General features: G+C 47.0%; 7 protein-coding genes, 8 non-coding genes and 1 pseudogene across 18 annotated transcripts; 11 read left to right on the top strand and 5 right to left on the bottom strand.

The window, feature by feature from the left end:
* Positions 1–324: 324 nt before the first annotated feature.
* Positions 325–2,629, bottom strand: LOC123117715 (GDSL esterase/lipase At5g45910). The gene is made up of 5 exons (XM_044538412.1): positions 2,274–2,629; positions 1,847–2,062; positions 1,381–1,532; positions 1,020–1,287; positions 325–783 (listed from the first exon to the last, which is right to left on the bottom strand). The coding sequence occupies exons 1-5, from the start codon at positions 2,569–2,571 to the stop codon at positions 566–568; spliced, it is 1,152 nt and encodes a 383-aa protein (XP_044394347.1). The 5' UTR covers positions 2,572–2,629; the 3' UTR covers positions 325–565.
* Positions 2,630–11,034: 8,405 nt separating this feature from the next.
* On the top strand, positions 11,035–15,522 carry LOC123114276 (protein FAR1-RELATED SEQUENCE 6). Its single transcript, XM_044535694.1, has 6 exons — positions 11,035–13,598; positions 13,685–13,795; positions 13,886–13,990; positions 14,091–14,159; positions 14,274–14,335; positions 15,217–15,522. Exons 1-5 carry the CDS (start codon positions 11,442–11,444, stop codon positions 14,307–14,309), a joined length of 2,478 nt encoding a protein of 825 aa, XP_044391629.1. The 5' UTR covers positions 11,035–11,441; the 3' UTR covers positions 14,310–14,335; positions 15,217–15,522.
* A 401-nt stretch (positions 15,523–15,923) lies between these two features.
* On the bottom strand, positions 15,924–16,026 carry LOC123117980 (U6 spliceosomal RNA). Its single transcript, XR_006457609.1, has one exon. It is a non-coding gene; the product is annotated as a U6 spliceosomal RNA (small nuclear RNA).
* Positions 16,027–22,315: 6,289 nt separating this feature from the next.
* On the bottom strand, positions 22,316–22,434 carry LOC123118017 (uncharacterized; annotated as a pseudogene).
* Positions 22,435–23,771: 1,337 nt separating this feature from the next.
* On the top strand, positions 23,772–25,551 carry LOC123114275 (probable thiol methyltransferase 2). Its single transcript, XM_044535693.1, has 7 exons — positions 23,772–24,023; positions 24,118–24,254; positions 24,359–24,534; positions 24,644–24,743; positions 24,882–24,928; positions 25,036–25,114; positions 25,282–25,551. The coding sequence occupies exons 1-7, from the start codon at positions 23,888–23,890 to the stop codon at positions 25,363–25,365; spliced, it is 759 nt and encodes a 252-aa protein (XP_044391628.1). The 5' UTR covers positions 23,772–23,887; the 3' UTR covers positions 25,366–25,551.
* Positions 25,552–25,597: 46 nt separating this feature from the next.
* LOC123114274 (poly(ADP-ribose) glycohydrolase 1) lies at positions 25,598–30,077 on the bottom strand. The gene is made up of 9 exons (XM_044535692.1): positions 29,512–30,077; positions 29,197–29,401; positions 28,145–28,249; positions 27,564–27,682; positions 27,278–27,421; positions 27,057–27,126; positions 26,600–26,737; positions 26,363–26,425; positions 25,598–25,891 (listed from the first exon to the last, which is right to left on the bottom strand). Exons 1-9 carry the CDS (start codon positions 30,033–30,035, stop codon positions 25,727–25,729), a joined length of 1,533 nt encoding a protein of 510 aa, XP_044391627.1. The 5' UTR covers positions 30,036–30,077; the 3' UTR covers positions 25,598–25,726.
* Positions 30,078–30,237: 160 nt separating this feature from the next.
* Positions 30,238–32,532, top strand: LOC123114273 (pentatricopeptide repeat-containing protein At2g27610). Its single transcript, XM_044535691.1, has one exon. The coding sequence runs from the start codon at positions 30,271–30,273 to the stop codon at positions 32,335–32,337; it is 2,067 nt and encodes a 688-aa protein (XP_044391626.1). The 5' UTR covers positions 30,238–30,270; the 3' UTR covers positions 32,338–32,532.
* A 4,861-nt stretch (positions 32,533–37,393) lies between these two features.
* Positions 37,394–37,465, top strand: TRNAC-GCA (transfer RNA cysteine (anticodon GCA)). Its single transcript has one exon. It is a non-coding gene; the product is annotated as a tRNA-Cys (tRNA).
* An 871-nt stretch (positions 37,466–38,336) lies between these two features.
* On the top strand, positions 38,337–38,408 carry TRNAC-GCA (transfer RNA cysteine (anticodon GCA)). The gene has a single exon. It is a non-coding gene; the product is annotated as a tRNA-Cys (tRNA).
* Positions 38,409–39,031: 623 nt separating this feature from the next.
* TRNAC-GCA (transfer RNA cysteine (anticodon GCA)) lies at positions 39,032–39,103 on the top strand. The gene has a single exon. It is a non-coding gene; the product is annotated as a tRNA-Cys (tRNA).
* A 620-nt stretch (positions 39,104–39,723) lies between these two features.
* On the top strand, positions 39,724–39,795 carry TRNAC-GCA (transfer RNA cysteine (anticodon GCA)). Its single transcript has one exon. It is a non-coding gene; the product is annotated as a tRNA-Cys (tRNA).
* Positions 39,796–40,654: 859 nt separating this feature from the next.
* LOC123114271 (uncharacterized) lies at positions 40,655–50,107 on the bottom strand. Of its 4 annotated transcripts, XR_006456478.1 has the most exons (6): positions 49,780–50,107; positions 48,643–48,859; positions 48,466–48,557; positions 46,054–46,268; positions 45,837–45,941; positions 42,606–43,441 (listed from the first exon to the last, which is right to left on the bottom strand). XR_006456478.1 is itself a non-coding variant. In XM_044535689.1 (4 exons), exons 1-3 carry the CDS (start codon positions 50,049–50,051, stop codon positions 45,868–45,870), a joined length of 561 nt encoding a protein of 186 aa, XP_044391624.1. In that variant the 5' UTR covers positions 50,052–50,107; the 3' UTR covers positions 40,655–41,108; positions 45,837–45,867. The 4 variants fall into 4 exon arrangements, 3 of the variants coding, with proteins under 3 accessions (XP_044391624.1, XP_044391623.1, XP_044391625.1); XM_044535689.1 differs by lacking the exons at positions 42,606–43,441; positions 48,466–48,557; positions 48,643–48,859 and adding an exon at positions 40,655–41,108; XM_044535688.1 differs by lacking the exons at positions 48,466–48,557; positions 48,643–48,859.
* On the top strand, positions 43,586–43,657 carry TRNAC-GCA (transfer RNA cysteine (anticodon GCA)). Its single transcript has one exon. It is a non-coding gene; the product is annotated as a tRNA-Cys (tRNA).
* On the top strand, positions 46,464–46,535 carry TRNAC-GCA (transfer RNA cysteine (anticodon GCA)). The gene has a single exon. It is a non-coding gene; the product is annotated as a tRNA-Cys (tRNA).
* On the top strand, positions 47,161–47,232 carry TRNAC-GCA (transfer RNA cysteine (anticodon GCA)). Its single transcript has one exon. It is a non-coding gene; the product is annotated as a tRNA-Cys (tRNA).
* Positions 50,108–62,368: 12,261 nt separating the features above from the next.
* LOC123114270 (sister chromatid cohesion protein DCC1) lies at positions 62,369–64,568 on the top strand. Its single transcript, XM_044535687.1, has 3 exons — positions 62,369–62,652; positions 63,083–63,994; positions 64,090–64,568. Exons 1-3 carry the CDS (start codon positions 62,456–62,458, stop codon positions 64,190–64,192), a joined length of 1,212 nt encoding a protein of 403 aa, XP_044391622.1. The 5' UTR covers positions 62,369–62,455; the 3' UTR covers positions 64,193–64,568.
* Positions 64,569–67,742: the final 3,174 nt, after the last annotated feature.

The raw sequence follows: 67,742 nt of genomic DNA, 5'->3' as shown, positions 1-67,742 counted from the left end.
TGAGGTTTCTAAAAGAGATATCATATCAATGAATTAATATCTCTCGAACAAATAAAAATGCTTGGTTTTCTATGGGACAGTGGATGGGCAGAGCATGACTGACGTAACACTATTTCCCTGCTAATGCTGACACGGAATTATGCAGCATATCCGACAAGTTAGGTGGGTATTGTACATAGCAATGCTGAGAAGAAGCATTAGAATATTTTACGCTGCATTTCGAGCGGGCATCTCGGGGCCGGGATGAACGGCTGGACCATGTACGGAAGGTCCCGTGCATGGTAGATTTTCCACTTTGGACATACATACTTCAGCGGTTCAACATTTTGTAAACTACTGTACTACGTGGGCAAGAGGCCAGGAAGCAACCTATGCCGGTGCCTTGTTGTTCCAGGATTATCATCACACATGACATGATACATAAATGATACTTCCTCTGTAAATTAATATAAGAGCGTTTAGATTACTAAAGTAGTGATCTAAACGCTCTTATATTACTTTACGGAGAGAGTAGTAGGTAGATACATGGATCTGCTTGGTCCTCTTTCCGTGTACAGTTTTTAGCCTAGGACAGGATGGGAGGGGTGCAGTAGGGTCCCCTCAGCAGTGCCCCGGCGATCACCTTGTTAGCCGCCTCCGTGGGGTGGATGCCGTCCCAGCTGAGCCGCGCCGACGGGTTGCGGCAGGCCACCGTCGCCCCGTCCATACCGCACCTGGCGCCCAGGTCGAAGTTGTACTTGCCCCCTCCCGCCCCGCAGCACGCCTCAAACGGAGCGCTAAACCCTAGCGCGCCAAGCCAAAGCCAAGCAATCACTCAGCTCAGCTCCTCCATGGATCCCATTCCCATTCCAATGAATTGTTCAAGCTACTCCCTCCGTCCGAAATACTTGTCGAGGAAATGGATATATCTAGACGCAATTTAGTTGTAGATACATTCATTTTCATCCATTCCTTCGACAAGTACTTCCGGACGGAGGGAGTACTAGAGAAACCAAGGAAGAAAACTTGCTAGTACGTACCAAACTTGTGGGGCTCCTGGACCATCTGGTACACGAGGCCGTAGTAGTCTGCGTACATGAGCCTCGTCGAGTTGCGGTGCTTCCGCTGGAGGGCTTCCACCTGCTTCCGGAGCATCGAGTTGTGGTACCTGGTCAGGAGGTTGTAGGCCTTGAGGCAGCCGGTGTCGTCCAAGTCGCCGTCGCCGAACAAGGACAGGAAGATCGGCAAGCAGCCGGTCGGGAAGATTCCCGGGACGACGACGTGGACGGCGCCGAGAGCAATCAGTTTCTGCACAAGAATTCCTCCGGAGTCTTTCCTGGCTGGAACTTACATGCATGCAAAATTTGCTGTCAATGGTACACAAGACATAGAAATAGATACCTCCACGCCGTTGGCGATGGCACCAACGATCTTTGGGGTGTAGTTCGTTGCCTGCTCCGGTGTCAAGCCACGTTCAAGCAGCTGCACGTTGTAGTCGTTTCCGCCGTATGCACCGAACATGAAGAGCGATTTCCTCAGGTATCCTTTGCAACCTAGTACATGCATGCAACACGTTTCACTGTCTTTTCTTAACCGTTGGGCAGGAATGGTGAGCTATGTCATAAACAATGAACACGTTTAGACTTTTTCACCGGACCGGTTAAATTAAAGTACTCCCTCCGTCCCAAAATTCTTGTCTTAGATTCGTCTAAATGCGAATGTATCAAGTTACGTTTTAGTATTAGGTGCATCCATATCTAGCGGGCATCTCAGGGCCAATTTGTTTAAAAAATAATGCATGAGACTTGGATGGAATACTTCAAAGGAAAAAGTCTTAAGAAAATTGAGAATAATAGTGCATGCTCACTCTGCTCTGTCCCGCATATGGACGGCAACAACTCCTTGAACCATTGGATCTGCGTGTCTAGTGAACCATGGTTCCACACCGGATCTTCAACGCCGAGAGCTTTGTAGAAGGAGAAGTTCATGGCCGTGCCACCGGTGATGGCCATGTTTACGCCCCGACGGAAATCTGTGCCTATCGCTTTCGACGGTGGGAGTAATGGAAGCCCAAGTGCTTGTGCTGGCATCCATGGACACAAATAAAATTGAAGTTATAACAAACTTCTGTCTTAGTTGATTTGAAAGTAGATCAAACATTCAAACAAAATATCTCAACATAAGGGTCACACTTTTCTTGCAGGAATTGTTTCTTGTAGTGATTTTTGGGTTTAAAGAAGACAAAAATCATTCATTTCCTTCATTTTATTGGTTGGTAAAAACGGATGAATTACCGATGAAGTCAACGACCACGCGGCCGTCGCACCACCGGCAAGACGGCCTTCCGAAGTAGGTTTCGCCGTAGGGCGGGTGGGTACAGGTGAGCACGTTCAACTCCGTCTTGTTGCTGCTGCCGGCGCATATGTTGCCAGTCTCATCCATGGAGTCACCGAAGGTGAACATGGCGTTGTATTTCTTCAGTGCCGCCGTCGACGATGTTGCACCACTGGCCGCCGCCACCGTGATCAGTTGGATGGCTAAGGAAGCCGTGAGCAGCGATGAACGTAAGTAGTATAAGCTTGGGAGTTTCATGGTGACCTCAAAATATTTCGCTTGGACTAGTTATTAAACTTACTTGGTGGTGATCTAATGGCGGCGAGGTTGGAGAATATATAGATAGACACACTGCTGACTGTTGTCCTTGCTAAATGCTGCACAGTTGGCCATCAATGAAGTGTCCAGAGTGGTTGGGTTGCAACATATCGAGGCTCATTGGTAAATGCTCAACGGTTCACCATCAATTGAGCCGCGAGAGTGGTAGGATTTCAACATCACTAGAATGGTTGGGCGCTTTGCAGCGCCTTTGGTGTTGTTGAGTTTCTTTAAAAAAAATAATCACTATGTTTTAAAATATAGGGTGTATTACTTTTTTGAAAAGGAAAATCTTTTAAATTTGTAGAGAAATATATCAAAATCCATAATATCAAATCGTTCGCAAAAAAATGGATAAAGGATTTCAACATCGAGGTTCTATGAGATTTTATGGAATATATATATAATTTTTGAGAGAAAGAATCAACGCACGACAGTGCCCGAGGACCCCACAAGGCAACAGGGGGTGCCCTGATGTCTTGTGGGCACCTTATAGGTTAGTTGATGCCCTTCTTTCGCTGCAAAAAAAATAATTTCTGGATAAAAATCCCCTCAAAATTTCAGCCTAATCGAAGTTACGGATCTCCGAAAATATAAGAAACGGTGAAGGGCTCCGAAAATAGTAGAGAAAAACTTAAGACAACATAGAAACCCAATCTAGGGGAGAGCCCCCTCTCTCCACGGAGGGCCCAGGAAGCAGAAGAAGGAGGGGCCCCCTACCCCTCTCCTCTGGTGGCACCGGGATGTTGCAGGGGACATCTAGCTAGCTTAGACCACATCAAATGTTTGTTTTCCACTCGAGGTTCACCGTAAACGGTAGTTAATCTCAATTGATTGCCTCCAGGGGAGGTAACCGTGATGTTGCTACTGCTTGAGCTGGTGTTGCTTTTTCCCTTGAAGAGGAAAGGGTGATGCAGCAAAGTAGGGATACGTATTTTCCTCAGTTAAGAATCAAGGTATCAATCCAGTAGGAGGAACACACAAGTCCCCAATGAATGAACCTACATAAACAAACAAATACTTGCACCCAATGCAAAAAAAGGTGTTGTCAATCCCTTTACGGTTACTTGCAAAGATGAGATCTGATAGAGATAGGTATAAAAGATAAGTAAAAGTGCAAAATAAAGTAAAGGTAAATAAATTGCAGCAAGGTATTCTTGTGTTTTTGATTTTATAGATCTAAAAATAATATGATAAAAATAGACCCCGGGCCATCGTTTTCACTAGAGGCTTCTCTCTTGAAAGAAGGCATACAATGGGTAAACAAATTACTGTTGAGCAATTGATAGAAAAGCGCATAGTTATGACGATATCTAAGGCAATGATCATGAATATAGGCATCACGTCCGTGACAAATGGACCGACTCCTGCATGCATTTACTACTATTACTCCACACATCGATCTCTATCCAACATGCATCTAGTGTATTAAGTTAACAAGAACAGAGTAACGCCTTAAGCAAGATGACATGATATAGACCGATAGATCCAATCAATATGAATAAACCCCACCTTTTTATCCTTAGTGGCAGCAATACTAATACGTGTCATGTCCCCTTCTGTCACTGGGTATAAGCACCGCAAGATTTAACCCACTACAAAGCACCTCTCTCATTGCAAGAAAAATTAATCTAGTTGGCCAAACCAAATCAATAGATCAGAGAGAACTACAAAGCTATCTTAATTATGCATAAAAGAGTTCAGAGAAGACTCAAATAATATTCATAGATAATCTGATCATAAATCCACAATTCATCGGATCTCAACAGACGCACCGCAAAAGAAGATTGCATCGAATAGATCTCCAAGAACATCGAGGAGAACATTGTATTGAAGATTAAAGAGATAGAAGAAGCCATCTAGCCACTAGCTATATATGGACCCATAGGTCTATCCTAAACTACTCACACACCAGAAGAAGGGCGGCAAGGTTGATGTAGCAGCCCTCTGTGATCGAATCCCCCTCCGGCGGAGTGCCAAAAAGGCCCCTAGATGGGATCTCACGAGAACAGAAGTTTGCGGCGGCAGAAAAATAATTTTGGTGGGCCCTCTGGTATACGGGGAATATTTGCGTATTTATAGAGCATGGATTAGGGTTAAAGGAGCATCAGGGGGCCCACAAGCCTGAGGGTGCCCCCCTGGGGCGTGTCCTCCGAGCTTGTCGCCAACTGGTGGCCGCTTTGACCCCCTCCCGAAGGTTCTTGGGTGTCTTCTGGTCCAAGAAAAATCCTCAAAATGTTTCGTTACATTTGGACTCCGTTTTGTATTGATTTTCTGTAAAGACAAAAACAAGGAAAAAACAACAACTCGCCCTTGGCACTAGGTTAATAAGTTAGTCCCAAAAATGATATAAAATAGCGTAATAATGCATATAAAACATCCAAAATGGATAATATAATAACATGGAATAATAAAAAATTATAGATACATTGGAGACATATCAGATGTCAATGAATAGGTCATCTGTTTCCTTCCCAGAACTGAAACGTGAGATGATTCATGCCAAAAAGGAGCTAATCCTCCACTGAGTCCATTGCTATTAATACCCTCAAATCCTTGGAGCCTGAGGCGCCCTCTAATCCTATTCATTTTACTTGCTTTTTGTCTAGATTCACATAAGAAAACAAACATGGGGGAATGCGACTGTACAAGTGGTCTTCGACCCCTAGTTATTTGAAGTTGAAGAAAGGATGAGATATAGAAGATCAAAGGAGATTTATATTTCCTTTTGGGGTTTATTAATGAATCAATTTGTGTAGGACAATCCGTACTATAATGAGGGGTATGATAACTACGTTTCTAGAACAATCTTGATGATTGCTCAATCATACCTTAGAAGAATTCTTTTGAAAATCTCCTTTGATGTTTCTGGAAGAATCTCTATTATTGCTCAATCACACCTTAGAAGAATTCCTTTGAAAATCTCCTTTGAGGCATGGGTAGTGATTCTTGGTGATACCGGTTTTGAGACCGACATTATGAGATTGGCCTTTGTTTTGATTGCTGGAAAAACTTAGATGTCCACAGTCTTGAAGAGGTTCAATGTTGTTACGATCGTTTTTCATCCCAGTGATGCTCAAAATAGCCTATGTGTTGGAGAGTTCGAGAGACCTACCTCTAAGGGTTGCCCTAGGTGCTTGACTTCTACATCCAGCATGTCTGGTTGGGAAGCATGTTCTGTATCGATTTGGTTCTTTCACTTTCATTTTGTGTCTTCCCAAGAATCTTGTATGAACTCATGGTTTCAAGTCCTGCTCCATATCAGTATCGGTTCTTCCACTTTTAATTCCCTTAGTTTTGAGATTCTTCTCTTGACTTGTGTATTCTGTGATGTGTACGTAGTTGGTTCAAGTATCGGTTGCACCAAGTCATGGGTCCACACTACTAAGATTTGGTACTGGATATGACTCTTCATAGAAATCCATCAATCTTGCCATCCTGGTGAGATCGTGTTCCATCTAGAACTGATGACCCCGAGTTGAACAACTTCATTGTCTCTTGTGTTTCTTTACAATATGCATGTTGCTTTAAATCATTGTTCTTCCGGTATGGAATCCAAAAGTACAATGCTATATACCATGACCCCAATTGAGCTTGGGTGGGCACTTGGACTAATTTCTTTCTCCCCTCTCTATCTCTCTCCTCCACATCTTGTTCCCCTTGTTCCTCGCACATATGACATCTACTCTTTGCGAGGAAACATTTTTGAGAACTGAGATTCGAATCAACCCTTTAGCAAGAATTTCCTAAATCATTATTTACTACTATTGGAAATTTGTGATCTCCTAGCCGGCTAAGTGTTCGTTGAGAGTTCTAATTTGTGAATTCGTCTCAAACAAGTTTGTGAAGGTTTGAAGGTCACCACAAGGTCTAATGCTAGTCAAGTGAACTCATACTTTGTTTAGCGAGGCTCAAGGAGATGAAGAAGAGACTTTGTTTTGTTAAGGGTACTTTGTGTTCCTCACGCCACCCCAACAGAGATTAGACCCCCCCCCCTGAAATGAACTTCAATTTACATCTTTGTCTCTGTCTTTTTTCTACCTTTGCACTTTATTTTGCTTGAATAATTAGCTTGCTACTTCATGTAGGGTGCTACACTCAATTGCATAGATAACATACTTTATCTGCACTTCTCTAATGTTGCCCGGATTTAGAAAAAATAGTCGCCTATTCACCCCTCCAGTCGATATCTTTGATCCTTAAACTCCATTAAAAAAACTAAAATGAGATTCAAAGCCAACTCTTAGTTATCTATAGTGATTTTGACTTATTTTTCTTCATGGTTTAATGAGATACAAAAATCAAGCAATGTTATTGATATGTGGGTCCCCTCAGTTGTCCAGTCCAGCCACATTTTTCTATTTCCCTTTCACTCGTGGCAGCATCAACAATCTCTCTCTCTCTCTCTCTCTCTCTCTCTCTCTCTCTCAATAAAACGTCTCCGTTGGGCAATCCATGCCCCATAAGTTTATATGGTACTAATTTTTTTCATGTGAGATAACAAATCTTGACCTAAAAGGAGTTTTTTGTAGCACTGTTTATGGACCAAAGGGTGAGCCCAAAGTGTACTTGCTATCTATATATACTAAACGTTTTAACCTAGGGATAAGCCACCTCGCCTGCCATCTATACAACTTTTTGTACATAAATAGTGAGAGTAAAAGCCCAAAAATTATCATTACAAATATATTTCTAGTGCTAAACTCAAACTGTTTTCCGATACAATTTTTTTGTGTTATTAAATTTTGCTTGTTTAAGAAATAACTTCTGTTACAGGGGCACGACCATAATTTGACAAAACCAATGTTTTATTCCAAGCATTTATTTTATGTTGTTGATGTATTATAATGCAGTTGTATACATATCATTTCCATGATATCGCTATATGCCAGTATAACTTGGTAGAAAGCTTTTGGAGTGTATGAGTCTAGCAAATAACTTGCTAGAGATATATGTAGCTTAAGACTATGAGTATAGGTGCAACTAAATAGATATTTCTGGGTACTAAGTGTTAATGAATTAATAGTCTATACTCAGATCCATGGTAACATAAGTGTCAAGTAGTAGTTTGCCCTCAAATTCACTTTCGGCCCCGCTTGTTGGTGGTGTTCATTTTTTTCCAAATTGCCATTCTTGATAATCTTAGGGGGTAAGTAGTTAGCCAGGTACATGTGTGATATGTACTTTTATATTAAAAGCATGTGATACATAACATGCATATGCATTTATAATTGAAAGTTCCATAAGCTTTTCAATGCCGAGTACTTTTCTTAACAACGTATGAAGCCCGTAAAACCGAAATCGATCCAAATCCATGACCTTGACGATCGAGGAAAAAGGGTATGTATTGTTATGGTTAGTGTTGTTCATTTGAATTATACGCCATCCCTAAAAAAAGTTGGACATGCCTAAACTTTGTACTCATCTCAACGACATCTTCTTTCGAAACCAACCCAACTTGACAAGATTTATGTTTTAATAAGTTAATTATTAAAATCATATATGAAACAGGTATACACAACTCTATTACCTTATTTATATATTGTTCAACATAGTTTAGACCCGCTAATAGGCACGCGCGGTTCTTTTGGACTTTGTTAGCATCTTTGAGACCTGGGGTTGAAGCCTAAAACCAGAAGAATACAAAGTCAGGGTGAGTAATAGGGATTAGAATAGCAACCCACTGGTCCAGTGTGTGACCACTAGATCAGGATTTACTGAAGGGATGTATGTGTGTGTTCCTCCCCCTCAAACTGTGGCCCACACCCTTCGAGGTTTCCAAAACAAACATTCCTTAATTGTGTGTGCTTTTAAATGTGCCATTGATATTCACTTTAGATCCAAAACCAGAGATCCTATTACTACCATGTATGCTGATAAGTGGTGATAGCACATTAGTATTGTTGCCATAGACAATATTTTCTTCTCATTCCATAAATCATGCTTCCAACAAGTACGAGACATACTTCATACTAATTTTTAGTCCAAGCTTTCGTCAACTACTACCATGGTGTGCTTCTTATATTTATATCGTGTGTTTCAAAGAGGCCATATCAACAGTTTCACCACAAGAACACATGGCACTAATGTTTCAATGTTCATTAAGTTCTACTTCTATTCTTCATATATGTGTCCATGTGTTATGCATGTAGTATTGTTTTTTCTTGACGGAATATGTGTGTAGCATTTTGTTTGGGAAACACTTGTTATCATACGTCTGATGAAAAGCAAACGCCAGACCAAGCACACCATCACACAGTCAAGAGCACATTGAAAAAATCGATTCAAAGCGCCCGAATACCACGCACCCAGCTCTAACCCACCCCCATAACTCTCTCCTTTCCCTGTCTATCCCAAAAATCTCGTCCGTTTCTCCTTCCTCTCTCTTGCGTACCTCACCGCCGAGACGCCACCTTGGTTCTCTCCGCCGGCTACACCTGCTGCTAGTGCATCCGACCCCCACAACCGCTGAACACATCCTCCCCTCTCCTGTTGCGGACGCACCGAACCGCCACTCGTATTCCTCCTCGTATCCATCCCTGCCGAAGTTACCAAGGTTTGGACCCCCTGCTCCCATCTCTTTCCTTACCAAATTCTGCACGTTGTTTGACACCCATGGTGAGACAGATCAACAGCATAGCGTTGTATGTGATGTCCAAGGAGGCGACATGCAGGGTGCTATCAAGTGGTCTGGCATGCGACCCCGAGCAGATGCCTACAGCACTAGGTGCAACAATAGAGGTGGGGGCTGGAGCTTTTCTTAAGGGATTCCTTCCTGTCGAGGTTGACCTCGTTGAGCTGTGTGTGGCCATCATGTTCTTCTCCCCCGCTTGCCGGATCTAGTCTTGCCACCAACCACCATGACTCTGCCATGGGAGCCTTCGTCATCCATGTCGCTTGCCGCTTTGTTATCAACCATTGTCATCATAGTGGTTAATATGTGAAGCATGTACCAAATCCTACTTTCTAGTAGATGGAAGCAAATTTGTAGAGCATATCATATTAATATAGTATATGAACCACTCTAATGTTGCCCACTAATCATGAATAATAACATTGTACCATTGTTACATTGAAAACATCTCGATGCTGCCAAGAAAGCAAGTTCTCTAGTCAGATGAAACATAGTATTCATGTGACTAGAAACAAATAAATTGTTACATTAGACACGAGTCTCTGTCAAGTCGAAGCTATAATCCGTAAGAAAATTTCAGTAATACAGGAAGCACATTTCTCCAGGTGCAAAAATATATAAAAACATACGCTAGGCATTTTTTTGTCACATCGGAATAATTTTGAGCTAGATTTTGCTATGCTGATATTAAAACAAACTATTTGATCGAAGCAAAGTTCAGCCTCGCTTGAACCAAATTCTCTAATCGTCGGAAACAAAATTTTCATTGCATCAAGTGATTTTTTTGTTAGATTATACACAATATTTTGTTCGACGGAAGCAAATTTGAGTGCACTGGAAGCAAATTTATAAGTGATGGAAATATTTCTTTAAATAAAATTCCCTAAAAATAAGAGAAATAAAAGCAGAAAACTAGAGAATAAATAAGGTAAATCTTATCTTCCCTTGATTTTAGGTTGGAGTTATAAGAAGCAAACAGAAATCATGGGCTCCCATATATATAGGAAGTAATTACTACCGCAGAGGAAACTGCTAGCTAATCAACGACCCAAATTTCTCTAATCCAATGGTTGTGGGCTGGTCTGATAGGAGTCTAGCTATCAGTAGTCTGATTGCTAGTGCTTCCATGTTTGTTTAGTGCTAGTTTAGTTGCTTAGTACATAATTAAATAGAGTTTAATGACTTATCATCCCGTGCTTATTTCATTTCCTCCCTCATCAACACTAGACCAGATGTGTAGCACATATTCATATTAGTTAATTTCTCGTCATTATCAATACAAAGTGTGGATGGAGTTGTCGGTGGGAGCTAAGGAAGCCAAAGAGGGGAGGAGGGGGTGCGTCCATGAAGATATCGAGGGAGATCATGTGTGTGGAAGGAGCCATCGGTAGAGGAAGATGGAACAACAAGGATGAGCCCAACATCAGAATTATCGACGGCGGACGAGATTGGCACATCACGGAGACATCAGAGGTATTGACCTATGTAAGCCTCGTCAAATCGGAAGCCTCATTGGAGGACGCTCCTTGCCATTGATCGACGAAGACGACGATGAGTCGACCACTCACCATAAAGTCTGGTTAGGTCGGCGGCCAGGGCGGGGGAGAGAGATGGAACAGAGTTTATATATGTAGTCTAAACCCGTGTCGTTGGATTGGATGCACGGTGCCCATCGGACGGCGGACGCGGGTCCTAGGAATGATCGGCGGCCGTCCATTGCCAAGAGTACACTCCCCTTCCAGAAATGCCCCTAATTTGTTGAGAAATTACCTCCGCCTGCCACCACACTCTGCTGGCTCGAAGCGTTGCGTTGCCTCTCTCCCGTGCGCCTAGGTTTCCCCGCCGCCGCAGCCGTCGCCTCCCATCTCCCATCCCCACCGCCGCCGCCGCCGCCGCCGCCGTCGCCGTCGCCTCCCACCTCCCATCCCCGCCCCCTCCGCCGTTTCTCGCCCCGTCCACGGACACGTGCTCTGCCGCCGTCCTCGTCTTATCGAGCTCCTACGCCAGCAGATCGACGCCGCCGGACCCGTCCACCCCGTCTCGCCGCCGTCCAGCTCGTCCCCGCCCCCCGGCTCGCCACCGACTAGCTTCCACACAAGCTCAAGCTCAGTATTGCCGCCCCACGGATAGCCTAGGGCCGGCCCCGGTCTCGCCCGGCAGCAAGGGGCTCGCCGCGATGGCGGACCTGATTCCGGGGGAGGGAGAGCTGGCCTTCGGCGGCAACCAGGACGACGACGACGCGGAGGACGCCTCGCCGGGCAGCAAGGAGCTGGCCGCCATGGTGGAGGCGGCGGCGGCGGCGAGCGTGGAGCTGGACGCGGCCGCCGACCGGGCGCCGCCGTACGGGGACGACCGGACGCCGAGGGACGGGATGGTGTTCAAGTCGTACGAGGAGGTGCTCAACTTCTACAAGCGCTACGCCCTGCGCACCGGCTTCGGCGTCTGCGTCAAGAAGTCCTCCTTCACCAAGGCCGGCCTCTGCCGCCGCCTCCTGCTCGTCTGCAACAGGTGGGGGAACGGCAAGGAGGACGCCTGCTACCAGGCCAGGCCCACCGCCAAGACCAACTGCCAGGCCACCGTCGTCGCCAGGCTCTGGGGGGACGGCATGCTGCACCTTACCGACGTCAGCCTCGAGCACAACCACCCGCTGAACCCCTCCGCCGCGCGATTCCTCAGGTGCTACAAGACGCTGCCCAGCGGGATGAGCAAGGACCTGGTGGTGAGGGCTGCCAGAGGCGAATGCGCCACCTCCGGGGGCGACGTCGAGGCCCCCCCGATGTTTGATGACTGGGGGCGGCTAAAGATCAGGGACGGTGATGTTCAGGCCATCAATTGCTTCTTTGCTGAGATGCAGGCCAAGCAGCCAAACTTCTTCTATGTCATGGATTTCTATGTGGAGGGTCACCTGAGGAGCGTTCTTTGGGCCGATTCAAGATCCAGGGAAGCATACCAGTATTTTAGTGACGCTATTTGGGTTGATACCACCTGCTTGAGGAGTAAGTTCAATGTGCCCCTGGTTTTATTTCTCGGGGTGAACCATCATGGTCAGCTTGTTTTGTTAGGATGTGGCTTGCTTTCGGATGAGAGTACAGAGAGCCTCCTATGGCTGTTCAAAGCATGGCTAACTTGTATGAAGGGAAGGCTGCCAGGCGCAATGATTACGGATGAGTCTGTGGCGATAAAAGCTGCGGTTCGAGAAGTGTTTCCCAAAACACGCCATAGGATAAGTGATTGGCATATAGTGAGAAGTATTGCTGAAAAGTTAGGAGAGTTGCCAGAATATGAGTCAATAAAAGTCCAAATGGAGGCAGTAATATATGGTTCCTTGAAGGATGATCAGTTTGAGACAAGATGGAAGAACTTGATCAATAGGTTTAGCCTTCAGGATAATGAATGGGTCATCTTTCTGTATGAAAATCGACACTTGTGGGTGCCTTCCTTCCTGAAAGATGCCTTCTGGGCTGGACTGTCTGTTAACCACCGGGAAAGCCCAGGTGCGTTCTTTGATGGTTCAGTGAGCCATGAAACCACATTGGTGTCGTTCCTTAGCAACTACATGATTCTTGTACAGTACAAGTACAAAATGGAGCAACAGGATGATTTCGAGTCATTAACCAGCGGCAGGGTTCTTGTATCAAAGTTCCCTATGGAAGAGCAGATATCCAAACTGTACACCATGAACATGTTTGTGAAATTCCAGGATGAGCTAAAATCAACCCTGGATTGCCAAGTTCAACAAGTATCGCCATCTTCTTTTGTAGTTATTGACTTAGCTGAACAAGGCACAGGATTAGTGACTAGAAAGTATGAGGTTGTTCACTGTATGGAGACCAACAGGATGGAATGTAACTGTGGCCTATTTCAGTTTAGTGGAATTGTTTGTCGGCATGCGTTATCGGTGCTTAAATGGCAGCAAGTGTATGATATCCCCCCTTGCTATGTACTTAACAGGTGGAGGAGTGATTTTAAGCAGCTGCATGCTCTGGATAATCCACTCAAGGATCCTTTAGTAGCAAGTAATCATGTTGAGCGTTATGATCATATTTCCTTGCAGTGCCTCCGTCTTGTTGAGATTGGAATGGTTTCAGATGACAAGTATCAGCATGCATTAAAACTAATAAGCGACATGAAAAGGACCCTTCTTGATGATAATTTGTGCCGCGAGTTGGAGCAGAAAATGTCACCTCCTGAACGCGCAGTTGTCGTGAATGGTGATAGCCATGCACAGCCTGGTTCATCTGAGGGGGGTCCAGCCAAAAAACGCCGTGGCCGTCCTCCCAAGAGGAGTAAAGAGATAAGCGTGGAGTCTGTGTCAAATCAATGTGGAAACAAGGTGCCTCCTTATTCATAGATTATTCATTGACTCATTCCATTTGATCTGCTGTTGGTGCTAATCAAGTTTAAATTGTTGTGTGGCAGGAGTCTTTACTGGTATCTTCGGATGTAAGCCAGAAGGGTGCTTTACATTCTTCTTCAACTGCCTCCAACCTTGGTACTCATGTCAGAGCACATGGCGTTGATGATCTTATGGTAGTGTCTATCATCAATATTTGGTTATTAAATTCCTTATCGGATATGAGAATCTTGACAATGACCTTATTTTAACCGTATAACTTCCAGGAAGAAGTTAATGCTAATGAGGTATCATTTGAGAGCCGTTATGGGGTGCAATCTAGCCATCCAAATCATTATGGTGACCAGCTGCATCCAGGCCACACATTGCAGGTTTTTCTTTCAGCTACACTACATGACCACATTTCATTTGCATTTTTTTTACCATGTGCAACCAAGGAAAATCTTTTACTGGTTTCTACATAATGGACAGTTTGGCCAACACATGCCATCCGCAGAGCAATCTAGGGGAGTCGAGTGGGTGTATCCGACTATATATCAGGTGAATGGGTACTTTACATCTGTCTAGTATTTTTTCAGAGGGTTTGCGTGAGTCAAGCCTTGTTATGAAATTGTAGTGATATGCATATGTGCTGATGCATCATAAGCAATGTAGGATGATCAAGTGCCTTATGGCAGGCGGACATCTTGAATGCTAGAACAGGAGAATGATTTCAGGTTTATCTCTCACTAAATTTTCTCCTTTTGTGTTACTGAGCTCTAACTCAGAGATAATCCAGCATCGGAATGGAACACTTCAGACTTTGATGAGCAAAACTTGACAAAATTTGATAAAGAAAATTCACCAGCACTTTGAATTAATCCCTTTTCCAGTTCTCTGCTGCTGTTGAATCTTTTTCATGAGTCGACAGATATTTTGATAATAAGCCAATCGAGCACATAGCTGTGCTTTCAGCAAGAACTTCACCATAGCACTTTAACGTGTGAACCACCTTTCAAAGCACATACGTGTAGATTGTGGACTTATGTACTGTTTTGTTTTTTTGCGGGGGACTTATGTACTTGTAGTTAACATTAGGAAACTTGATATTTGAAGGTTGATACATCCAAACTGAAAGATGATAATGCTATGCGTTTATTACAGTAATAATACTAGTAACCCAAATTGTTAATGCCGTCTTAAACAAGGACGCGTTCCTACTTGATTAGCCGTTAATCATAAGAGCATCACAATTCTTAATCGCAGCAGGCTCATCAGAAGATACAGAACTTAGCGTTGAGAATGGGCAGACCTGCACGTCATTAATCCAGCCATTTCTTGAACTTTGCTATCGTATTACCTTATTATTTTTTGTCACAAATAGCAACAGATTGCTCGCGAACCATTAGCGCATAGTACATGCTGTGTATTTTCAGTGATTCAACTTTCAGGTTTTTTACATATAAAAGCACGATTGGCACGAATTATTAGTTGGAAACTAGTATGTCTGTTTTGATCGGGAGACATTCTTCCTCCCTGGCACATGTGAAGAGTCTGGCCTATTTCGAGGTGCTTGCGAGTCGTCCGTTCTTTAATGGGTTTCCATCTAATGCTGCAGGTTCCTGATGATGAGATGTAGAGAGGGGTCCGGGAAGCTGCCAGTTGGTGTCGGCCCTCACACTAGGATGTGTTAGCTTCATCCATCTAACATCTGAGGCGAGGCGGCATGATGAGAGCGCGTGTCAGCACAAGGCTGGGCATGCGGTTTGATTCTTTCGCCTGCATAGAGACCGGCAGGAATGTGGCAATGTGACATGGCTGACCTTGATGGTGCTGGCAACTGCTAAAATGTAGTAGTGTATTGTGCCTGATCCTGACAAGTGACAATAACTAAATATAGCTCTCTTGAGATCCTGCTCTCTTTTGACGGCTGGCCCTGACCTATGTGAATACATTGTTGGATTTTTTTTTTTCTCCCTGAAAGAACACCGTCGTTTTTCTCTCGCTTAAATGTGATACGGTGCTGCTGCGTCTCTGTATATGTTTTGGAGGTCATCAGATAAAATGAAATACGCCAGAGTGAGAGCATCACTCACAACCCAAAACGTTGTTATTCTATGGTTGGAAATGCAAAATGCAAGGACCTTTCTGTAAGAGAGAAGAGCAGTACGCATGAGGATAGGCCGCTGGCTTCAAGTTAAGAATGGCAGCGGTGAGGACACTTCTGGCAGAGAATGAAAACATCGAGGACCTTTCTATAAGAAGCGCGGTACAAGGCGAAGGCTAGAAAAGAAGGCGTCCAGGGACCTACGCGCGAAATCCTAAAAAAATTTGGACCATTTCTCGATTTGTGCGTGTCATCCTTGCGCAGGGGCCATGCTAATCTTCTCTGTATCGTTCCAATTTTATCGGATGTCCCCGAAGGGACAAGTCAGATGCCGCGCTCACGCTTATAAACCGGTTCGTTTCTCCCTCGCTGGCCGATGTGGGACTAAACGAACTAGCTTCTGTTTTACTCCCCCCGCTGTCCAGGCGGACAGAAGCCATCGGGCGCGCGGTGGGCCGCAAGCAGTCGGCTGGGTCTCTTGCTGTGGCCCAAATTAGTGGGAGAGTATAATGGGCCTTGGTGATAACACGCGTACTGATTGGTCTTTTGTGTGTGTGTGTGTGTGTACCTTTTTCTTTTTTTTGCGGGTACTTGACTGTTCAAACATGTACTCTTACGTGTACGAGCTGAAAATGGAAATGGAAATACATCCCGTTCCCGTTCCCCGTGGACTGCTTTGCTAGGCTGCTCCATTTGAACTGCATTGCATATTTGCATGCACGTACGTACACGTCGTGCTTTCACTTCACTTGTATCTGCAGTGTCAACGCCCGACTGACTGAACTCAAATCATGTTGTACGTTATGTATGTAACCTAAGCGTGCATGCTAAACGTACTAGCCAAATTACCGGTCTCCCACTGTCACGTGCCGAAACACTTGATAGCTTGTTGATTACTCCCTCTGTAAACTAATACTCCTATATTAGTTTACGGAGGGGAGTATTTTTCTTTTCTCGACCTTTTTGAGTGCATGCATGAGCTTCGAGGATGTTTGGGTGCATCGCCGGGATTTAGTGTATGTTAAGAACACATGATGCTACTGTAATTAACAGCGCTGATCAGAGAAGACAAACAAACAACAAATGATCTTGAACTTTAGAGTACAATACGCTCAAATGCTGCTACGTATATATATGCATGAACTCAAAATGATCGAAAGATGCACACTGCAGCCTCAATTAATCAATAGTACACACTAGTTACAGATTGTATGTGGAATACAAATAAGCAGTGCGACCGAGCGACTAGGAGTAGTAGGTAATGTAACCCTAGAAGGCTTGTACGGGAAGCACTCCCGGGTTCCGCGAGCGAAAGAAGGCCGGCATTGGAAGCATGCTCGGGTCCGGCGAGGCGAGGAAGCTCGGGCCAGAGAACATGGGGCCTATGCGTGGCACTGTCGGTTTCAGAACCGTGGCCGTTTTGTCGTCCTCCTGCTCCTTGTCCTTGTCGCTCATCCAGATCTCTGCGCTAGCTTGTGCCGGGAGAGGCTTCTTGTGTGTGTCCAAGCGATCAGCGGAGGTGGTGCGGCTGGGAGGCAGCTGCTTGTTGCTATCCCTCCTCCCGCACGGCGACGCCCCGCCAGAGCTCGTGCTGCTTTGCCGGCTTGACGACGATGACATGCAGCTGCTGCCGGAGATGTGCTTGTTTATGTCCCAAGTGTCCCAGCGATCGGCGGAGGTCGTGCGGCTGTGCGGCAGCCGCTTGTTGCTATCCCACCTCCCGCCGGGGCTCGTGCTGCTTGGCCTGCTTGACGACGACGACGACGAGGACGTGCGGCTGCTGCCGGAGAACTGCTTGTTTAAGTCCCAACGCTCGCAGGAGGAGGCGCGGCCGGGAGTTGAGCTGCTGGAGCACGACGAGGCTGGGCTCGTGGGCCTCTTGTCCTTCTTGTGCGCGTCCCACCTCTCGACTGAGTCGGCGCGGCCGGGCTTGGGGTTGGGCTTGGAGGCGAAGGAAGCCGGCAGGATGATGAGGCAGGGCTTGGTGGGCGGGATCGGGAGAAGACCCGGGAGAAGGGACGCGGCGGCTTTGGCCATTGCTCGCTCAACGGAATACATCGTTGATCTCTCTTGATCCAAGAAAGACCAAGCGCTTTGACTTTGAGAGAGGAGGCGCCTTGGCCGGAGAAGGAAGAGACGATCGATCTGATGGTATGGAGTTGGGTGGGTGCGTGCGTATATATAAACAACATCTCCCGCAGTGACGTACGGACTCCATTTCGAATTAGGGGCGGGCCAAGACCGTCTTCGACTGCCAGTCGGCCACGTACGTACGAACGGGACTACATTTCTTCGAATTAGCAGTACGTGCGCTGGCCACATGAACGAGTCGCCGTACGTACGCACCAATCGGCAATCCGGCGTTGAATTGACACGTATCAGTCAGATTCGAATCGTAGTTTAATTTGAGATGTTTGGTTCAACACTGTCACTTATTCGTAATGCTACAAATGATCTCCTACATTTCCGAGTACAAGTCAGATTGGAGAGAGCAAAATGCATAGAACCATCACTTTCGCGTCATGACTTTCATAAAACCACCTACAAAACGTAACACTTTGCACCGCACCGAGAAAATGACAGTGGCAAAAAACGCCGACGGTACAATGCTAAGCGATTTGATGACATCACTAATCAGCCCAGCCAACTTGTCAGGCTGAGTTGGCAGGGAAAAACCGCCACGTATGAAAATTGACTTGGTCTTCTTCTCCTTTCTCACCCTCTCTCTTTGAAGCATTTTTATCAAAGGATGCCATAAGGTGGAGCACCTGCACCGACGGTTGTACGAGATCCGCCGCCCCTGATAGCCTCCCCCCCCCCCCCCCCCCCCGCTCCTTTGGGTCGAGAGTCACATTTGAGGAGTCGACCTAGTACCCAACGCTAGTACTACCACTCAGTCTTGCCGCCGAGACTATGTTGCAAGTCGTTGATAATTTTTTATACACTTGTGCCAATTAAAATTTAAATTTTTTAATTTAAATGTTGGTATGACCTTTCAAGGAAGGACCGAGTCAGAAATGATGATATACGACATAGAGTTGGGGCAGAGCTGATTGAAGAGAAGCTTGTTCAACATCGTCTGAGATGGTTTGGCCTTTTAAGGGAGGAGTGCGTAAAGAGGGATCTGAAGGACTGTAGTATCATTAGAGAACTGGTCATGGACGGGGGTGCGTGAAAGCTTGCTATTCATGTGCCAGAACCATGAATTGGTTGTGAGATTTTATGGGTTTCACCTCTAGCCTACCCCAACTTGTTTGGGGCTAAAGGCTATCACTATTAAAAATTTCGTATGCGCAGGGTGTCGGCGTCTTCACCGAGAGCCAAAACACGGGCACTCGGCAAAGTAAAGAATGCCGAGAGTCGCACTCGGCAAACGGAATAAGTCGGCAAACACACGACAATGCCGAAAGTATTGCTTGGCAAACAGGTTATACTCGGCAAAGGCACTATTTGCCGAGGGCCATTCGGCCACACACGGAAAAGTTTTGCCACGTGGCACATTCGGCGGCGACTAACGGCACGGTCACGATTGCAACTCTTTGCCGAGAGTGGCTCCCGGCAAAGATTTAGTCCCACCTCGCCTGCCGACTAGCAAAATGACATGATTAAATAGTTCAATAGTCCAACCGCAGTAAGCTTCGGTCTTCTCTCATTACTAAGAGTCCATACAGTCACTATGAATCTTCTAGTGGCTGTTACCCGAGAGTGGCTCTCAGTAAACGAGCAGTTGCCGAGAGTGGCTCTCGGTAAAGATAAGACCACCATCAAAGTTTAGTCCCACCTCGCCTACAGACAAGCAACAAGACCTGTTTAAATATAAATAGTGGGATAGTCCAGATGCAGTAAGCTTCGGTATTCATTACACTCTTGTTAAGGAGATGGACTATTTGTGATGTCGTAGGATTGCTCGGGATTTGGCACGGTGTCATCATAGGGCCTCTGTAGGGTGTGGTTTTTTAAAAGTTTGGACGTGTTTCGAGTAAGCCTCCTCTGAGGCCGCTTGTAAACCATACCGCCTCCGAGCTAGTATCTGGGTATCGAGAGGGAACGTGTACGGTTTGTGCAGGACGTGCTGGTCTTGTTGCTCCGTTGGCCTCGAAACTTCTCATGCTCTAAGAGGGGGCAACCGCATGGCACATGAAATTTATTGCTCTGCTAGGGTTTCATCGTCGGAAATTGCAGATCAGCAAGGTGGCACATGAAATCATGCCGGGTAGCGGCATGGGGAATCATTTGTGATGTCCTTGTGTCATGCCTATGCCTTGCACAGAGATGAGAGTTGTTCTTGGAGAAAGAAAATCGTCTTTTGCTGATGGCGGTTGATCTGTGCGAGTTTGTCGTGTGATATACATTTTTCACGCACGATGGACTCGCCCAGCTCGACCATCACCAAAAGTCGAAATATCCGTGAGATAGTATCCGTCATGATTAATTTGCTTAGAAGTAATCTTTGATATTTGATTCTTATGCTATTTTTCATTGTGTGATGAAAGGTGTTAGCACGGATCGATTTCGTGGCAGGCTTGTTGAGGACCGCTTGGCGGCGCTCATTGAGAAGCACCCGCAGCTGATCCTAATAAAGTATTTTGAGGATCTGGCCAAGAAGAATCCCCCAACCAAAGAGAAGAAGGCCCCACCACGTAAGGAGTGTGACGACTCGATGCCATTGAGTCCACAAACATACATTCCCGACGACACTTGGTCCTCCACCATGGGGGATGCCCCGAAGTGCTCTGACTCCACGATCACCAGTTTCACGGACTACACCTCTGAGTAGTCCACCTAGATAGTTTGGTGTTGATTTAGTGATATAGTCATGTAGGTGCTGATATGGACTTCTTAGATTGCCACTTGCGATGCTTTTGATTGTATGAGTGATGAACGCTTACGTGGATTATGTATGATGTGCTATTTTTAAACTTGCATTATTTCTCTACCTTTTTTTCTCTATCTTTGTAGATGAAGTGGTATGCAGTGTACAGAGATAGATGTCCAGGAGTCTACAATTCATGGTTTGAATGCAATGACAAGTGATTTACTATGAAGGCAGCTCCCACGACTCGTTCAATAGCAGAGAGGAGGCGGAGTATCATTACAATCAGTATGTGCTTAAGCATAAGAGAAAATCTCAATTAGTGGATTCAGTGGATGGGTTGACTTGATGTACTAGCCAGAAACAGCTTATCGGTTTTAGTGGATGGAAGAACTTGATAATTCTCTTTCAGTTTCTGATAATTGTGGTGTTGCTGACCACTTTATTGTTTAGTAAGTAGGCATTTATACTAAAGAGCTACCTTGTGATCTCAAAAGAAGTTCTTGTGAACTATTTTAGGTAATGGTTATGTGAGTTTGTTGTTAGACACTGACACTTGAAATGCATGTTTGTGTTATATATATTTTTGTTGTTATATATATATATATATATATATATATATATATATATATATATATATATAAAGTGGCATTTGCTGGCGGTTGGTTGTGGCATCTTTGTCGAGAGCCGCTCTCACCAAAGAGATGACGGAACCAACCGACGTGAGAGTCACTTTATATTGCCTGATGGTACTCGTGTTTTGGCTCTCAGCAAATTCCTATTTGCCGGAGAGGTGTACGCCGGGTGGCCTTTGCCGAGTACAGCACTCGGCAAAGGGTTTACCGGTGGGTTTGGGCCCTTTGCCGAGTGTTCGTGGCACTTGGCGTATAACTCCCAGTAGTGTATGTTCTTGTTGTTGTTGGTATGACCTTTCAAGGAAATGGTAAAACTTTTAGAGTTACGCGCCCAAGTTCTCACATAGTTTGACCCCACCAGATCAATTAGCGCGCAAGGCACGGGTTGCGTCAGGAGAAAGCCTAACTTTCGGCTCCTTCATCTTCACTGCGGACAGGACAGGCCGGATCGACATCAACCCACCAGCCTTCCTTTCCCACACCGTCTTCTTTGGCACTGGCATTCATCATTGACCGCCACGGTGGCATTCCTCGTTGACCGTGTTACTCAGCAAACAACAACCATTAATCTGCAGCATTTTTCATGCTCATCTCTTTCACGGTTGTTGGATGAGCTCGCTAGGTGGTTGCGTAATCAAATAAACTAATGAAACATGTTTCTGCATTATGGGCGAAGCATAGTTGCGATTGAGAGACAATCCCTCAAAAATAAATTAAGGAACACAATCATACTTATATGTGAGGGCATGGTAACAAAAGACTAACGATGAAACTGAATTAATATTAGATTTGTATATATAAAAAACAGAAATAAAATTGAGTAGACTAGAAAACTAAAGGTTCAAAAGTTATTACACAGAGGATGTATTTTGTAGGAGTAATACCAAAGAACAAAAGGGTCGTGGCTTCAGGTTTGAAATAGCAGTCGTGAGGACACTTCTGGCCGAGAATGAAAACACCAAGGACCTTTCTATAAGAAGCGCAGTGGAAAACTGCACGTGAGGGGCTAGAAAAGAAGGCTCCAGGGACCTGCGCGCGAAATCTCAAACACTTCTGGCAGAAAATGAAAACACCAAGGAACTTTGTGTAAGAAGCGCAGTGGAAAACTGCACGTGAGGGGCTAGAAAAGAAGGCCTCCGGGGACCCGCGCGCGAAATGTTAAAAAAATTTGGACCATTTCTCGATTTGTGCGTGTCATCCTTGCGCAGGGGCCATGCTAATCTTCTCTGTATCGTTCCAATTTTATCGGATGTATCTCTCCTCGGCTGGCCGATGTGGGACTAAACAAACTAGCCTCTGTTTTACTCCCCGCGCTGTCCAGCCGGGAGCCATCCGACGCGCGGTGGGCCGCAAGCAGTGGGCTGGGTATCTCTTGGTGTGGCCCAAAATAATGGAAGAGAATAATGGGCCTTCGTGTTTTCTGAGTGAACAATGAGCCTGGTATTTTTTTTAGATTGAGCCTTGGTGTTATGTTGAGCCGACGTGATAATGCGTGTATTGTTCGTAGTTCAAACATGTAGTACGAGATGTAGTAGTTGGCTAGGTGGACCCTGGTATCCCCAACCCACCAGGGTTCAAATCCTGGTGCTCGCATTATTCCTGGATTTATTTCAGGATTTCCGGCGATGCGCTTTCAGTGGGAGGAGACGTTCCCGTCGACGACGAGGCGCCTACGGTGACTTCGTAAATTTCAAGATGATATGCCGGCTTAGTCTCTCGGAGGTGCTCATAGGGGTAGGGTGTGCGTGTGTGCGTTCATAGGGGTGAGTGTATGCGCGTGTATATGAGCGCTTGTATCTGTACTGATGCTCAAAAAAAAATGAAACAAAAATATATCTATGGTCTCGTCAGTCAGTCAAAATTTTAGCACCAACCGAAATCACTGCAATCCAGTGAATTTCAGTGATTTCAGTTTCCATTTCAGCCAAATGACCGAAATATTCACTTGAATTCAATTAAAAAATTGAAAAAAATTAAAAATATTTTGAAAAATATTGGAATTGTTGTGCTATACTGAAATTGCTGAAATATTTTGGCCGAAACGTAATATTTCAGTGTCTACTGAAATTACTGAAATTCAGTGAATTTTACCGAAATCTCACTGAAAGTGAAAACCATGGTCCCGGGCCATGAAATTCGACTTCTTACTATGTGATGATGATGAATAGGCCGTTTGGCATATTTCTGGAAATAATCACCGTTTTCTCGTGTAAATAGTCGCCGTTTGGAGGCTTTTTTGTTGTTGCTGGTGATGGTGGTGAATTTGGAATGTGACTGGTCAGGTCTGCCCTTCCCCGGCACGGACGAACTTGGCATGTCTCACTCTGTAGTGGTCATTGTTTCATGGACATACAAAATTCATGGGTCATGATTTTGGCTGCAGTTCCTTTTACCATTTGTGATGATAAATGCATAGCACTACGTCTGAGGTTTTCATTCTGAAGAGGAAGAAGAGGCCTGCGGTCACGCGTCGGTCGCTCTCTTTCACTCCTTTTTATCCGTTTATAAGCTTCGTTATTCTATTCGGAGCGAATTCATGGCAAATTGTCGGGATTTTTGGCAGAGATTTGTAAAAGGAGAGGCCGAAGCACGTATGCAGTGACGCACGGGGTTGAGGGGGTGGAGCGGCAGTATTTATACGGGGTATGTCTGGAGTTGTTTTGAAGGCGAAAAAACAGTCGGCTCTGTCTGTGCATCTGTTATTATTACTGTAGCCAGTTTCAGTTAAGGTAGAATGGCGTCGACGGCCGTGGCGGACGCGAACGGCGGGGGATTCGGGGTCGGGGCCGCCGGAGTGGGGCAGGTCCTCGACGGCTCCAACCCGGCCATCGTCCGGCTCCGGCAGCTCGTCGACGGGCCCCAGTCCTCAGGTGCTGCTGCTGGCACGTACGCTTACTCGGCATGCAAGGAGCAATCCACTGTCTGTATATCTGCTATTATTCGACTGAAATAGTTGTGTTGCAGAGGGGTGGAGGCGGTGCTGGGAGCAGGGCGTGACGCCGTGGGACCTGGGCCAGCCCACGCCGGCCGTCGTCAAGCTGGTGCAGTCCGGCACCCTCCCCGCCGGCGGCGCCACCGTGCTCGTCCCGGGATGCGGCGGGGTACGTACTAGTAGTACACGCTCTACTTACTCATGTTGAGAGATGTACTAGTAAATGAGATTGGTTTGCACCGGCAATCTCATGCACGCGCTCTGGAGCTGCAGGGGTACGACGCGGTGGCCCTGTCCGGCGGCGGGCGCTCCGTGGTGGGCCTCGACGTCTGCGACGCCGTCATCCAGAGGGCCAGGCAGCGGTCGTCCGCGTCGGACGTGGCCTTCGTCAGCGCCGACTTCTTCACCTGGGCGGCGCCGGAGCCCTTCCATCTCATCTTGGACTACACGTACACACTCTCTTCTACTGCTAATGAAAAATTATACGATTACTTTTAGTGACACTAACTAATGATTTCTTGGTTCATTTTCTCCTGTTGAATTAATAATATTTGTCAGATTCTTCTGCGCCCTTGACCCGTCGGTGAGGCCGGCGTGGGCGGCGAGGATGGAGGAGCTGCTGCGGCCGGACGGAGAGCTCATCACCCTCATGTACCTGGTAATCACCCACTAATCCTACCACTAAGAGCATATATATATATATATATATATATATATATATATATATATATATATATATATATACCAGTGCTACTAATCATCAGACACTTAATGATCATGCATGGATGCATTTCAGCCCCAAGACCAGGACTCGGGGCCACCGTACAACACCACAGTGCTCGAGTAAGCATCACATCCCTCCTAATTTTCACTTACGAAAATAATTCATCAGTGTTGAGAGAGACAGAAATGCCAATTCTTCATTTCACCGTCTCTTGTCACGTATGCAGCTACGAGGAGGTGCTCAACCCCCTGGGCTTCGTCATCGAGTCGATCGAAGACAACGATGTTGCAGTCGAGCCACGCAAGGTATTTAGACAAATCTAAGGCAAGAGTTTTGGGACGGAGGGAGTAGCATACGTAGTAACAGTTACAGGCTGTAGAAAACAGTATGTTAGTTTCAGTCAGTTAGTTCAAAACATGTCCAGTAGATTTGTCAGGTAACTAACTCCAGGTGGCAATTTAACTACTTTCAGGGGCTGGAGAAGATCGCAAGGTGGAAGAAGACGGCAGCTGGAGCCGAAACGTCCACAACAGACAAGCCCTCTGATAATCTATAGTTTCCTTGAATGATTAATTTTAAGGGTTTTTTTTCCCTTAAAAGGTTACAGTGGAGAGGCATGGCATGACATGCAAAACATATCGATGCACACAACACTTTTTATTATAATTATTTGTAAGGTCAATGTATGGTTGTCATGTTAATGGCACATTTTAAAACAATACGCGTGTGCTTATTTCTCTTAGTAAATATCCTTCATCGATCGTGGATCATGTGGCTCAGTCATGAAATTTATGAATTGCTCTCAAACATTGCTAGCTTGTGGTTAGGGAAACAGATATCCGAGTAATGGTTTTGCAAAGTTGCTGTTCACACAAGTAGGGCACACATCACACAGAAGCTAACCTCACGAAACTGGGCTACTCGCACATGTAATCCGCATCATTATTGACGTTGTCTTCTGGAAGTAACCAAGTCAAAAGGCCGTCAAAAGTTTCTCTCTTGAGCCTCTGGGATGAATACTCAACAATCATGTGCCACAACTCGCCGACAGTCCATCCGTGGCGTAATACCCACTGCATCACCTGTAACAGCAGAATGATGCAAAAAATTATAAGGTGAAGAGAACATAAAAGGGGAATCTGACAGCATGGGATCACGGACGACTCGATTCGGTGGAGAAAAGAAAAAGGAGGGTCCCTGCCTCCATCTAGAACCATTGGTTCATCCATCATATCTAGTTTTAGGCTTTAGTGTGCAAATAAGTCACTCCCTCCTCCTTTCCGGTTTATTAGGCTCATCTTAGAAATCACAGCAACTTCAATCATTGGTTGATTTCACACTGGAAACCAAAATTTAACAGAATTTGATGTAGGATTGCTATATTTGCCTATTCCCAACACAATTCAGTGAGTGGCCGTGGAACCATGAACATGACTAGAGAGGCAAAACTACTACAACTTCGAAACCCAGCTAAATTTTATTCGTTCTACTTCCGTGCATAACTGCATACGCAAAAAAAAATATGTGAAAAGGCTTTCATAGTATTGTGGTACCTCTTCTAGTCTTCTAAGTGACGCATCCTCAAAAGTATAGTAATTAACAAAAAGTCGGTGCGCCTGCAAAATAAGAACAGCCAAGTATATTTGATCACTCCAACAATGTTCATAGTTGAATTTACCGGTATAGACATTTAACCTTCTTTAAAAAAAAGGTATAGATATTTAACTGGGAACAAACAGATGAACTCCTATTCCTGAAAATTCCATTGTGTAATAACATTTTTCCTGTACCTGTGATGCAGCAAGCCACTGAATCATGCTCTTAATTTCAGGGTTTCCACCAAAAGCCCCACAACCCCAGTTTCCGGTTGAAACTCCTATACAGTCAACTGAGTTGACACTTGGATGATTATCCTTGGAATTAGAATCCTGGAACCATGTGTTAAAAGTCAAAAAAATGATCAAAAGTTCAGAACATATAGACACCACCTTCTAATGGCGTGCATGTATTTTAGGTCACTACTTATCATGTTAGACCTCATTTAAAATTATATACACATGCAGCAGAAGTTCATTCCGACAGTTTATTACTAAAATAAATGATAGGGGCAAATACATGCTATCAAGTCATTTTCTGAATCTTAGCAGAGATGGAGATGTTAGACGATGTTTGGCACTTGTGTTCGAAATTAGGTAATTCGTAGAAGGATTCAATTAACAGCAACTTCATGACTCGTTAGGTAAACACCTGCAAAGGCTTCACATCGAACTGATGCTTTGATTGATCCAAAAAACCAACAAATGCTTTGTTCACTTCCCTGCAGAGATGTAGTACCGATGAAAACGAATTAGGAAAACAAATACAACTATACAACTATATTTCGTTTACGAAGGATAGCGACCACAACAAGCTACCAATAAATTATGAAATACTGTCATACATTGAAGTGAAACAAGAACAAGACATACCTTAAAAGACCACTAGTTTCATACTGTAACTTAGTTGGACAGTCCAAGGCATCAATTGCTACAATCCTAGTTTTTCGTCGACCCATTGCATCAAGGGGCTTCGTATCTAAATAATCACCGACAAAGCGGAATGAGGAGCCATACCTGTAAGAAGCAAATGAAGTGTCCATTTACAATGTAAAAATCATCCAGTATTGTGGAGATGCCATAGCTAATTAGTATTGCTGGACTTTTTCTTTTCATTTATGAACTAAATCAAGCGAAGGGTGGAAAGATTTAAACTAACCCCATATACTGTGAGAACCTTTCCGCACCGACAATTTCTATAGCCTCATTATCTTCCATTGAGGCCATGAAGAGCATGCCTACAATCAGTTCTGGGTTTATCATGAAACGGATCTCTTCCTGTACCATAGAAGAAATATAGCATCTATAAGAGAACCATAAAAACCTTGCATCATTGTAAATTATCTTAACTAATCAACTTGCACAACATCAAGATGTGCTATCCAGCAGAATGATGACAAAGCATGAAGGTACTTCAATTCGCATCAGACACCCATGAAGTCAAAACTGGTCTTAAGATAGTGACTGTGGCACAACAATAATTTTCCATGTAGCATAGAAGATGATGGATAAGTGACGTACAATTCATACAAAACGAATGTAGGAATATATTCTAAAACTAGTGCTAAACAAATAACGCCTCATAATTAATGCAATCCATGGAATGGATAAGTGACGTACAATTCATACAAAACGAATGTAGGAATATATTCTAAAACTAGTGCTAAACAAATAACGCCTCATAATTAATGCAATCCATGGAACATTGACGAGGTAATCTACTAATCAGGAAAAAGAGACCTGCACACAGCCCCTGGAAAGTGCACCTCCTCCCAGATATTTATTAGCAAAGTCAACCTCGAGGGCTTCTTCTTCCTCATCTTCGATCAAACCCGAGGAAATTACCTACTAATGAAAAGAAAACAAACAATCAGCAGACTCCATAATAATTGTAAAGACCATGAGGCATTTTGATAACATTATGATAAAAGATAGCCCTAGCTGTTCCTAATATGTACTCCAGTGTCACAGAGTTATCTATTCCTACTAGCCTTATTTCCATTATCATGCCATACCAGGATATAGATAATTTCTCATCCCGCATAGAAATGTTGAGGACACATGATGGAGAACAAACAGATAACATAAAAAAAGACCCAACACATTTACTTTTCCACTGTGTCCAAAGCATGCCTGCCTGGTGATGCTAATTTGCAAACAAACGGTTATTCTAAATAGACCTTCATAGAATGACAGAAAATAACAAAATTCAATAAAATAGTCATGGCAAATTTGCTCAGTACTCCTAAGATCTCATTACAGGAAACTACTCGCATCTAATTGAATACACCTTCACCCTTATGGTTTAGCTGTGATATTTTCTTGACACTTGAAAAAAAAAACCACAGGCATGTACAATGAGCAAGTTGAACTTCATGTACCATACACCAGTTGCCTGTTTCGAGTTCCCAAATCCCAAAATGACCCCACATGTCTGAGATGGGAAAATGTCGTTTCCAAGGATGCCTAGGGCAATGATTATAGGCCAAAATATGACTGGAAATGTGAAATATGAAGACAAGTAGCTGTTCTGTGTTGTTACAAGACCGGATTGTCGTCTTGATATTGCTTGAGCAGCTAAATCTCAGCTACCTGGTTGTTAATAGATACCAATTAATCAATTTCATGCAAGCTATGTCACATCATGTAAAGAGGAATATGGTCTGAAACAATGCTGGCTACAAGTTCAGCTTTGATTTAACCAACATGGGTGAACCCAACTAACTTGCGCACTATATAATTTCAGAGGAGCCCTGCAGAAGGACTAAGACTGAGAATATGAAGCCACTTACCCGGAATGGACAGAGGGGCACGCTAGATTTCATCCAGGCATCGTTGTCAGGGTAGGTAACACCACCGGAGAGGGAGCCGCGCGGAAGAACCTTGCGCTCAAACGACACAAAACCGGCAGGCATCGACGCGGTCACCCTCTCGAAATAGTGAGCAATGCACCTCACTTTGTGCTCCTGGCTTTGCCTCGCATTGTTAGTCAGTGCCCTGCCAAACCATACAGGCATAGGAGATCAGTAAGAACAGCTAGTCAATTTGACACTACAAGGTTTAATTAAACCCTAGGATGCCCAAATGAGCCGAAACTGATGGCATACGAGAACAAGGCGTCGAAATTGATGGCCGGGAGGCGGGCCTCGCCGCGGCCGGCGGTGGGGAACAGGCAGAAGAGCGCGCAGGCGAGCAGCGCGGCGGCGAGCTCCTGGCCGAGGAGCACGAAGCCCGCGTCCTGGGGCCCCAGGAGGCGGAGCCCGGTCGCGGCCCGGGCGCCGGCGTAGTGGGCCTCGAGCAGCGCGGGGAGGCGGAGGAGGAGGCGCGCGAGGCGGGGGAGCACGTCGGAGAACCAGTCCCGCGCGTGCGCCCGCGAGAGGAGGTCGTCGAAGAAGAGCGCGTAGCCCTCGGCGGCGCGCGCGGGGAGCGCCCGGAGGGCGAGGGCCTGGCGGAGGTCGCTGAGCGCGTCGGCGAGCACGTCGCCGGATGTGACCCGGCTCACGTCGGGGCCGAGGGACAGCGCCCTCAGCTGCTCCTGCGCCGCCGCCGGCCAGAACAGCGCCCCGCCGCGCAGCACCACCGGCAGCTGCGGCAGGATCGATCGCAGGTCGCCGCGCGCCTCCATCTCCATCGCTGCTGCTGCTCCCTCTCTCTCTCTACAGCTTTCCCTTCTCTCTCTAGCTTCGTTTGCGTCGCCGTTGGGCCTGAATGTGTATTCTTTTGTTGGGCCCACTACGGGCTCGTCTCGGCCCACGTGAGCAGAGCGGCCCAATTGCGACGCTGGGCTGAAGCTTATCCATTTCCAGCTCGTTGCTTCCTCTCTGCGGCTCCAAGCTCTTTGCCATGGGAGTGGACACGGCCGAGCAATGGCCGCCAAGCTCCTCCCGGCGACGCCAAGCCCGCCGCCGCGCCGCGGCCTCCGGCGCGAGACGGCGGAGGTGGTGCGCGACTGCAAGCAGCTGGACGGGCTCATGAAGGCCGGCAGGGTGGCGGACGCCCTGGACCTGTTCGACCGGATGCCGCGCAAGAACGTCGTGGCGTGGACCTCGGCCGTGTCCGGGCTGACACGCAACGGCCGCCCGGAGGCCGCTGTCGAGATGTTCGCGGACATGGTGGGGTCCGGCGTCGCGCCGAACGACTTCGCCTGCAACGCGGCGCTGGCGGCGTGCGCGGCCGCGGGCCCGGGCGCGCTCCGCGCCGGGGAGCAGCTGCACTCGCTCGCCGTGCGTGCGGGGCTCGCCGGGGACGCGTGGGTCGGGAGCTGCCTGGTCGAGCTCTACGCGCGGTGCGGCTCCACGCGCGCGGCCGAGCTCGTGCTGGCCCGGATGGACTCGCCGGACGTCGTGGCGTACACCTCGCTCGTCTCGGCGCTCTGCCGGAGCGGCGAGTTCGGGCAGGCGGTGGAGGCGCTCGGCCAGATGGTGGTGCGGGGGGTGGAGCCGAACGAGCACACGGTGACGAGCATCCTGGCCGCGGCGTGCTGCCCGCTGGTTCTCGGCGTGCAGATACATGGCTACATGATCAAGGCGATGGGCTCGTCACAGAGCGTCTACGCGTCGAGCGCGCTGATCGATTTCTACTCGAGAAATGGCGAGTTCGACATGGCGAGGACGGTCTTCGACAACCTCCAGTGCAAGAACGTGGTCACCTGGTGCACCATGATGCAGCTGCACGTCAGAGATGGAAGGCCGGAGGATGCACTGCAGCTGTTCGACGAAATGATCTCGGAGGGCATTGTCGATCCAAACGAGTTTGCATTCTCGATCGCTCTTGGTGCCTGTGAGTCCATCGCTCTGGGGAGTCAGCTTCACTCTTTGGCCATCAAGCATGACCTGGCGAGTGATCTCCGGGTGTCCAATGCCCTGCTCTCCATGTATGGCAGGAGCGGCCTCGTCGAAGAGCTCGAGGCCGTGCTCCGTGGCATCGAGGACCCAGACATTGTCAGCTGGACAGCAGCAATCTCTGCATACTTTCAGAACGGCCATGGTGAGAAGGCCATAGCACTGCTCGCCCAGATGCACTCACAAGGTCTCATGCCAAACGACTACGCCTTCTCCAGCGTGCTAAGCTCCTGCGCAGACCTGGCATTGCTGGACCAAGGGAGGCAGTTCCATTGCCTGGCCCTGAAGCTAGGGTGCGACATGAAGACCTGCACCGGGAACGCGCTGATCAACATGTACTCCAAGTGCGGCCAGATCGTGCCAGCGAGGCTTGCGTTCGACGTCATGGATCACCGTGATGTGACGTCCTGGAACTCGCTGATCCACGGGTACGCGCAGCACGGTGAGGTGGACATGGCTTTGAAGGCGTTCAGCGAGATGTGTCCCAATGGCGGTGAGCCCAATGAGTCGACGCTCCTGGGAATCCTAGCAGCTTGCAACCACGCCGGGCTGGTGGACGAAGGTGTGGCATTCTTCAGATCAGCAATGGCCGGCCGGTATGGCGCCTTCCTGACACCCTCACACTATGCCTGCGTGGTCGACATGCTGGGCCGAAGTGGCAGGTTCGACGACGCGCTCTGCCTGATCGAGGAGATGCCTTTTGAGCCCGGCATTCTAGTGTGGAAGACGCTGTTGGCGTCATGCAGGCTGCACGGCAACCTGGAGACGGGGAGGATCGCCGCCGAGAAGCTCGTGGAGCTCTCGGACCAGGACTCGGCGAGCTACGTGCTGATGTCTGGCATCCACGCGATGCACGGGGAGTGGCGTGACGCCGCCGTGGTGCGGCGGAGGATGGACGATGCCGGGGTGAGAAAGGAGGCCGGGCGCAGCTGGGTGGAGGTCAGGAACGTGGTACATGCCTTCGTCGCCCGGGACGGGTCTCACCCGGACTCGCCGTCCATCTACCGGACGCTCCAGGGATTATCTGATGCCATGCGAGATACAGCCTACAACGGAGATGTTGAATTCTTCGATGTACATATGCAGATATAGATGTGAAAAAATTAGTGCATATCACTGTTCTGTCAAGGTAACTGGGTCTTTGTTCTTTTCAAATTGCCACTTGCATTACACTGTTCTTTGTAGCTACTGGTATAAGCTTACAAATATGTGAATGATAGGTGCTGTATGCTATGTAGGCATGCAGCAATATCAAATTATCAATAGCATATTGTTTTCAGTATGTAACAATTAAAATGTGCTGCAGAAAGTTGATTAAAACACTTTTCAGTGTGACATCGACGATTGCTATGCTTTAGTTTTATTTACTTACCCTATTTGGCATTAGACTCGCTAGTAAACTGGGTTTATAAGTTCCAAGGAACCATCCTGTATTTTGATATTCTTAGACTGTATGCAGGTGTGGCTGTAGCATGCCTTCTCAAGTACTCCAGGTGTGGCACTACACTAACTAATCACATGAACATAACAGACACATAGCTACGAGTTACACTAACAGTTTGGACTGTGACTTAAAAGATTGCCTCGGAACGTCAACCAAATGAGCTAATTTCTCTAGATAGCTGAAGTGAATGAGGGAAGAAGCTTGTCTTCTCCGAGGAGAGAATTTTCTTTACAAGTTCTCAAGAAGATTGGTGATACATATGATGGATTTGTCAGTTCAGTGTTCCACTATGGTGCATTGGTTCACTTGTGATTTCCTGATGCCACTGGCCATACCTTTGGTCATTTTTGTTGTAAATATTCCAGAGTTTGACATTAAAAACGCCTAAACACGAAGTTACTGATCTTGTACATACCTCTGAGCAGTGGCGGAGCTAGCAGAAAATCGCTGGGGGGGTGAAACACAAATCATCAGTGTTTTTTTTTTGGGGGGGGGGGGGGGGGGGGGGGGGGCAAATGCTACAAAAGTTCTAGTCTAAGTCTTCCTAAAAAAACAATATTTTCAGAAATTGATCCAAGGGGGCAGCGCCCCCCCCCCCCCCCCCCAACATAGCTCCGCCACTGCCTCTGACGTATCTTGGTATCTTGTCCAAGATTTTGTAAATGAAGGTGATATCATCAAGATCATATTGATATGTAAGTATCTTCTACTACATATCTCTGAAGTCTCTTGGTATCTACGTGACCAAATTTTGAATTTTTGGTGTAGAACATTTTGTAGATTCTACCAACGAGAAGTAGTATATGCAATTTCAAGTGCACACCTAGTTTGTCGGGCCTGAAAGTATGAGCATCCTCACCCCAAACGCCCGGGTCCCGCCCGATGGCCCAGGCGTTCACCATGACGGACATTGCTGCTGGGATCTGGTACCCGTCAAGGAGCCGCACCCTGTCCATGGACAGGTGCGGCCCGAGCAGGGGCGCTGGAGTATGGAGAAGATGGAGTGCGGTACACGGCTCCCGTGCGACACGTGATCTCTCTGCGACACGCGACTCCGATGCGACTTCGTACCAAATCTCGGTACGGCGCTGCTGATTTTCCGGTCGGGTTCGATTCGCCGGCGAGGGCGGCGTTTGGAGCTCGTCGACGCGGATGGGGTGGTGGTGGATGCACGGAGCTGGCGCGACGACGCAGGGTTCCAGATGGGCCAGATGGTGGTCTTCTCTTGCCATCTGGCGCGGCTCGAGGCGGCTGACCGGTGGGGCGACTCCGGGGCGGTTACCGAGGTGAGTAATGGCGAGAGGGGGGAGCAAGGTTATTAGGCCGACGCATCGGCTCTCCACCACTTCCTCCCTCACAGTTCCTATCCAAAAAAACCACTGCGACTCGCCGCTCCAAGGGTTAGGGTTTGATGACGACGCGCGAGCAGCAGATGTGGGCGCTGTCCGCCGGCGACGAGGTGCTGATGGGGAGATTGAAGGAGATAGATCGATGGTTTCCAACGGCGAAGGCACTCATATTTGAAAAGAAAAGGATAAATGATCCTTTCTATATAATCAAACTAATAAGCCGGTGGTTGATTGACTGGTCCATCTTGCAGACAAAGGAGCGGCCAAGAAAAATGCTGGAGCTGGGAGCAAGAGTGCTAGAACGGGCAGCAAGTGAGGTGTACACTGCTGGGCAAGGCTGGAGGATCAACGTGGCAAGGCTCCTATGATGACGTCCTGCTGTTGTGACCTCTTCGCGCTGTTGCTGCTGTTCTTAGTCCTTTTGCTTCTACCAGTTCCTGTCTCATGTAATGATAACCTTGCTATGTTATACCCCAGTCTGTTGGGGTCTGGAGTCTATCGGCCTGTGTTGGCCTTTTGCTGGGTTTCTGGTGATTAGAGTCGGTTGGTAGTTTCTTAGGTTTGTTATAAATGCCGGTTACTCTGTTAGTTTGGTTTGTTTTCAGTAATGAGCCCTTCTTTGATCAAAAAAAAAATGCTGTGGCATTTATACAACATGCGGAGCTTTCAAGCGTTAGATGAATAAAATCAAATTAATCTTATTCAGGCATGCACTCCATTGTCGCTGATAAGGGAAATCAGGAAGCACTGGGTTTCTCTATCTTGAACCAGAAAATCATGTTAAATGATTTGACATGCTTGCATTCCATACACAGACAGGGAGAAATCACGGTAGCTTTACAGTCAGGCAACCGGAGGAAGATCCTCTACTGGAGTCATTGGACGAAATTATTCCTTTGGTTAGTTGTTGAATAAAACTGTGTCCCAGTGGTGAGTTATCAGCTACTCCAGTTGATAACAATCATGTTATCAGCTACTCCGGAGTTATCAGCTACTGAAGTTTAATCGGAGTACTATGTTCTTGTAAAAGTGGACTCATGTAACAATCATGTTTTGTAGGGAACTGATATACCACCTGATGCTCAGATCAGATTATCACCTACAGAAAAGAAGTTGAACTTCTTTCAGTACTTGATGACGTATGTAATGAACTTTTTACAAGAGGAAGGCATGGTGAACACTTTCGGACAGGTATATACTACTCCCTCCGTCCCAAATTAAGTGTCTCAACCTTAGTACAACTTTGCACTAAAGTTAGTACAAAGTTGAGACACTTATTTTGGGACGGAGGCAGTACTACTTGCATCTGCTTGAACACTTTCGGACAGGTATATACTACTACTTGCATCTGTTTGAACTTATATCTTATTTGGATTTAGAACAATATACTAAGTACCGCTTCAGCCTCGCGTGTTTCAGGACATGCCCCCGATCACATTACGAACCTGATTCGTCCTTATCGTATGTACGGAACTCACGTGCGCATGAGCTTCTCCGCATGGAATCGGGCGCACCCACCAATTTGTTGCAGGTGATTTTCGAGGTATGGCTGGAAATGTTGTGCTACGCTGCCAGCCGCTGCAGCAGAGATTCCCATGCCAAGCACCTCAGCAGGGCACCGGACGGGCGACGTGCCGTCTGGGCATTCTTATGGAGGTGCCCTGCTCCTCCAAAGGTGCGTGTGTTTGGTTGGCGTGTTGTGACGAACTCGTTAGCTACTTGGGCGAACAAGTTTGATCGCCATATGGAGACATCTGACGTGTGCCCCTTGTGTGGTCTCGAACGAGAGGACACCTTTCATGTCTTCTGCAGGTGCCCGTCTGCAGTCGAGCTGTGACGAGCAATGGCGCAGGTCTGGAGCATCCCGGACATCCGTACGATGCGCAACACAGGACCAGAATGGCTCTTAAATGTCCTTGCTGATCTGAATGAAGGAGATCGTCTACGGGTGTTGATGGTGATGTGGAGGTCCTGGCACGTACGAAATGAGATCACACATGCAAAGCCGGCACCCCCTGTCGAGGCCTCGAGGAGATTCTTGCAAAGCTATGTAAATTCTCTGCTAGGCATGAACCAGTACCCGGCAGCAGACTTGGTGAAAGGCAAGATGGCGGTCATGGATGAAGGTATTGCAGCGCCCATATCATCACATGTGAAGTCCTCACACCCAGCGACCAGGAAATGGCAAGTACCACCTGAGAATTGGGCTAAGCTAAATGTGGATGGTTCCTTCTCCACTGCAAATGGGAGGGCTGGTGCTGAAATGGTATTGCGTGGCCATGATGGTTCTATCATTTTTTCTGCCTGCCGGTCCCTATGGTCCTGCCCGGACGTTTTGCATGCCGAGCTGGCCGGATGCATGGAAGGCCTAGCCCTAGCTCATCAATGGACTAACCTACCGATAATAGTTGAGTGTGACAGCTTGCTGGCTGTGCAGATGGTGAACTCAAAGGATCAGGATCGGTCTCAGTACGCCATGGTGGTGCAAGAAATAAAGAGACTCATGGGTGAAAGGGAGTGTATCATTATGCATATTAGTCGAGAGCAGAATAATGTTAGTCATTTTTTAGCGAACTTTGGTAGGACTAAGGATCGCATTGTTGTTTGGATCCAGTCCGGGCCGGACAAAATCCCTAATATGTGTAGGGATGAACTGATTTGCTCTTGATTAATACACCCTTTTTACCCCCGCAAAAAAAAAAGTGGTGGAGACTGCTATTCATCTTATTTTTGTTCGATTGCTCATGTGTTCAAAATTGTTGGAATGTTCATTTATTCAAGTTGTTGGAATTCCATCATACTACCTGCCAAGCACAGAGGTATATAAATATCTCCCTCTTTGATGAAGTCAGCTTAGTCATTCAAATTCTTGCTAGAAACATTTCCATGTACATCATAATCATGGGATGTTCGATCACATGGATGCAAAGAAATGGGCAGATTTTCAAAAATGAAACCCCTGGGCCTATCTTCTGGACACACTTTCTCAAGCAACATCTTCTGCCAATAGGGCACAGGTTGAAGAACAAAACTGACAATTCTAGGACATCAACTGTAGGAGGGAAAATATCTGGAGCAGGTTTCAAAGATATCTGCTTGCCTGGCGAAAAACATAAAAATGTAGGAGTAATCACTAGGGAATAATAAAAATCATGCCAGCAAAAAGACGTCTCGAACATATGAATTCGAAACCATTTCTCCAAATACATTGCAACAGATTTCGTTAAGACATATCAGTGCGAATATGCAACAGAGAAAGTCAAAATCTGACAGGAGACCAGTACCTCTCGGTATTGATGCTCACAGCTCATGGATTGTTTTAGATAAAGGTTGAGTCAAATGCAACTACAACAATGGGTCCATAGCTCAGTGTTAGAGCAATTGACTGCAGATCAATAGGTCACCGGTTCGAACCCGGTTGGGCCCTTTTGTATTTTTCTTTCTATTTTTATCTTCTTTTTCAACTACTGTCACACTTTCTTCGCAAGTATTTACTCTTCTTTTTCAACATATCTAGCTTTATTCCTTTTCATGCCTTATGTATTTTTTGGCATGTCGATTCTTCTTTCATGGGATTGTTATGCTTACATTAGTTGGTTACCGCTGTTTGAATAGTTCTCAATTACTTCAAAATTATGGCAGATATGTATTATATTCTGTGGACAATGATAGACTGATATACGTATTTTTAGACACGTAGGAAGAACATTTCTCCAATTAGGCCCTTTTAAAAGAATCTAAGAATGGTTTGCATAACCCCAAAATAGCATGTTACTTAAAAGCTGGAATTGGCAATCCGTGAGCACAGCTTGAAGTACATGTATCTAATTTATTATGGCGCATACAACTGATATGAGTATGTGTAAGTTTCTAACTAGCATTCTAATCCATATCTAAATCTGCAAGGATACAAACTGATGTTCAATTTTCATTCATAATACAGAGTGAACCAAATAATACTCCCTCCATTCCACAATGTAGTGCCTACAGATTTTTGTAAAAATCAAACTTTGCCGACTTTGACCAAGTGTATAGAGAAAACTATCTACATCTACAACATCAAACATGTACATTCTGAAAATATAACTTGCGATGTATCCAGTGATGTGCATTTGGTATTCTAGATGTACATACTTTTCTCTATAGATATGGTCAAAGTTTGTAATGTTTGACTTTTGCAAAAATCTATAGGCACTACATTATGGAACGGAGGGAGTATTTAAACACAAAGATTGCACTGTCTATCTTATATCTTGTGTAATTATATATTAATTAGGGTCATTTGCAATAATATAAATGGGTCCATAGCTCAGTGGTAGAGCAATTGACTGCAGATCAATAGGTCACCGGTTCGAACCCGGTTGGGCCCTTTTTTCTTCTATTTTTATTTCCATTTTTAACTACTGTCTTGGCCTTGTGTCCACTTTCTTCGCAAGTATTTACTTACATGTTCTATGTTTTAACCATATCTATCTTTATTCCCTTTTCCTTTGTTATATGTATCTTTGGGTCTGAGAACCGTTTGTGCTTTACACTAGATGGTCACTGCTATTCGACCAGTTCTCAAATACTCCAAAATTGAGCTTATTATGCTGTGGAGCATGGTAGACCAATGTACGCATTGTTAGACATGTAGCAAGGAACATTTCACGAATCAGGGCCCTTTAAAAGAATCTAAGAATGGTCTACACAATCCAAAAGTGGCATGGTACTATGAGAAAGTTGAACTTGATGTAACATACACCAATTCCCTGTTTTGAGTTCATAAATCCGAAAGATCCCACCACATGTCGGGGGAGAATGTCGTTTCCGGGGATGCCTAGGGCAATGTGAAGGATCACATATAAAGGGGTGATATCTTCAATTAATATTTGCATTTATAATAGAGAGTGAACCAATTAATATTTAAACACAAGGATACGGGTGCACCATCTAGTATCTTATTGCCTTGTGTAATTATATATTAATTAGGGTCAAATGCAATAATATTAATGGGTCCATAGCTCAGTGGTAGAGCAATTGACTGCAGATCAATGGGTCAACGGTTCGAACCCGGTTGGGCCCTTTTCCTTCTATTTTTATTTCCTTTTTCAACTACTGTCTTGGCCTTCCACACTTTCTTCGCAAGTATTTCTTCTTCTTTTTTTACCATATCTAGCTTTATTCCTTTTCATCCGTTATGTATTTTTGGGCCTATCGATTCTTTGAGAGGATTGTTATGCTTACATTAGAATTTAGATGGTTACCGTTGTTCGAATAGTTCTCAATTACTTCAAAATTAAGGCAATTATACTCTGTGGAGCATGATAGACTGATATATGTATTTGTAGACACGTACGAAGAACATTTCTCCAATTAGGCCCCTTCAAAAGAATCTAAGAATAGTTTGCATAACCCAAAAGTAGCTTGTTACATAAAAGCTGGAATTGACAATCCATGAGCTGAGCTTGAAGAACTCATATCTTTTTTTTTCACAAAAAAAGAGAGAGGATATGAGCATGTGTAAGTTCCTACCTAGCATTCTAATCCATTATATCCATATACTAACTGATGTTGAATTTCCAATCATAATACAGAGTGAACCAAATAATATTTAATGTTTTAAACACAAGGATATGTGCGCACCGTCTATCTTATTGCTTGTCTAATTATATATTTATTAGGGTCAAATTTAATAATGTCAATGGGTCCATAGCTCAGTGGTAGAGCAATTGATTGCAGATCAATAGGTCACCGGTGTGAACCAGGTTGGGCCCTTTATCTTCTTCTTATTTTATTTTATTTTTCAACTACTGTCTTGGCCTTCCATACTTTCTTCGCAAGTATTTACTCTTTTTTTTATATCTAGCTTTATTCCTTTTCAACCGTTATGCATGTTTTGGCATGTCGAATTCTTCTTTGAGAGAATTGTCACTACTAGAAAAAGGGCTATAGATGGGATTGACACTAATGGCGCACCAGACAAGCGGTGCGTCATTAGTATATACTAATAGCGCACCACCTTCTGATACGCCATTAGAGTTGAAACTACTAATGGCGCACCTGACCCAAGGTGCGCCATTAGTATCAATTTTTTTTTTGAACTAGTGCGCCTGTCCAAACATACTAATGGCGCATCCAGACTCAGTGCGCCATTACTAGTTGTAACTAGTAATGGCGCACCTGTCGGAAAGTGCGCCACTAATGTTGTTTTTTTTATTATATTTTTTATTCCTTTTTTTGCAAAACTACTAATGGCGCACTGTTCCACCGTGCGTCATTACTAGTTCCATTACTAGTTTAAACTAGTAATGGCGCACTAATAAAAGATGCGCCATTGCTATCTATACGTATGGCGCACCCCTACCAGTGTGCCATTGCTATCACCCCTTATCCCCTCCCTCTAGTCACGTTCTCTCCCCTCCCCTTCCTCCTGACACGCCCACCCACCTCCCTCGACTTCGATCTAGATCCAGAAGCCCCGGCCGCCCGCCTCTTCCTCTCCCCCCCGACCACGGCGAGCCCCCTTCCCCCTCCCTCACACCAGATCCAGGGCATGGAGCCGTGGTGAGCTCCTTCCCCAACTCTCCTCACCGGATCCAGAGGAGAGCTGGCCGAGCTGCAGGAGGAGGAGCTCCCCGCCACCCCAAGGCCCCAGATCCAGCCGCCACAGCCATAGCCGGGCTTCCAGATCCTCGTCTAGCTTCGAGATTCTGTGGTTCTTCTTAGGAGCAGGTTCGAACCGATCTGCCGCTCTGATTCGATTATTTCCACAGGTTGGCGCTCCGAGGCTACGATTCTGTTTCTTACAAGTATCATTGCAGCTTGAACTTCTGGCCCTTGCGGCAGCGCCCCAGGGCGACGCTGCTGAAGTAGGCCCGCCCGGGCTTGGTGAGGTTGAAGACGGAGTTGCCGTCCTCCAGCTTGAGCAGCGGGTCGCAGGCGGCGAAGGCCTTGGCGGTGAGCTGCATGGTGTTGTCCTGGCTGGGCGGGTAGAGGAAGAAGAGGGCGTCGCCGAGCTTGACGGGGACGGACTTGGCGCACCGCTGTTCTAGAGAATAGGTAACATATTTGAGCATGTATTTGTTTAGCTGCACTAAAAGAGGCTTCCAGTTAGTAACTTAATATTACCAAACAGAGTATTAGTGTTCTTTAGAGATAAAGACACCAGGATATGGAAATGCCACACACCCTTAATTTGATTCTTAACAACTGTTGAACTGTATGCCAACTGGCTCAACTGCATCTGGCTGAACTATTCTTGTTTTCCGTCTATGTCGCTGCTTGTGTTCTAGTACTTTTTTCGGATACTCTGTTTTCAGTTCTCGCAGTCATAGATATAGAGCACCGCGTTGATTGTTTAGCTGCATTAAAGAACATGCTTCGACTTAGTAAGTAACCTTTTTTTTGCTGATACTTGTTTGAGATTGCTTGCTGGTGAGTTAGTAACTTAGTATAACCACAGTACCACAAAGAGTATGTGCTCCTTAGAAGAAGAAAAAAGGACACCATGGTATGGGAATGCTAAACACATCGTATGACCACTTCTAAAGCGTATGAGCTCAAATGCATCAGCTAAATTATTCCTTTTTTTCTATGTTGTTGCATATAATTGGGTGTTCTCCTTTTTCTTATACTTGAGCATGTTTATGTTTGCCCTACTCATGAATTGTTAGTTCTTTCAATTTTAGCCCTCCTATCTTTAATTCCTGGCTGGTGGACTACCTGCAGGACAACGAGTTCATCTGCGGCAGCTATCACTGTGAGCAGTCCGTCCGCGACGCGCTCCACAGCGTCTTCGCCGGGCACAACAAGATCCTCAACGTCTGGAAGTAAGTCGCCGGCCATCAGTTTCCTGATGAATTTTCTTTCTAGCTCAATGTGATCGGATCTGACTAGTACGTTCAGATGTCTATCTCAGATCTGCTCATCTAAAAAATCCACTTAAACCAATGAGAATTCTTCAAGCCTACCTATAACCACTTGAAAAGATGTCTATCTCAGATCTGCTCATCTAAAAAATTCAAGTGGAGTAGTATACTGGTAGTATAGTATAATAATATTATCAAAAGGTAAATGCCCTGATTATTTAGCTCTGTCAGATAAATACTCGTCGACAGTGGGCTCCTATCAAAATTCATTTCCATTATAATCTTACTCATACAATATTCACACCATGTAATTCTGGAAATATATGCTCATATCAAGTTCTGCATAAAAATGACAATATTGACATGTTATAAATAGTTTGTTTGTCTTTTTGTTTATTTTGTTACATTTTGCAGGGATAAAGTGAAGAAAAAGAAGAAAAGATTACTAGAAGATTAGTTTTAGGATTTTCTTTTATTTCCTTGCAATTTTCCTTTTATTGGATACTTGTAAAGACATTGTAATATTCTTACTATAATAAAAATTATGATTCTATTTCATTTTTTTTAAAATTATTTTTCCTTATAGGTTGTTTTCTGTAAATTTGGATTTTTTTTTGTTTTCCAAATACATTACTAGTGGCGCATTTAAGTCCTTATTAGTGGCGCACCTTCCTTTATTACTAGTGGCGCACCTATAAGGCTATTAGTGGCGCACCTGGAGGGAATACTAGTGGAGCACCTAAGGGTTAGTAGTGGCGCACCATGTGGTGCGCCATTGGTATTTGGATTACCAATGGCGCATCAAAGGTGCGCCATTACTAACAATTACTAGTGGCGTGTTAATAGTGGCGCACCTATAGTGCGCCATTAATGGCCAAAATAGGTGCGCCACTAATTAGCCTTTTCCTAGTAGTGTGTTATGCTTACATTAGATGGTTACCGCTATTCGAATAGTTCTCAATTGCTTCAAAATTAAGGCAAATATGTATTATATTCTGTGGAGCATGATAAGTTGATAACTCATACGTATTTTCAGACATGTAGGAAGAACATTTCTCCAATCAGGCCCTTTCAAAAGAATCTAAGAATGGTTTCCCTAACCCAAAAATAGCATGTTACATAAAAGCTCGAACTGGCTATCCAAGATCACAGCTTGAAGTACATGTATCAAATTTATGATGGCACATACAGCTGATATAACTATGTGTAAATTCCTAACTAGTGCTCTAAGAGCATCTCCAAGAGGCGCCCAAAAAGAGCTCCGCGCACTAAAAGTTCGTTTTTTTGGGCGCCGAACAGCTCCAGCACAAGCTGTAGCGCTAAAAGTTTTTGCGCGCGTGCTGAAAAAAGCTATCGCGCGCAGCATATTTTGGGCTCCAGATTGCGCGTGCTTCACAAGTTGCACTGCGTGCTTTTTGGGCGCGCGTTTTTGGGCGTCTAGTAAAGCAATGTTGGTCCCGACGCATTAAAAGTGCTACAGTGGCGTGCTGTAACCTTTATTGGGCGCGAAATTGTTGTGCAGCCGTTGGAGATGCTCTAATCCATATCTAAATCTGCAAGGATACAAATTGATATTCAATTTGCATTGGCAATAAAGAGTGAACCAATTAATATTTAAACACAAGGATACGAGTGACCGTCTATCTTATTGCTTGTGCAATTATATATTTATTAGAGTCAAATGAAATAATATTAATGGGTCCATAGCTCAGTGGTAGAGCAATTGACTGCAGATCAATAGGTCACCGGTTCGAACCCGGTTGGGCCCTTATTCTCTTCTGCTTTTTTTCTTTTTTCAACTACTGTCTTGGCCTTCTCCACTTTCTTCGCAAGTAATGTTCTAAAGTTTTAACCATATATAGCTTTATTCCCTTTTCATCTGTTATGCGTTCTTGGGCATGTTGATTCTTCTTTCTGAGAATCGTTGTACTTACACTAGATGGTTACTGCTATTCGACCAGTTCTCAAATACTCCAAAATTGAGCTTATTAGAGCAACTCTAGCGGACCCCGCAAAAGCCCCCGACCTGCAAAATAACCGCCAAAATGCGGGTTGGCGGCGAAACCCCTGCCCGAACAAACACCGCAAACGTGGCTGGCCCGCAAAAAAATTTGAGGGGCGCGACAAAAGTTTGGCCCCAACCCGCGTATTTTGCGGGCTCCTTCCCCCCCCCCCCCCCGGCCCGTCGGTGCCCTGCATATAGCGGGAGCAGTTGGTGGGGGGGGGCATTTCAGCCCACGCTTTTCCCCCACCAACCACCTCCCCTCTCCTCCTCCCCCCCTCGCCCCGCCGCCACCCAAGATTCCGGCGAAAGTGGCCGTCGGGAGCACGTGGGAAGGCCTACGGACGCACGAGGCAGCCCTCCGCCCCTCCCCTCCCCTCCTCCTCGTCGGCGGGTCGGGACCTTGCGGATCTACGGCTTTTCATCGCGGGCGGCCGGATTTGGCTTTCCCGGCCGCCGCTGGCTGCGCCAAGCTATGGAATGGTTGGGAAGCACCTCACGCAGCCCGGGCAAAGGCTCATCGGCGCATGCAGGTGCGGGTTCGTCCGCTCGCCGCCGCCGATGATTTGCCGGCATGGATTCGGCCGGCCGTCCGCCGGGCTCGGCCCTCGCGCAGAGACTCTGTGGCTCGCCGATGCCGCTCATACAGTGCGACGACTGCCTGCGGACAGTGCTGCGGCTGGCTTCGGGCACGCCGAAGCACCCCAGATGGGTGTTCTTCAAATGCGAAAACGACGGGGTACGTGCTGTTTTGCATTTGGCTCATTTGGATAGCTCATTATGTTTGCTCATTTGGAACATCATCATGCGTGTACGAAAATAGATGCTCATTTTGGTTTTGGGAAGGCGAATACATTGATTTATTAATAGAAAGAAAATTGATAGACGTTCATGCACTCCTTAATGCAATCGAAGGCAATGAACCGCATGCATGTGCAACTAGAAGGGAAGCAACGACTACATCTTTAGAACCAAAGAAGAACAATGAAGAAGTAAAGATCAAGAATCCGCGGATCAACAATGAGCGCATGGAGAAGATATTGCTTCAACTTGTGGGAGCAGTTATAGAAGTTGGAAATCTTCTAAAATGCATACTTGTGGTTCTTGTTTTCTTTGGGCTTGCTTTTCTAGCAAAAATTTGGTGATGTCCTATGTATCCAATGTGGTTGAAAATGCAAAGAAATGTAAATTGAGGTGCAAATTTACATTTTACGGGTTGGGGGGAGGACGGCCGCACAGGCAGACCCCGCAAAGCGACCCGTAAAACAGGATGCGGGTCGGCTTTGCAGGGTCTGCCTCTGCGGCTTTTCGCTGCGGACTGCAAAACAGCTTTTCCGCGAACTGCAAACGTGAAATGCGGGTCGGCGGGATGCGGGGTCTGCTAGAGATGCTCTTATGGTATGGAGCATGGTAGACCAATGTATGCATTGTTAGACATGTAGCAGGGAACATTTCACAAATCAGGGCCCTTTAAAAGAATCTAAGAATGGTCTACACAACCCAAAAGTGGTATGGTACTATGAGCAAGTTGAACTTGATGTAACATACACCAGTTCCCTATTTTTAGTTCATAAAATCCCAAGATGCCCCCACATGTGATATCTTCACTTCTTTATAGACCCGAAATATTGATGGAACTGTGAAATAGGAAGACAAGAAGCTATTCTACGTTGTTACAAGACCAGATTGTTGTCCTGATATTGCTTGAGCAGCTAAATCTCAATAAGCAATCCAGTATACCAAAGGGAGTAGTAACTAATTAATCAAATTTTTGTAAGCTATATATCATCTCGTGTAAAGAGGCATATGGTGTGAAACAATATTGGTATACAAGCTCGCCTTTGATTCACAACTGGAACAGGTGAACCCTACTAAGTTGTGTGCTAATACTTAATTTCAGAGGAACTGTGCAGAAGCAATAAGATGGAATAGATGAAACCACTTACCCAGAATGGGCAGAGAGGGGCGCGTTAGCTTTCATCCAAGCATCACTGTCAGACGACACAAAACCGGCACCTCACATTGTTGGTCAGTGCCCTGCTGATAAAACCCTGGAGACCAGTAAGAACAGCTATCAATTTTACCCCTACAAGGTGTAAATAATGAGCCAAGGGGCATACACGAACAAGGTGTCAAAATTGATGCCCGGGAAGCTGGCCTCACCATGTCCGGCAGTGGGGAACACGCAGAAGAGCACGGGGGCAAGCAACTGGCCGATGAGCACGATGCCCGCACCCTGGGAGCCCAGGAGGCAGAGCCCGAGCGCGGCCCAGGCACTGGCGTAGTGGTCCTCGAGTATTGTGGGGAGGCGGAGGAGGAGGCGGGCGAGGCAGGGGAGCATGTCAGCGAACAATGAGCACAACTTGAAGTATGCGTACCTAATTTATGATGGCACATACAACTGATATGAGTATGTGTAAGTTCCTAACTAGCATTCTAATGCGTATTTAAATCTGTAAGGATACAAACTGATATTCAATTTGCATTCATCATACAGAGTGAACCAATTAATATTTAAACACAAGGATTTGTGTAATTATATATTTATAAGGGTCAATTTAAGTAATATTAATGGGTCCATAGCTCAGTGGTAGAGCAATTGACTGCAGATCAATAGGTCACCGGTTCGAACCCGGTTGGGCCCTTTTTTCTTCTATTTTTATTTCCATTTTTAACTACTGTCTTGGCCTTGTGTCCACTTTCTTCGCAAGTATTTACTTCCATGTTCTATGTTCTAACCATATCTAGCTTTATTCCCTTTTCATCTGTTATATGTATCTTTGGGTCTGAGAACCGTTTGTGCTTTACACTAGATGGTCACTGCTATTCGACCAGTTCTCTAATACTCCAAAATTGAGCTTATTATGCTGTGGAGCATGGTAGACCAATCCACGCATTTTTAGACATGTAGCAAGGAACATTTCACGAATCAGGGCCCTTTAAAAAAAATCTAAGAATGGTGTACACAATCCAAAAGTGGCATGGTAGCTATGAGCAAGTTGAACTTGATGTAACATACACCAGTTCCCTGTTTTGAGTTCATAAATCCGAAAATTGCCCCCACATGTCGGGGGAGAATGTCGTTTCCGGGGATGCCTAGGGTAATGGGAAGGATCACATATAAAGGGGTGCTATCTTCAATTAATATTTGCATTCACAATAGAGAGTGAACCAATTAATATTTAAACAGAAGGATACGAGTGCACCATCTAGTGTCTTATTGCCTTGTGTAATTATATATTAATTAGGGTCAAGTGCAATAATATTAATGGGTCCATAGCTCAGTGGTAGAGCAATTGACTGCAGATCAATAGGTCACCGGTTCGAACCCGGTTGGGCCCTTTTTTTCTTCTATTTTTATTTCCTTTTTCAACCCACACTTTCTTTGCAAGTATTTACTTCCATGTTCTAAGTTTTAACCATATCTATCTTTATTCCCTTTTCATATGTTATGCACTTTGGAGAACCGGTCGAATAGCGGTAACCATCTAGTGTTAGCACAACGGTTCTCAGAAAGAAGAATCGACATGCCCAAAATTGAGCTCGTTATGCTGTGGAGCATGGTAGACCGATCTATGTATTATTAGGCACATACTAGAGAACATTTCACGAATCAGGGCCCTTTAAAAGAATCTAAGAATGGTCTACACAACCCAAAAGTAGTATATTACATGAAAGCAGTTCATGGGCTCACCTTGAAGTGCATTTTTACCTAATTTATAATAGCTCATGCAACTGGTATGAGTAGTATGCACCCAAAGCATGCCTGCCAGGGGATGCTAATTTGAAAGCAAATGAATACTCTAAATAGGCCTTAGTAAAAGATACGAAACTGAACTGAAACAGTTTTGACAAATTTGCTTGGCAATCCTCATATGCCAATCTAGAAACTACCCCCATCTCTTTGAATACATCTTCACCCTTATGTTTTAGCTGTTGATATTTTCTTGACACTTTTCTACCATAGGCATGGTACGTACTATGAGCAAGTTGAACTTGAAGTAAGTGTAACATACACCGTACCAGTTGCCTGTTTTGAGCATAATAAATCCGAAGATGCCCCCAGGGATGCCTAGGCAGGGGGTCACCTAAAAAAGGGGTGATATCCTAATATTAATGGAAATGTGAAATATGTGGACAAGTAGCTGTTCTACGTTGTTGCAAGACCAGATTGTTGTGTCTTGATATTGCTTCAATAGGCAATCCAGTATGCATGCTACCCGGAGGTCTCACATTCTAGGATGGATGCTACCAGATACACCCTCCATCCGGAAATACTTGTCATCAAAATGAATAAAAAAAGATGTATTTAGATGTATTTTAGTTCTAGATACATCCCCTTTTGTTCATTTTGATGACAAGTATTTTCGGACGGAGGGAGTACTAATTAATCAACTTCTCGTAAGCTATATATCATCTCATGTAAAGAGGCATGTGGTCTGAAACAATGTTGCTATACAAGCTCACCTTTGATTCAGAACTGAAACAGGTGAACCCAAGTACCCAAGTAAGCTGTGTGCTAGTTAGTTTCAGAGTAACTGTGCAGAAGCAATAAGATGAAATGAAAGCACTTACCCGGAATGGGCTTTCATCCAAGCATCAGTGTCAGGGTAGAGAGCCGCGCTCGGAACAAAACCGGCACCTCGCATTGTTAATTATTCAGTGCCCTGCCGATCAAACCCTGGAGATCAGTAAGAACAGCTGGTCGCTTTTACCCCCAACAAGGTGTAATTAATGAGCCAAGGGGCATACGCAAGCAAGGCGTAGAAATTGATGGCCGGGAGGCAGGCCTCGCCGCAGCTGGCGGTGGGGAACAGGCAGAAGAGCACGACGCCCGCGCCCTGAGAGCCCAGGAGGCGGAGCCCAAGCGCGGCCCGGGCGCCGGCGTAGTGGTCCTCGAGCAGCTTGGGAGGCGGGCGAGGTAGGGGAGCACATCAGCAAACCATGAGCACATCTTGAAGTATGTGACCTAATTTATGATGGCACATACAACTGATATGAGTATGTGTAAGTTCCTAACTACTCCCTCCGTCCCATAATATAAGAGCCTTAGCATTCTAATACGTATCTTTAATCAACTTCTTGTAAGCTATATATATCATCTCATGTAAAGACTAAAGAGGCTGATATAGCATTCTAATGCGTATCTAAATCTGCAAGGATACATGCTGATATTAAATTTGCATTCATCATACAGAGTGAACCAGTGACCGTCTAATTGCTTGCGAAATTATATATTAATTAGGGTCAACTTAAATAATATTAATGGGTCCATAGCTCCCTTCTTTTCTTCTTTTTCATTTCCTTTTTCAACTATTGTCTTGGCCTTGCACACTAGCTTCGCAAGTATTTACTCCCATGGTCTAAGTTTAACCATATCTAGCTTTATTTCCCTTTCATCTGTCATGCATTTTTGGGCATGTCGATTCTTCTTTCTGAGAACCATTGTGCTTACACTATGGTTACTGCTATTCGACAGTTCTCAAACACTCCAAAGTTGGGCTTATTGTGCTGTGGAGCATGGTAGACCGATCTACGCACTATTAGACACATATGAAAGAACATTTCATGAATCAGGGCCCTTTAAAAGGAATCTAAGAATGGTCTGCACAACCCGAAAGCAGCATGTTACATGAAAGCTAGAGCAGGCAGTTCAGGGGCACACCTTGAAGCACACTTGAACCTAAATTATGACAACTGGTCTGGGTATGTGTCCAAGGCATGGCTGCCAGGCAATGCTAATTTGAAAACAAAGGAATATCAGGCGGTATGGTCTGAAGCAATTTTGGTAATACAAGCTCACCTTTGGCTCGCAACTGAAACATCAGGTGAGCCCAACTAAGTTGTGTGCTACAGTAGTTAATTTCAGAGGAGCATGAAACCACTTACCCGGACTGGGCAGAGGGGCGCGCTAGATGGCTTTCATCCAAGCATCCCGCGCGTGGGCATACGAGAGGAGGTCGTCGAAGAAGAGTGCGAGTCCCTCGACGGCACCGCGAGGGCCTGCCGGAGGTGGTGGAGCGCGTCGGATGCGACCCGGCTGACGACGGGGCAGAGGGAGAGCGCCCTCGGCTGCTCCTGCACCGCCGCCGGCCAGAAGAGCGCCCCGCCGCGCGGCACCATCGGGATCGATCGCAGGTCGCCGCGCTCTCCATCTCCATGGCTCTCTCTCTCCAAGTCTCAACTGCCTTCCCTTGTCTCTCGCTCTTCTTCCTTTTTTTTCGAGTGGTTCTCGCTCTCGCTTCGCATGCTTGGTCGTTGGGCCTTAATGTGATTTCTTTTCTTGGGCCTTAATGCTCCCCGGTTCGGCCGACACGAGCAACACGACCCATCATCCTCCACGCTGGACTGAAGCTTATCCATTTCCTTCCTCTGCGGCTCAAGCAGCCTCAAAAAAGAGTTTGGTCTATGGGTATATATAAATTCTTAGATAAAAAATAATAACCCCTAAAAAAGATAATGTCAACTTGGATCGTGCGGATCCGCTCCATGGCTTCCCGCATCCGATCCGCATCACGCCGTTTCCCCAACGGAGTCCATGTCTGTAGGAACACATGGCATTTGAAAATAATGTGAGCAGGGTGGTTAGGGAACTTGTGTTCGATCGTCATCTTATTGCGAATGGTCCAAAGAGACCAGCACAGCGCCCCTACGCATCGCCACAATACACGACCGAAACTGCCCCTATACGCAAGAAGGAGCCTACGCAGGTCCGACGTCGAGTTGGGATTCCAGGTTTGGTCGAAAGCCGAACGGACGGCACTCCAGGCGAAACGGGCCAGATGGCACTTGAAAAAGATATGGTTGGCATCTTCATGCTGACCACAGAGCGTGCAAGTACCATCCGAAGGGCCATGTCTAATGGCAATGTTGTTGGAAGAAGGAAGGCGATCTCGGAAGAGTTGCCAAAGGAAAATTTTGATCTTCAGAGGGATGGCCGCTTTCCATAGCCCCCTAGCTATGTCTAGTGACGGCCCTTCGGTCATCTTGTTGTAGAGGGATTGGACCGAGAACTTCCCAGCGTTCGTGAGGGACCAAGAGACCGTGTCCTTCTCGGGGAGAAGAGTGAAGCCTTGCACCTTAGCTAGGAGCCCATCCCAGCTGGCGCGTTCATGAGTGAGGAGTGGCCTTTTGAAGGAGATGGCGGGAGGGTTACATCTAAGCGCATCGGCCACCATAATGTCAACGTTGGTAGCCAGTTGGTAGATGGCAAAATGGCTCTGCCAGAGGGGCTCCGGACCAAGCCAGTGGTCGAGCCAAAACCGCGTAGAAGCCCCATTATTAACATTGAACTTGGCTCCGAGAGTGAAGGCAGGCTTAACAGCCTGGATGTCGTTCCAAAAAGACGATCCCTTCGCCTTTGAGGCAAAAAAAATTCCGTCCGGAAAGTATTTGGCCCGGAGGATTTCAGCCCAGAGCCCTTGCTCGTTTTGGGAAAGTTTCCAGATCCACTTGGCAAGGAGCGCCACATTCATAAGTTTGGAGTTCAGGATCCCGAGACCACCAAATTTCTTGGGGCGGCAAAGCGCCGCCCACTTGATAAGGTGGTATTTCTTCTTGGTCCCAGTTCCTTCCCAAAAGAACTTAGACCTGGGTGTGTCCAGTTTGGCGTGAACGACTTATTAAAGCAATAAATTTTGTTTCTTCCCTGAAATCAACGGTAAGTTTTATTTGTGAAAATTTATGTACTGGTGTAAAAAAAATGTTCTGAACTTTAATTTTTTTAATTATCAATTATCATTTTCCATATAAGATGTATATGCACCCAGGACCAAGGGTATTTCCGCTTAAAAAGGTTATTTGCCATGGGAGTTGACACGGCCCAGCAATGGCCACAAAGTTCCTCCCGGCCACACAAGCCCGCCACCGCGTTCGCAGACGTGGTGCGTGAATGCAAGCAGCTGGACGGGCTCATGAAGGCGGGTAGGGTGGCAGACGCCCTGAACCTGTTCGACCAGTTAAGGTTGCCGCGAAGAACATCGTGGCGTGGACCTGGCGCGGCCTTGTCCGGGCTAAGGCCAACTCCAACGCGCGATCCCATTCTGCCCGTGTCTGTCCGATTGAGCTAAAACATACAGACTGTTCAACGCAGACCCCATCTTTATTTTCTGTCCATTTGATGTCCGGCCCTTCTCATTTTCGGCTCAAACTTTCGTTGGATTTGCATTCACATGGATGCCGAACGGACGCCCACGCGCTCGCTCCGTGTCCACCTTGGGCCCGTGTGGCATCCGCCCACCTATCACCCACCGCCCACATTTATAGTGCACGCGCGGGCGGCCACACTTGGCAGCCACCCGGGCTTAGCGGTCGTCGTTCTTTTTAATGTGGAAGCCGTGGACAGGTGGAAGTCTACACTTCAACTTCCCCACTCCGGCGGCGCGTGCCTCCTCCAAGCTCGACAACCAAACCCTAGCCCGCCACTCCTCCACCTCCCCGCCGGCGATAATGTCGGGTTGCTGGTTCACCGCCCGCAAGACGAGGGACGACCACGAGGTCGGGTCATCGTCCGGCCGGCGTCCCCGCTCCCCCACTCCACCCCCATCGCTCGCATTCGATATCACGCCGGACAGCACCCCACCTCGCCAGTGGCCGTACGTAAAGGCGGAGGTCCGCAAGAGCTAGTGGGAGACGCGCACGTCGTTGCCGTGGGGCGAGGTGCACCTTCCCAACAACTGACACCTCTCCACGGATCGGGTGCCTATCCCGCCAGTCCCGGCGAGCAGTCTCGCCCGCCGGGAGGAGATCAATCGTCGCCGCGCCCGCCTGCCCCTGGACCTCATGGACGACTGGAAGTACGCCGTCGACTCGCCGCTATGGGATACGTGGCTTCGTGACGAGCACGTCATCCGGTGGCAGTCGTACTTTATAGGTCGTCCACCAAGCCCACGAAGGGCGCACTCTGACCGCCGCTCGCGCGCTCCCAGCCCGCCCCAACCGCGCGATGCAGGCTGGTTCGGGGCCTCAAGCATACGTCGTCTCCGTCTCCGTCCCCGCCACCACCCGAGCCAATGACGACCGCCGAGTAGGAGGACCTCATGAGGCAGGTGATGGAGGAGTCACTCCACACCCATGATGAGCACCAATGGCACGGCCTCAAGGAGATGATGGCCCTGTTAGCGGCAGGCAACGTCACCTTCCCCAAGCTCAACGCCTACGTCAAGGAGGAGGCCATGGAGGAGGTGCGGCCAGAGGCAGCGAGGGAGGAGCCGACGGGATGGAGCCCAGCATTGGTCGGGCAGTCCTGGATGTGGACGGAGACCGTGCCTTGCACGCCCGAGGTGGACGCCGGCCAGTGGTCATCATCCCCGTCGTGCGAAGAGGTTGTGCAGGCGCCTCCGGCCTAGCAGGGGCATCCATCCCACCTCTGGCAGCCACCTCCATACGTCGACCTCACCGGCAGCGACGATGATGAGTAGACGGCGGCTACGGAAGGCGACGACGACCACGGCGGTGACGATGGCCCTGATCTAGTTTTTAAAAATGTTTTAAATGTTTTTGTTTATATTAATGTGCTGAACTTGGGTAATGTGGACGTTTTAATGTGTACATTAATGTTTTTTAGTTATTTCCAATGTTTATTTCGGTTTTTTGGAGGTTTACGTTCATGTCAAAAAACAGACAGTTTGGGGTGCGGTCGGCCCGTTGGGCGCACCAACGGCCGCACGCCCGCAAGCGGACGACAGTGTCCGTTTTTCTGCCCCAAACGGACGAAATCCGGATGAAATGGACGTCCATTTGGGTCATGCATCATGTCTGCTAGAACTACGTCGGTATTTCCCCAAAGAGGAAAGGATGATGCAGTAGAGCGACAATAGGTATTTTCCTCAGTGATGAGAACAAGGTTATTGAACCAGTAGGAGAACCTCCTCACACCACGTAAACAACACCTGCACACAAATAACAAATACTCACAACCCGACGTGTTAAAGGGGTTGTCAATCCCTTTCGGGTGCGGCGCCTCGAGATAGGCAAATAACGTGAGATAAAAGTTATAGATTGGATAAATAGATCGCGGAACAAATAAATTGCAGTAAGGTATTTTTGTATTTTTGGTTTAATAGATCTGAAAGTAAATGCAAGGGAAAATAAATCGCAAAGGCAAATATGATGAAAAGAGACCCGGGGGCTGTAGGCTTCACTAGTGGCTTCTCTCGAGAAAAATAGCAAACGGTGGGAAAACAATTACTGTTGGGCAATTGATAGAACTTTAAATAATCATGACGATATCCAGGCAATGATCATTATATAGGCATCACGTCCAAAATTAGTAGACCGACTCCTTCCTGCATCTAATACTATTACTCCACACATCGACTGCTATCCAGCATGCTTCTAGTGTATTAAGTTCATGGAAAATGAAGTAATGCAATAAGAACGATGACATGATGTAGACGGGATCCGTTTATCTATTGCGGAGATATAGATTCCATCTTGTTATCCTTAGTAGCAACGATACATACGTGTTGGTTCCCCTTTTGTCACTGGAATCAAGCACCGCAAGATTGAACCCACTACAAAGCACCTTTTTCCATTGCAAGATAAATAGATCAAGTTGGCCAAACAAAACCTAAATATCGGAGAAGAAATACGAGGCTATAAGCAATCACACATATAAGAGATCAAAGAAGACTCAAATAACTTTCATGGATAAAATCATAGATCTGATCATAAACTCAAAGTTCATCGGATCCCAACAAACACACCGCAAAAAGACTTACATCATATGGATCTCCAAGAGACCATTGTATTGATAATAAAAAGAGAGAGGAAGTCATCTAGCTACTAACTACGGACCCATAGGTCTACTAAGAACTATTCACACATCATTGGAGAGGCACCAATGGAAGTGGTGAACCCCTCTGTGATGGTGTCTAGATTGGATCTGGTGTTTCTGGACTCTGCGGCAGCTGGAATTGATTTCCGTCGACTCCCCTAGGGTTTCTGGAATATTGGGGTATTTATAGAGCAAAGAGGCGGTTCGGGGGGCACCCGAGCTGGTGGGTGCTGCTCACCTCGAGCCACCCCCAGGTGCTTCCTTGGCCCACTGGATGTCTTCTTGCCCAAAAAAATCCTCGCGAAGTTTCGCTGCGTTTGGACTCCGTTTGATATTGATTTCCTACGATGTAAAAAACATGCAGAAAATAGCAACTAGCACTGTGTACTATGTCAATAGGTTAGTATCAAAAAAATGATATAAAATAACTTTAAAATGATGGTAAAACATCCAAGAATGATAATATAACAGCATGGAACAATAAAAAATTATAGCTCCGTTGGAGACATATCAGCATCCCAAGCTTAATTCTTGCTCGTCCTCAAGTAGGTAAATGATACAAACAGAATTTTTGATGTGGAATGTTGCCTAACATGTTCATCACATTTCTTTTCTTTATAGCATGGACATATGGACTTTTATATGATTCAAAGCAATAGTCTAGTTTTGACATGAAGACTTTAATACTCAAGCATAGCAACAAGCAACCATGTCTTTCAAAATATCAACACTAAAGCAAGTTATCCCTAGCCCATCATGCTCAATCATTGATCCATTCATGAAACACACTCGAATATTAGCTACATCCAATGCTCAAATAAGATCATAGTGCCCTTTAGTTGATGCTTTATAAGAGAAGATGAAGACTGAAATTCAAAATAAAAATTGCATAAGTAAAATAAAGGCCCTTCGCGGAGGGAAGTAGGGATTTATAGAGGTGCCAGAGCTCAAAGCTTAAATTGAGAGATAAAATATTTTTGAGAGGCATACTTTTCCCATGAACGAAAACGACTTAGAGATCTCCAAGACTTTTCATGCTAAATATATCATATGCGGTACCCAAACGGAAAATAAAGTTTATTCTTTTTCCAACATTACTTTCACTTTCCATGGCTACCCAAATTCACGGTTGCCCTCCATACCAACACTTTTCGAGAAATTTATTATTTGACAACATAAAGTAAATTCATTTATTCAATTCGGGATTGGGCATCCCTAATACCTTTGCCCTACTCCCATGCAATGTCAAGTAAATAAACACTCATCGTGAGAATAACACATCTAGCATGGAAAATATTGGTCACCCTTCACCGCCTCGCGAGCGGTAAAGCACACAAAAGAGAAATTTATTTTAAAAATTAGAGATGGCACATGCAAATTTGCTTAGAACGGCATGGAAATGTCGCATATAGGTAGGTATACTGGACTCATAAGGCAAAACTGGTTTAAAGGGTTTTGGATGCATAAGTTGTGATGATACTTAGTGCAAAATGAAGGCTAGCAAAAAGATTGAGAAGTGGCCAACCAAAAAGCGAAAAATCTCGTACCCAAGCATTAAACATAAGTAACACCGAATAATGCACCATAAGTAGGATATAAATTTCACTGCATAACTATTGACTTTCATGCTTGCATAGGGAATCACAAACCCTAACATCAATATTCTTACTAAAGCACAATTGCTCATCAACACGACTCACATATCATATCGTCATACCTCAAAACCGTTACTAAGAATCAAGTTTATTTTGTCTAATGATCCTCATGAAAGTTTTTATTATATCCTCCTTGAATATCTATCACTTTGGCACTATTTTCATATGTTGCTTTTGATAAGCTCAAACAAATATAAGTGAAGATCATGAGCATAATTTTTTTATCATACATCAAGGACAGCTCCATCTTCACCACCTTGTGTGCACGTCTGTTTTCCTATCACCAACACGCAGAGGTTTTTCACATCTTTACAGATCTTTAGGATAACTTGAGACATCAGCTTAGATTTTTTTTTGAATTTTTGTTTTTCTGTTTTTTTATATTTTTTAATTTTTAAATTTCTGAATTATTTGACAATCTAATCTCTAATCACCCCTCATCACTGCTGAAGTATGAACCACTCATTCCAAACCGTCTAACTTCCCGACCTATCACCCATTCTCTCACTACTTCAGCCTAAGCACACTTAAATTTCGAGTTCTATTCTCCCTAGTTTCCAAGTTTGCACTTGTTATTTTCCTGACAATACTAAGATGTCAATCCTATTAACCCTTAGGAGTTGAACTTGAGCATGAAGCATCATTTGAGTTTGAAACTATTATTTAAAAAACAATAACTATTTAGTAACACTAATATTTCTTGAATAAGTAGTTTGACCACAGTTTGACTAGAGTTTGACCAAAAATTCAAAAAAAACTTAAATTTGAGGATAATTTTTTTCCTTTCTGAATATGAGGATTCTAAAAATTTGCAAAACGGCCTACGACGGTCGAAATCGGAACCGGTTTTTCGTGCTGAACATTTTGATATATTATACGTTTTTTCGACATCGTATGCAAAAGTTATAGCCGTTTTACTTTTTCATAACACCTTTTTGCAAAACATGTTGAAATTTATGTTTTTTAATTTTCCTACCTAGTAGATGTAGTAACATAACTACATCTCAAAGGATTTTAATTTTTGAAGTTTTTATCATTTTCTTTTGTTTTTTTAAACTGAAATGGAGATAGGGGGTAGAGTTTGAAAATTGCAGAACCCCTTCAGTCCGGGATGGTGTCCATCCAATCCTACCATCGACTACATCTGCTAGCACCGTCCTAGCCAGAGTCACAACTAAGGTTAACCAAGCCAGAGTCACGTTCTATTAAAGTGGCAAAAAGAATTACTTTTTAATATAGCAAAACTTATTCTATCAACTATTATTAAAGGCTAAAAATATATTAATACAAAACAGTAGCAAAATTAATATTAATTAATTATAAATATTTATCTACTGTTGTCTAACAGAAGTATACTACAACATGTTAAAATCTACAGAAAAAACTAACTAAAAATAATTGAAAACAATAATTAAAGGACTCAAAAAACTATATAAGCAAAACAGTACTATTTTTAATTAAAATCCTAATTTAAATTATTCTAAAAATAAAAAAAATCTTACTCTGACAACAATCTAACATGTGACTAGGAGCAAGAAGAATTAAATTAAAAACTATTAAACTCAAATTATTCATAATCTAGGGTTTGAAGCAAATTTGAACAAATTCATATTTAAATCATTCAAATTTGAAAACTAATGGCACAAATAAAAACTAGACAAAATTTTGAATCTAATACAAAAATAATTACTCAAAAACATCAAATATCCTAAAAGAAATAAGCAATTCAAAACAGAAACTAAAAACAAAAAACCAAATTTCAGAACCCCTTTAGTCCCGGTTGTTCGCTCCAACCGTGACTAAAGGCTCAACCCCTTAGTCCCGGTTGGTGGCTTGAACCGGGACTAAAGGTCTAACCTTTAGTCCCGGTTGGTGATAACAATCGGGACTAAAGGCCTTTAGTCCCAGTTGGTGTCTCAAACCGGGACTAAAGGCCCCATTTGAATCGGGACTAATGCCTGCCCGACGCACTAACCACTCAAACCGGGACTAATGCTCACATTAGTCCCGGTTCGTAATGCAACCGGGACTAATGTGTAGATTGACCTTCAACCAAAGCCCTGTTTTCTACTAGTGTAAGGACGGCGGAGGCCTGCCTCACTGTCGACATTACGACGGTGGAAACGACTCATGCGGCAGTGCGGTCGGGCGCATAGGAGGAAGCCATCCACGTCCGCATTGTAAAGAAGCGGCAACGGAGGAACACACGCGTCCTCGCCCGAGAGCATAATCGGGCGACCCGTGCAATGGCCGGACACCACCCAAAGAGGAGAAGGAAGACAGCGACAGGTCGGACAGCTCCAGTGACGAGCAGATCTGGATCGAACCCTACTGCGTCCTCGGCTGGTACTTCCGCGACAAGGACGACAAGGGTAGCCATGGATGATCTTCTCCACCATAGTTGAATATGCCAAATTTGGTAGTCTGATGGCATGTTAGTGATGTAGTAGCCGAATTGTGTGTAATGCATCGACGTAGTTGCATGAGTTTGTATGGATTTGAGGTATGGTAATTGAGGTGTTTGGTTGTGAGAAGGAAAATTTAAGGCTTGACCGGTCAGAATCCGCGGACGCGCCCGGGCGCGTCCCGAGCTTTTGAGGGGTCGGATTTTTTAAGTCCAGTTATAGATGCTCTAAGGGCATAGAAGATGAGGCAGATCGGCAATTGCGTTGAGGGGAGATGGGGAAACCCTAAAACATCTAGAAGCCTTTCTTTCTTTCCTGGGAAGAAAGAAAACACCCTCAACTAACTATGACTTAGAGCCAACTAGTTGAGGGTAAATTCAAGGGTTTGAAGAAGCACATTTATGTTCGATGACGAAGGACACTACATGAACATTATTTTTTAAGGCTCAACTCGTGGTTTTTGCATTATATTCTACTTTTTTTTTGCGGGGGCATTACATTCTACTTAACCGTATAACAAAATGTTGTGGAAAATTCACTTATATTTAAGAACGGAGGGAGTACAAGTTAGTTGAACCAATAGGATATACACGAGACTTGGTAGAGGTCCAGAAGATACACAACACTTTATTTCATTGCCAGAAAGCAAAAGAGGTCCAATGTAGTTTGGGATTGGACGAAGTGATTAGAAAAGCTTGTGAAATTGATCGTGTGGGGGAGGTTGTTCTTTAATTCGTACTCTTGTTGCCAATTAGGGCATCTCCAGCCGTTGGCCCCCCAGGGGGCGTCTAAAAGCGCCGCCTGGGGGTGAGCCGGCGCAAAAAATGGCCCTGGGGCGAGTCGGTCCCCAGCCGTCGGCCCCCAGGCGCGTATTAAAAAAAAGGGCCGTTCGGCGAAGTTATGATAAAAAGTAGTTAAATTTCGGCTAAACATAGCAAATTTCGGCGAAATTCGCGCATTTTCATTACATTAACCTAATCTAAAAAAGAAAGGGGCCGAAGTCGTCGCCGCCATCATCGTCGGCGGCCTTCTCCTCCTTGACGCGGGCGCCCCTGCTGGACCCGGCGTCGCCATGGCGGACTGGCGGCGGCGCGTCGTCGTCGTCGTCGCTGTCGCATAGGACGACGACCCCGTCTTCACCGCGGCCGCGTCGGCGCTCCTCGAAGCGGCGCAGGGCGGCGCGCTAGCGCTCCTTCACCTTCTCCCGGCGCGCCTTCTCCATCGCAATGGAGTCCTGGCGCGCCCATTTTAGGGCCGCGTCGTCGTCGTCGAACTCCGCCTTCACCGGCGCCAGCCCCGGCTCCGTCTTTGGCTTGACGAAGCGGGCTCCGGCCTTGACGCCGAGCAGGGCCGGAGTGCCGGAGGAGTGCGATGAGGATCGGGAGGAGGAAGAGGAGGAGGAGGACCCGAACCTCCTTGGCGCCCATGGCCCGACGCGTCGGTGCTGCACCGGGGGATACGCCAACGGCGGGTCATTGTTGCCCTCGAGGTACGTGAGCACGCCCTCGAGTGTGCGGCCGGGGACGCCCCACCAGAGGTGGCTCCCCTCGCTGTTCTGCCGGCCGCCGACCACCGGCGCGCCGTTGGTGGACGACAATCGCTGCTGCTGGCGGCGCTCGAAATACGCCGCCCAGGCCGCGTGGTTGTCGGCGGCGTACTGGGGGAGGGAGAGCTGGGCATCGGTGAGGGACGCGCGCACGATCTCGACCTCCTCGGCGAAGTAGTTCGGCTTCGTCACGGCGTCGGGCAACGGGGGAATGGGCACTCCCCCGGCGCTGAGTCTCCACCCCGTTGGCCCCCCACGCATGTCCGGCGGCGCCGGGATGTTCGCCTGGAACAGGAGCCAGGACTCTTGTTCGCGGAGCGAACGGCGGCCGAAGCCGTTGGCCACCGCCTCGTCTCCGGGGAAGCGTTCTGCCATGGCAACGGCGGGGCTGGGCGGGCTCGGGAGAGGTAGAGGGAGGGGTTGGGCGGCGGCGCTCGGGAGAGGCAGGGAGAGGGAGGGGCTGGACGGCGGCGAGGGGCGGGGCTGGTGTGGGCACAGGCGAGTGGAGGCCGACGGCTTTTATAGCCGGGCCGCGCCCGTGTGTACGCGTGCGAGGGAGGGGAGGCGTCGGCGCGCCATCCCGTGAAGCGCCGCCCGTGAGGAATCAATGGCAAGGCTGACCAGCGGCAGCCTTGCCATTGATTCCCCGCGGGAACCGAGGCCGTTGGAGGAAGACGAGGCGCCGAGTCGCTGACGCGGCTGGCCCGCGTCTTTTTCGCGCCAAAACAGCTCGCCCTGGCGCCCCCTAGTGCGCCGGGTTCGGGCTCGGTCCGCCGGCGCTGTTTTCGGCCCAAGCCGGCGAAAATCGGGCTCCTGGAGGCGCGACTGGGCCGTTTTTTCGGCGCCGGCGCGAAAAAATCGCCTGGAGAGGCTTTACTGGGGGAGCGGCTGGAGATGCCCTTAGAATCTTCCTATACGGTCTCCGGAATACTCATGAATTAATCGCTATTACTACTTGGTACTTGTGGTAGGAAAGATGTAAGCTGATCATGAAAGAAAAACTCAAGATGCTTATCAGATTTATATGGGATTCATGGCAAATTATGTCATTGCCTCTTCTCGGAAGACAATTAGTAAAAGAGGGGGGCGGATTAGGCCTCCTTTGGGATTTGCAAAACTTAACATTGATGCATCTTTTGATCAAGATCTGCTCAGGGCATAGCTGGCGCTATACTCAGAGATGATAAAGGTAATGTCATTGTTGGCGATAATTGAAAGATTGATTAGTGTGCTGATGTCCTGACGGCTAGTTTTGGCACTAAAATTCGGCTTATCTCTTGAGCAAAAGGCGGGCGGCAACAACCTTATTATTAATTTTGATAATTTGGAGGTCATCGACACCATGAAGAGTGTAGGAAGTTCCGCGGGAGTGCCGGCAACGAACAGGCGGCGCGGTGGGCCATGGCGTGACACTGGGTACATCGTGGATGAGAATGCCACCAGTTGCGCGTCCTACACGCCACAAAAATTTGTTTGGTCGCGATGATGACCTCACGTCCACCGGCGATGGATAGGTCGCAGACTCCACCAAGGATGAGTAGGGCATGGAAGGATGCCTTGTGTCCCAAGTGGGTCCGGTCCGTCTCCCATGTTCTACTATTCCTTGCTGAAGACCGCACCTTCATTTCACGGCTCTTGTCGCCGCCAGTCATGGAGACGGCAGATGGAGGACGCGATCGCCGGAAGGGAACAACAAGGACTTGGACGACGGACGCCGCCGTAGTCTAGGTTTAGGTCTGGTCCCATTTTTCAATGAAAAATGTCCGAAATGTGAATGTGCTCCGGCTTTGTATGAACATCATCCGCTTTGCATAAACTTCGTCCGGTTAGTTGAAACCCGGCTTGAAACGTATGCGTATAACATTGGATTACCGGTTCCCACATCCGTGCCGTGGACTGGTGGAAAGTCTGAGGACAGATGCGGTGTCCAGTTAGCGGGTCAGCGTTGGGACGCCCTAACTTGTGTTTTGGGGAAAATAAAGCGAGAATATTCGCTGCCATACCGTGTACGCAGGCTGACCGGCCGACCCCACCAAACCAGAGCCATTCCCGCGCGAAACGCGCCCGCGAAAGCATAACGCGCGCCAAAACCAATCCATACAGCACACGCCGAGGAAAAAGATCCCGCGCGCGAGAAAGAAAGAGGAGCGGACCAAGCGCAGCCGCTTCCTCGATCCGATCCATGGACGCGGCGATGGAGGACGCGGGGGCGACCGGGAGCGAGTGGGACCGCGGCAGTGGCGGGGCCGAGGCGGTGCTGGGCCTCGCCGGCGCCGGCTCCTCGCTGTCGGTGTGCTACCACGAGGCCTTCGGCCCCCACGCCGACCTCATCCTCCTCGAGGCCGGCGACGACCTCCTCCCCGACCTCCTGCAAGGCCGGTACGCCCCTCCCCTCGAGATCGCCCTGCCTCTGATCCAATCGGCCCTCTTTATTCAGAACCGCATTCTTCATTCAGATCTGCGATTTTGGGCGGCCATTAGCTGTGAAATCCCTAGACCAATCGATGTAATATCTTACTAGTTGATGTGTGGTTCTTGATTTCTAGCCAATCAGTCAGATGGGTGCACGATCTGTGGGCTGTGGCAAAGAGCATCACCATGGAAAAACTTAGTTCGTTGACTGTTCCTGAGCCGAAGGCTGAGGCCTGTTAGTGTTAAATAAACAGTGAAATCTGCCACAGCTATGTTGTTAATCAGATCTTTGCACCACTAGTTCAGCTGCAACTGAGAGATCATTATCTGCTGTACAGTAGGCACACATGGTGTTTCCATCTGCGAGAAATTTTGATGAAGAACTCTCTTGATGCAGGGTGACAGTACGGGGCCGCCCTGAAGAAGAAGCTGTTCTCTGCACGCCATCGGCGACCTACGCTATGAAGTTCGTGGGCACATCCAACTCCATGTTCCTCATACCGCCCGGCGAAGCGGTCGCGGCAAGCCTAAGGCCCGACCATACCAATGAGGATGCCACCGTCGCCAGCGATGCCTCTGCTTCTATCATCAAGGTTGCACCGGGGAGCATCGAGTTAGTCCGGACGGCTCCGCGGCTCGACAAGCTCAGGAGCCTTCTCAGGGAGAGGCCATACGTGCTTGATGAGGATCTTGGAGATGGCTCTGAAGACAGGAATGGGCTGTACACGTGGCAAGACCTCTGTGTGCTTGTTCAGTCCAGCGACAGCGAGCTGCTGGAAGGGCTGAATTCCCTCTCGGCTGTCGAGATTGATAGGTTCTGGAGGACGGTGGATGTCGGTTCCGTGAACACGGTTCTGGACATGATTCTCCACAACTCTGTGTTGCATGACTGGCTGCCAAATGCTTTACCAGAAACTGGTGTGCTATCTGTAATGGAATCTGACGGGTTTACCCATAAGATTGTAACCCACTGCCTCAGCAGATTCGGCACGAAGGTTGAGCAGGAAGCAGGGAGTTGCTGGAGGCTTGATGAGCGACTGGTCTGCTTGCAGTTTGCCCGGAGAGCGCTCAGCAGGGGAAAGATGAAGCTCAACAGCTTCATGGATAAATGGGAACGAAGCCTCCCTTCAGGAATGCGTGCAGATCTTCAGATGCTCGAAGGGGAAGTGCTGTATGAAAGGCTCGGGGCTGAGACCTGGGTGCATGCTTTCAGTGTTGCTGATCTGCCATTGACTCCAGCTGAGAGGTTCGCGGCACTATTCCGGGAGCGGCCAAGGTGGGAATGGAAAGACCTGCAGCCCTTCATCAGGTATAATTTGTACTGTATTTTTTTGTGTAGAAATTCTGTAGTGCAGTTCTCACATCTTTCTCACTCAAACATCTTTCGCAATGCCTATGGTTCAGGGACCTGCGCGTACCTGGTGCGTCTTCAGAAGGGTTGCTGATCAAGTACGCAAGAAGAACGCAACCAAGCGCTGATGCCGATCCTATTTTCACTGCTAGATAGATGATCAACCTACCCTGCTACATACATGCTCTGATTGTGGCCCTTGCTGCTGCTGGTAAACTGCTGGTGTTGCTGCACTTGGCCCGGATGTTGTCGACAACAGAAGATTGCCGTGCAGGCAAGCAAACAAAGGCGATGACGCGAGAGGGTTCCTGTAATGGTGCAGACAACTAAGTTACCTGAATTTCTTTTCAGCTTCGACAGTTAGAGACGCAATATCTGAACCTTGGCCCACTGCTCACCTGTTGTACGTTCATATTTATAATGTAAGGCTTGTCCTAGCTAGTTATGATTTCAGATGTTGCCTAAAAAAGAATTTATTATGGGTTCAGAATGAATAGCAATAGCAGAGGAATGCATGGTAGGCTTCCGAGAACTGAAATCGCATTGCAGGTTAACAGCATACCCCTGTTGTGGGGCTGAATTTTACACCGTTCCATTAGAAACATGATATCTGAGCCTGGGGGCACTGCACGCTTGCTGTACATTTGCAATATTTCCTGAACTTTATAAGGTTGGTGCTAGCCGGTCGTGTTTTTTGGATGTTTGTCATAAAAAAATTTATTTACGGCTCCAGAATGAATAGCAGTGGAAGGCATCGTAGGCTGCTTGTGAGAACTGAATTTGTGTCGCCAGGTTGACTGCACCCATCCTGTTCCGACAGTCGGTGTGATTGCTTCACATGAATTTTGCAAGAATTCAGAGTAACTGTTACAAACCCGGCCTGTCATTTTCAAGATGTAAACGAGCATCAGAATCTTTTGTTGTTTGAATACAAATTGTTGACGGGTGCGAGATTCCAAACATGGCTTGTTCTTGTAGTCATTATGCTTATCTAGCTGTGAGGAACAAGTAGAAGCTCTGCCTGCTATACATAGGCTGAAGGAAGAAATCTGCGTGATTCAGTTCAAGTGCAGAATAGCCAGCCTCTGCATTCTCCCCGCACAGTACAATACAGATAAGTCCCCTCGCGAGCCGCCGCCGCCAACAGATCGCGTCCGCCCTCCCCTCCCCTACCCCCTCCCGCGCGGGCGACCGAGGGGCCCTAGCCCCCCCTCCCCCCCGCGCGCCTTCCCCTCCCCCTCCCCCCTCCGCCGCGCGCAGGTGGTCGATGTCGGCCAAAGCCCGTGCGGCGGCGGAGGTACTGCCTCCCCTCTCAGGTCTATGGGTGGCGCGGGATGCCTCATCTTGAGGGTGTGATACCGATCTGGATAGTGGCGGCCGGATGGACAACGACGTCGTGGCAACCGCCCAGCGTCCCAACAGTGGCCTTGGCGGCAGGGCCGGTGTAGCCCTTCCCGATCAGGGTCGGAGGGCCCTGGATCAGGGGCGGCGGCCCCTAGGATGGCCTCCTTGTCCGGTGGCGTGGTGGGGTGGGAGGGCTGCCGGGATCGGACCGGATGGCCGGAGATTCACAAGCGGGTTTGTGCCGCGGCTTGCTGCCCCGGTGTCCAATGGTGTCGAGCTGCTTCTTCCTCCAACCCATGTTGTGTGCACTCCGTCTTACCGGACATGGCTGCGCTGCTAGCCGGTTATCGGGTCGGGACGGAGCGGGAGGTGGGGATCCAGATTGGGATAATTCCCAGGTCGGCTCATGCCGGCGGTGACGGCGACAACACCCGAGGGTGTTGTTTTTCTTCTTGGGGACGTCATTTGGATCCGCCATACCTTTTCCCACCTCACGGTCTCTCGGGGTGAAAACCCTAAGGCGATGATGACACTCTTGGCGTCATGCCCTTCTTGAAGGCATCGTCGTGAGAGTTATGTGGCGGTGGGCACCGTTTGGGTGCATCGGCAGTTGCAGATGGCGTGCCCCTCTTCATCCAGGTGGTAGCTGTTACGGGGGAAACCCTAGGTCTGGGTCTATCGGATCAGATGATGACGGAGACTTTGGTGCCGTTCTCCCTCCTGGGTGCATCGTCTTTGGAGCAGCGATTCACTGGAGAGGCCAACATGTGGAGCGGTGTTACATCGACCGCATTGAAGACGGCGGGTCTCGACGGCGTGGAGTAGTGGAGTCTTAGAGTTGGACGTGGTTTGATCGACGCACGTAGGTTGGTGGTGTAGAAGTGCATGCTCTAGCCAATGCAACCAAAAGACCGATCTGATGGAAAAGACTAGGCAGCACATTATACGTCAACACTCCCCCTCACTTGTGGCTCCCTCAGGCCTAAACGTGGACCGAAAATGGGCTGCAATTTAATTGCGTCAGCCGGGTCTTGAACTCAAGACCTCTTGGCTCCGATACCATGTAGAAGTGCATGCTCTAGCCAGTGCAACCAAAAGACCGATCTGATAAAAGAGACTAGGTAACACATTATACGTCAACAGGTGGTGCTGCCTGGTGTCATGGTGACGTCGACGGCAGATGAGACTAGCAAGATCTATGCAGTGGTTGCTCCTGAAGACGGGATGACAGAAGATGGCGGTGGCGGGTCCTTGAGTGTGCGCATGTGGTGCATGTTATAGGACGCCTAGACCGGATGGTATTAAGACCCCTGGATTATGTTGTGTTTGTTATGCGGATAAGGCACGCCTGTATTGGTGTAGGTGTAGCGACTTTGTTCGCTTAGAAGGTGGCTTCGGGTTGATCCTTGTATTAATTTTGCCAGACTCTGATGAATAACTAATAAATATAGCTGTGTGCATCATGATGATGCAGAGGCCGGGGTAATCCTCCTTAAAAAAACAGTACATATAAGTTTTTTTTTTGTGTGAGCTGAATATGCAGGGACCAGGCCGGAAAGAAGCCCACGGGCCGGCTACTCGGACCGACGTGTAGGCCCATCTACACAAAGCAACAGTCCACGTCCAAGCCGTATGCATGCTCCGTGTATAGCTGTTCTTGTGTCCGTGTTGAGGTCGGAATCGGATTTCTATACGAGGAGGTTTTGGTTTCGGAGGTGTTGAGTCGGCTCCCTGCATAAATAAATATCGAGCGAGCGATCAACGACTAGAGGGAGGCCGATCGATCTATGGCGGTCGTGTACTACAGATACAGAAGCGAGGCGAATACGTTCTCGGTGCCGGTGCCGGGACCCACGGTCAGCGTCGGCGAGCTGAAGCGCCTCATCATGGGCTCGCCCCGCTACGGCGGCCACAGGCGGGGCCGGGAGAGCATCGAATTCTACTTCCACAGGTCGCCGGCCTGCGACGACGACGCCCACAGCCGGGACGGGGACGGGGACGGGGAGAGCATCGAGCTCTACAGGTCGCCGGCCTGCGACGACGACGCCCACAGCCGGGACGGGGACGGGGACGGGGAGAGCATCGAGCTCTACAGGTCGCCGGCCTGCGACGACGACGCCCACAGCCGGGACGGGGACGGGGACGGGGAGAGCATCGAGCTCTACAGGTCGCCGGCCTGCGACGACGACGCCCACAGCCGGGACGGGGACGGGGACGGGGAGAGCATCGAGCTCTACAGGTCGCCGGCCTGCGACGACGACGCCCACAGCCGGGACGGGGACGGGGACGGGGAGAGCATCGAGCTCTACAGGTCGCCGGCCTGCGACGACGACGCCCACAGCCGGGACGGGGACGGGGACGG

This window comes from Triticum aestivum, chromosome 5B (assembly GCF_018294505.1).
Source record: "Triticum aestivum cultivar Chinese Spring chromosome 5B, IWGSC CS RefSeq v2.1, whole genome shotgun sequence".
Classification (NCBI taxonomy): domain Eukaryota; kingdom Viridiplantae; phylum Streptophyta; class Magnoliopsida; order Poales; family Poaceae; genus Triticum; species Triticum aestivum.
The sequence above is the reverse complement of the archived record's forward strand: the minus strand, read 5'-3'. Positions and strand labels throughout refer to the sequence as shown.

Bases quoted from the DNA above. Each gene is read 5' to 3' on its own strand.
- LOC123117715 (XM_044538412.1), bottom strand. From the start codon at position 2,571: ATGAAACTCCCAAGCTTATACTACTTACGTTCATCGCTGCTCACGGCT. The intron at 1,288-1,380 runs GTATCTATTTCT...ATTCTTGTGCAG, and splicing joins CCATCGCCAACGGCGTGGAG to AAACTGATTGCTCTCGGCGC. The intron at 784-1,019 runs GTACGTACTAGC...TTGGCGCGCTAG, and splicing joins CCAGGAGCCCCACAAGTTTG to GGTTTAGCGCTCCGTTTGAG.
- LOC123114276 (XM_044535694.1), top strand. From the start codon at position 11,442: ATGGCGGACCTGATTCCGGGGGAGGGAGAGCTGGCCTTCGGCGGCAAC. The intron at 13,796-13,885 runs GTAGTGTCTATC...TATAACTTCCAG, and splicing joins ATGGCGTTGATGATCTTATG to GAAGAAGTTAATGCTAATGA. The intron at 13,991-14,090 runs GTTTTTCTTTCA...CATAATGGACAG, and splicing joins ATCCAGGCCACACATTGCAG to TTTGGCCAACACATGCCATC.
- LOC123114275 (XM_044535693.1), top strand. From the start codon at position 23,888: ATGGCGTCGACGGCCGTGGCGGACGCGAACGGCGGGGGATTCGGGGTC. The intron at 24,255-24,358 runs GTACGTACTAGT...CTGGAGCTGCAG, and splicing joins TCGTCCCGGGATGCGGCGGG to GGGTACGACGCGGTGGCCCT. The intron at 25,115-25,281 runs GTATTTAGACAA...AACTACTTTCAG, and splicing joins TTGCAGTCGAGCCACGCAAG to GGGCTGGAGAAGATCGCAAG.
- LOC123114274 (XM_044535692.1), bottom strand. From the start codon at position 30,035: ATGGAGATGGAGGCGCGCGGCGACCTGCGATCGATCCTGCCGCAGCTG. The intron at 27,127-27,277 runs GTATGTCTTGTT...ACATCTCTGCAG, and splicing joins GAAACTAGTGGTCTTTTAAG to GGAAGTGAACAAAGCATTTG. The intron at 25,892-26,362 runs GTACCACAATAC...CTGCTGTTACAG, and splicing joins CACTTAGAAGACTAGAAGAG to GTGATGCAGTGGGTATTACG.
- LOC123114273 (XM_044535691.1), top strand. From the start codon at position 30,271: ATGGCCGCCAAGCTCCTCCCGGCGACGCCAAGCCCGCCGCCGCGCCGC.
- LOC123114271 (XM_044535689.1), bottom strand. From the start codon at position 50,051: ATGGAGATGGAGAGCGCGGCGACCTGCGATCGATCCCGATGGTGCCGC. The intron at 46,269-49,779 runs GTAAGTGGTTTC...ATCATAAATTAG, and splicing joins CGCCCCTCTGCCCAGTCCGG to GTACGCATACTTCAAGTTGT. The intron at 45,942-46,053 runs GTGAGGCCAGCT...ACTGGTCTCCAG, and splicing joins GTTCCCCACTGCCGGACATG to GGTTTTATCAGCAGGGCACT.
- LOC123114270 (XM_044535687.1), top strand. From the start codon at position 62,456: ATGGACGCGGCGATGGAGGACGCGGGGGCGACCGGGAGCGAGTGGGAC. The intron at 62,653-63,082 runs GTACGCCCCTCC...CTCTTGATGCAG, and splicing joins CCCGACCTCCTGCAAGGCCG to GGTGACAGTACGGGGCCGCC. The intron at 63,995-64,089 runs GTATAATTTGTA...CCTATGGTTCAG, and splicing joins GACCTGCAGCCCTTCATCAG to GGACCTGCGCGTACCTGGTG.